This window comes from Betta splendens, chromosome 2 (genome assembly GCF_900634795.4).
Source record: "Betta splendens chromosome 2, fBetSpl5.4, whole genome shotgun sequence".
Classification (NCBI taxonomy): domain Eukaryota; kingdom Metazoa; phylum Chordata; class Actinopteri; order Anabantiformes; family Osphronemidae; genus Betta; species Betta splendens.
In genome coordinates this window covers 15484206-15545153 of record NC_040882.2, presented here as the reverse complement: position 1 = coordinate 15545153, position 60948 = coordinate 15484206, and the positions used below count along the sequence as shown (strand labels likewise).

The following is a 60948-nucleotide window of genomic DNA, read 5'->3' as shown; positions in this document are numbered from 1 at the left end:
CATTGCTGGTTGCTGGGCTTGATTCTTCTGTTTTTGTTCGGAAACAGATCAAATCTGTGCTCTTTGACGTAATCAAAGATTGATATGGTATTGTATAAACAAAATGTAAACCTTAAAAATAAAATACAAAAAAGCTTTACATTTAGATTTTTTATGCTTAAATTGTAAAAAGCTTATAATTCTATGGTTTAATATTTTTAGTGTGATTAAAAGCTTATAGATTCTAAAATGTTCATCCAAACACACAAATCTCCTGCTGTTCAACCTGCACATTACTTAAAGACACGTTATTACTTTGTTCAGTTAAAACCAATTAATTCTGATTTTCCTGGTTCTGTTCAGACACCAAGACTTTGCACAGCCAGCCACAATCAACACATCACATCAAACAGCCGCTTTAAGTGTTTCCTGTGAAGTCTGTACATGACCTGAATGGAATCCATCTACTAAACTAAACTAAACAAAACAACTACTACTAAATACTAAACAACACAACATCAATGTTTCTAAATGACTAATGACCTTGAATTTGAGTGTTTTGTACAGTATATATTCATTGGTGTGGCTGATCATGATGTGATGATGTTTTTGTTTCCTGTCTATCAGCTGCAGGACAGATTGAAGGAGAAAGGAGTGAGTGGAGTCACACTGAGGTGGAGGAAACAGCCTGATGGCAAAATCTTTCAGAAGCAGGAAAAACCTGCAGAAGTGAACGATGGATGTTGAGTTAACACATGATAATTAACACATTATCTGTTTATTATATATAAAGATAATAGAGAACATGCAGCTGTAGCTGTAGTAAAATTGCTTCTGCTTCAATATTCTGTAGTATTCTACAGTATCTAGACGAGGCCGTAACAGTGATGGTCTGTGTCTCTGCCTGGCTGCTTCCTCCCGTTTACGTCGTCCCTTGGTGATTTGGTCATTGGTGGAAGAGGCCAGAGACAATGAGGCCTTTGATGAAATGTCTTTTATTGTTCAGTTCAGTTCATTTTTCATGTTTCTGTTTTGTCCAAAACATTTTTATTTGTGTGATTGTTTTGAAGCACAATTTAATAAATCCTGTATGTGTTTATTACTACTTTCGTCAGTTTCCACTCATTTCAAGGTCAATTTCTCTACAGGAGCATCTGGAGATTACAGGTTAAAGTGGGACTCAGACCCAAAACCCTGTGGGACTGGTTCTGGTAAAGAACCAGAGATGGTTCCAGAGTGACGGACGGAGAAAGAACCTGGAACCAACCTGCAGAGGCTCAGAGACGCTGCTTTAAGTCGATATTTACTGAAGCGCTGTTTATCTGCCTAAACCGTAACCATGCAGCCAGTTTCCTGTGTCTCAGCAGAATGTCTGATAAAGGGCCACATGTGACTGATGAAGCGATTTGTGAGGAGGCTGGAGTCTTGCACAAATGTCACATTAGCAATATTTTTTATAAAAGATCTTTAATGCCACTTTAACGTTATCGTTGCAGTGGTTAAATTGCGAGAGTCACACACGAAGAACAGTGTGACTCTGGTGTCACGCAGAGAACGTAAGGCAGCAGCTGGACACAGCATCACCGGTCGTCCTGCGTCGTTCAGGTAACGTTCCTGCTTCACATCGCTGGGTTTCGTATCTTGGTTCATCAGGGGCCTTGACGTGAACCATCAGGTGTTGGTCAGTCAGCAGCTCCACGTGGGGTCTGAGCCGCTGATCCTGTTCCGGCTTCAGTCGGTCCGCTCTGTTTGCTTTGCAGGACGACGTCTTACATTTCCTGGGTATTAAGTGTGTGTTTGAACCTGTTCAGTGGTTTCGGCCAAAGGACAAAGTGTCGTTGTGACTTCAGGATGTTCAGCACATTCATTAGTTCTAGTTCAGTTGAGGAGGAGTCTGGTCTTGTTCTATTCTTGTCTCTCAGTAGAGCAGAAACCTCTGAGTTAGTAGAACTGTTTGTGAGACATTGGATAATATTTAGGCTTCACTTACTGGACAAATGAACAGTTCTACTAGAACTTTACTGACACTTTTTTAAACTCTGTTCTTTTCCAGTTTCTCGATGAAGAATGAATCAGAGTGACTTTAACAACACATTGATGGACACTGAATTTGAGCATTATCTTAAAATACAAATTGTTTCAAGATGGCTGATCGTAACCATCGGCTTCGTCCTGACGCCCGTCGCCATCTTCGCTGTTTCCTCTCTGGTTCGTTTGTTACATCAATAATTTACTTCCTCATGTTGACAGTTGTTCAGTTCACTGCAGTAAGTGGTGACACTGATCTGGTGCTGTCGTCTTCATTCTGAACAAGTTACAGTAGAACTGACTGATAATAAAACTAAGTTATCTCTGTTTAAAAGGCCCACTTTAAACAGGTTAAAAGAGGTATTGGTCAAATCCCAGGTTTGGTAGTAGTTTGGACCTTTTATTTCCTTTAGCTGTGAATGTGTCAATTTGTTGATGTTTAAAGCCATCAGACCATGCAATAACACAAATCACTAGTTGAATGAAGTGCATGCTCACATTTGTGTATTTTACCAATGTTTTTTGCAGGTGAAGAAAGACAACGTTGCTCCGATCTATGTCATCAACCTCCTGGTTTCTGATCTTGTTCAGCTCTGTGCCACGATCATTTTGGAGACAAAATATGGAACTATTGGTTCATTCATGTTCGACTTCGCTCTGGTGGCCAGTGTTGGCTTCATGGTCTGCATAGCTATGGAAAGGTAACTTCTGTACATGTAGACCGTGTGTCCATCATTTCATCACTAGATGATGGTGGTGACCATCGTCTGCTGTGTCTCTGTATTCCAGGTATTTGCTCATCGTCTGGCCGCTGTGGTACCGAACCAGACGAACAGTAAAGATGTATCTGCTGCTTTGCGCTGTGGTCTGGACTTTGGCTTTATCTAACTTGATCTTACGTGTATTCACTTTGAATGTTAACTTTGATTTGTACCTTAAAATTTCTGGCATCTTCCTCCTCCTCCCTCTTCCTCTGCTCATGTTCTTCCTGGTTGGGACCCTTAGAACTTTGTCTGCCTCCATCAGTGTTCGTGCTGAGGAAAAGCGCAGAATTGTTGGACTTCTGGTTCTGGTGCTGCTGATTTACACACTGCTGTTCCTGCCTTACATCATATGTTGCCTGGTCAAACCTCAAAATTATAAGGTATACTTTTTTGCTTTTTTTTTCAGTGAACTTAATCCTGTTGCTGACTTGTTCCTGTACATCTTCCTCAGAAAAGGGGCTGTGAACAAGGTTCGGTTCTGTCTCTGTTGTTGCAGAAAAAACAGAACTAGTCGTCAGTCGTGCAGCGGTTTGAATGATGGTGACACAGTCACAAGTTTGTAGTCAGACAATGAAACATAAACAATGAAATTGTCTTGGTTTGTAGTTTTCATCATTTGTTTAATATTTAGGTGTGATTAGTCTGAGGAGTCAGCTTCAGAGTTAACAAACATCCCATAAAATTTCAAATATCTGCTTGTCTATGGAGACATTTTGTGTTTGTGTGTAGGACTTGGAGTGTTTTAGCTGAAAGAAGAAGGTTTTAATGAAGATTTGTCATTTATTCATTGATTCCAACCTAAAACTGAACAGTTTGATTCGTTCTCTGTCTCTGATTTAATCTGTGTGAGTGAAGCCCACAATGATGTTAAATTTCAACCTGTTTCATTGATATGGAGAAGCTTCAACACGTGTACATGTTTTACCAGATGTGATTTAGCATTAAGTTGATGTTATGTAGCTTTTCACTTTCACCGTGTTTACTCCATCCAGCTTCTGATTGCTGAAACACATCACACATTCATCTGCTGTTAGTAGCTGGTAAATCAGGATGTTTTTCCCTTCCAAGAGTCTCTGTTTCATCTATGAGTTGCTGCCTGCCAAACTACTACTTGGCTTTCTGAGCTTTTATTCTCCTCTGCTTCACTCGTCTGCGCTGTACTCTGGCTCACACAAGTAACCAAGAATTTCAGACTGTGCTAACAGGATGTACAGTAGAACTCGTCTTCTAAATAATCTATGGCACTACCTTCGGCTGTTGAATATTACTGCTGTACCTGTATGCAAGGATGAACAATTGGTGAGACACCAGTTGATCTTCAGCATCCTGGCTCCGCCTCCCTCTCTGCCTGGCCCCGCCTCCCATTCTGCCTGGCTCCGCCCCCCTTTTAGGCTGGTGCTCAAGCAGGTATGGAGAAAACCAGAAAGCACAAATTGTAGTCTGTGAGCCCACGGCAATCTACCAAAGCAGCAGAGAATGACGTGTTTTACATCATCTTCAGTGGCCCTGGTGGATTGATGCAGAGGAATTAAGTGGTCATTTCTCTGCACAGAAAATATAGAGGAATATGAGTGTCGCTTCATTCTTACATATTACTCGACATGTTTTTGTTAACCCCCACTGATAAATGGTGAAGTGTTCCTTTATCCAGAAGTGGAGAGAAAGGCACAGGTGTGTAGAATGATTAATCAATGCTGGTAACAGGTGAGGGGAGTAGGATTGACTGCAAACCAGGAGCATTAACAGAGGAGAGGAGTGTGAGGGAGAATGGAAATAGGCAGTCAGGTCATTCCTTACAGATAGGCAGTAGATATATAATCTGGTTACAAGCTTCATCTCCAGCTCTACTGCAAAATAACAACCAAAGATGATTTTTTCATGTCCTAAAAAGTAAAATCAAATATTAGCGGCATTGCTTTACGCACGCACACTTCAGATTTTAATAATAATGTTCAGATAAAGTTCTAAACTTAAGGCGATGCTCTAGTATTTCAATTTCGAGTTGAGCCTTTTTAATAGCCAGTCTCTTCTCCTCTATTTTGAGCTGTATAAAGGTCCATCTTCAGGGTCACTTTTTTAATTTGTTGTTGAAGATAGACCTTAAACAGCTCCTTTGCTGGCAACTAGGAAGGCATTAAAAATTAATTCTTTTTTAAATTATAAAAAGCATATATTAAAGATTATGCGATGCAGACAAATTCTTACAGTGCTTAGATTTAGGGATGAGGTAGATGGACCCTCATCTGCATTGAAATCCCCAGGAATGTTCTGTGAAAGGACAATGACAATTTGTTACTCTGTAATGGTAAAGCGGGTCATATCTTATGTTATGGTATGTACAGTATCAGACCTCTGTGGATCCAGCAGCACTGTCCAATTCCGTCACAGCAGAAGTGATCTCTTCATCATCATCCTACAGTGGAAATATGCAAGTACACTTTATCTGGCAATAAAACAACAAAAAAAGTAAACACAAATAAAAGGTACCTGGCAACAAATCACTTACACATGTCACATGAGGGATGCACATGACTGTTATCCCTGGAGGGTCCAATAATACAATGCGTCCGTCATCGTCAAAAATCATAGTGACAGAGATAGTAGTTGATTTAAAGTCATAAATAAAATAAATAAGTCATAAAAATGTGTACTCCTGTGGTAAATGTTACTCATGTCAATGGAGGTTCTGTGTGATGAAGTGCCCCAGGAATACCCTCGACCACTGTTCGCCCTTTATTCAGGGACAGAGCCAGCTCCTCAGATGGGGTGAGGGGAGGTGGTGGTGGCCCCACCTGTCTGACGAGCCTCTGCCTTCTTTCTGTTAGCTACATTACAGAAAGACCATGTTAAACATGTTTAATACGTAGATGCTGTAATTGTGTAATCACAACTTACCTTCTAGTAGGATGTTTTTGTGTTTCATTTTGACCTGGGACAGAGTTGCTCCAGAAGGATTACACCTCATAAAACAAGAATATTACTATTATTCAATATTTTTCTAATCTTATGAAATTAATAGTAAAAAAATGTGAAAATTATGTTCCATTTTTCATTACAATAAAAGAGGAGAGGGTAACGTCCGTGTGTTTTTGTTGTGTCCAGTATGTGTTTTAGCGTGTTATTATTTATAGAGTACATTTACTCCTGCGAAGAAGTGATTTTCAGTTCTGGTTAAATATTTAGATTCGTGGTTAGATTTATTTGTATTCTGCATTTGCATTCTCTTTGGTTGTACTTCCCTCCAAGTTTGTCTGTAGGCCTTAGCAGCTGGTTTGTCCACTCATGGTGGGCGTACAGTAGCTCTAGTGTAGTTTGTTCTTTTTCTAATAATAATTGGCTTGAATTCCTCATTCTTCAGCATTAAAACCTCCAACTTCGCCTCTGTGAAATATGATGTATTTTTTGTTGCTTTGGTTTTCTATGGTGACTCGTGAATTTGGCGATCCATTGACAGTGTCTCTATATATACACACCATGCACACGCGTGACCTAACTCTTCTCACGTGTTTTGGAACCGACATACTAAGGGTAAGCAGGTTCTGGGTTAATCAACCAAGAGTTTAGGGTTTAGCAGAAGGTTAAAAAAAACCCTGCTTTCTGTAACACACCCCAGGAACACTGCAACATGTGACAAGAAGGTGAACTGACAATGTGCTGCATGTGATGAAATAGGAGGCCATGGGAACAGGCAGGTCTCTAGAGGCTGGAGGGCAGTTTCTATGTGAGATTAATAATAAGATGAGATAGACTTTATTCATCCCTTTGTAGCAATCCACGTCTGGGCTGAGGTAACCTGACCTACATGTGAACTTAACTCCCTCATTGAAGAGCCTCCACGTCCTTTCCAGTTCCCAGAGATAAGGGACTTCAACTTATCACCATGGTCTCCTCTGTGTGAATGTACAAAGTGAAATACAGATACTCACCTTCTTTACTTCTTTTAATCTGTGCAACATCCATACAGTATATGCTATGTCCACCAGCTACGATGAGGTAGCCTCATTATTGTATTGCATTTTAAGTGTCACAATAGTTTAATTAGTAATGTCCAGATTAGGTCATTTATAATTTGATTTTACTTGCATTTCTTATTCGTGTATGTTTTAGTGTTTACTTGGTGTTACATAAGACAAGACCAGTCATGATGAATTAGATTGAATATTCTATTCATTTAATATTGCTGTTAACCATTCTGACTTCCCTGCTTATTTGAATGTCAAAGTGATCATTACATGTGTATTGTGTTATGGTGTGATGGAACTTTGAGCTTGATGAAAAGAGAAGAGCTTAGTTATCCCAGATTTAGGAGCGATCCAAATCAAATAGTTTGATTCCTGATCTGAAGAGGTGGAACTCTTTACCACTGGTTGAAGTCATTTCTCCGCCCTGCAGTGACCACTGCCCCAGAGGTATTTAAACCAGTGACACCCAAGGCAAAACGGATTTCCCTCTATCTTCAAACTTCTTTCACCTTTTCTTTTTGCGTCGCATTACCTTTCTTTAATTTTCTTTTGTTCTTAAATTTTGTAAACCTAAGTTAAACTTAAAAACACGAACGCACTCCATTGCTTTTGGGCTAGTTTAAGTAGCGCTGACGCTTTGAAACACCTTGGAAAGTCCAGCCTGGCTGACTGTTACTTCGCTGAACCTGAGCCGTCATCATCACAGCGGGCGATGATTCCTGGCCCAGAGGCCGTGGCACCTGGACCAGAGAGGACACGCCTGCGCAACCAACCGGCAACGGGAGACGCTGCACAGCGGCTACAGCTCCAAACTAAGGCAAGACGAACATCTCTGATCCTCTGAGAATTCTGGTGTTTCTCAAAGCGCTAAAATTGAACATTCCAAATTCATTAGTTGTCCTTAGATTTGAATAAGTTAGAGACAAATACTCTTTTCGCTTGATCAAAGCCATCACACACTCATGTCTGACCATTCTTTGTGTTTTCACTCATTGATTCATTCACTGTTCATCATCTCATTCTGATCGTTCTCTCATTTTTTGTTCTGTTTATTTGAGTATTTCCATATTGTTATTCATATATCCGGTAGTGTTAGATTAATAAAACGTTAAAAGGAATCTGGTTTTGTGTGCATTGTTCTTCAGACTTAAGCAGAGGTCACTGAACAGCCACAAGAATTCACGGCGTAAGAGACTGATTTGGTTTTATCACAATAAAGTGGTTATTGTTGTTCATGACTGGTAACTCATTGAATTGACATCTGGTGTTGACTGGATTGACACAAGTGTGGTTTCAGCTTTAAAACAAACCTGGTGCCCCAACTTCGAGGTATATTAACGTTTCTGCATTAATATCAAACTATTAATTTGAATCCGCTACACCTTCGATGGGGAAATTCTTTTGTCTGCAGCTGCAGGAAGACATTAAAGGGGACAAACAGTACAGCAGTAGGAAAGGACAGTAAATAGAACTGACAGCAGTATCAACTATACAAGAAAAAATAAAATACATAATCAAGTAAGTCAAGTAAAATCACCACACCTGGGAAAGAGCTGGCTTTCTGAACCAGCTTGTTGAGTCTCTTCCTGTCTCTGCCTGTACTGCATGAACATTGCCACTTGTGAAAGCCAGGGTGATGGGAGGAAGCCAGTAGCCGGGGAGCCCAGCAGAAGAAGAGACCACCCAGGCAGGGAATCCACCCACCCAGAGCGGAGACTAGACCCCCATACACCAACCGCACCACATACAGATACTTGAACCCATGCACTCTCATATACATGACCACACCCACTTCTCATTAATGGGAAGGGTGGGTGTCTGGCCCACTGGCCGTGGGGCCTCAGGCAGGGAGAGTGCATTAGGAGTGGGGGAGATTTCCAGGAGCACAACCACTGCCACCACTTTTTACACACCTGGCAACTCATCACCAGATCTGTTTGTTTAGACACTTCGAGAGTAGTCTGTGTGAACTGACCATTGCAATGCAGCTGTAGGAGTGACTGTGGTAGATTTCAAGGCAAAGGAACTTCATTACTGAACACAACAGCTGATTCACTGTATAACTGCAAATACTCAGTTATAAAGTCATATTACAGTAGTACTTTGGTGATTACAGTTATTCAGTTTGTGAAAGATGAAACAAGGATCAACAACAAATGACGTGTTGGAGAGAATCATTTACAAGTTAAACCAATAAAACACAAACATAGCAGGTGGTCATGACTATATACAGTAAAGCTTCCTTCTACCATCAGCAGGTCAGCATGAAGATGATGATAATGATGGACAGGACCTTACTGCGAGTTTTTTATCTCTCAGGTCAGTGAAATATTTAATAACTTTTATTTTAACATATGTATATTATTGTTTTTGTCACTGTTGCATTGGAACTGTTAGTTTCTCTTGCTGAGTTGAAAGTCCTTAAAGATTAAGTATAAACCAGTCTGTTTTCAACAGTCACAGTGGTCCAGTTGCTTGTGTTCCCAATGAGAATTCTCTACTAAGACCTAATCGATGAAAATAAAACTGTTTGTGTATAAAAACATCTTTAATAACACTACAGAAATTATCAGAAGCAATTCAAATGTTTTCCATCAGTGTTAATGACTTCCCTCATCTTTTCAGGGTGGTTCATCTTCTCCTCAGGTCTTTACCATGAGTATCACTTTGTTAATACAAATTTGACGTGGAGTCAGGCTCAGAACTACTGCAGAACCACATACACAGACCTGGCAACCATTGAAACCATCACAGAAATAAACCATGTTATCAATACCTTATCTGGTAGCAACTCCCAGGTCTGGATTGGTCTCAACGCTCGTCACGATTGGCGTTGGACACATGACATTTGGGACAAGTTTGTAGATTTACAGAACCAAAACAAAAATGGTCCATTTTTACCGTATTGTTTAGGTCGTAGTTTTTCAACTAATGGAGGATGGTGGATTGAAAACTGTTCACTGGAATATCCCTTTGTCTGTGTTAATGGTGAGAACACAAAAGATCTTCTACAACCAATGTTTTAAACTTCAATGTGTTGTTGACAATAAAGTTTAGTTTGTACATGCGCAAATAGTTATTCTGAAAACTCATCATCACCATCTTGTTATTCTCACCTTTGACTACAGGAACACAGGAGGTTTATGTGAATCAGTCTATGGACTGGTTCACAGCCTGGAGGTACTGCAGAGAGAACTTCACTGACCTAGACTCTTATGGTTACGTACCATGGAACGCCAGCTCATGGTTGTACAACGCATGGGTCAACAATCAAAATCTGAACAATTTGGTGCCATCTAACGTGCGAGTCTGGATCGGCGTTGTTTTTTATCTACAAATGTTCTGGTCTGATGGCAGCAACTCCTCATTCAGATACTGGGATAACAGTACATACACATTTGATGAGGTATGGAAGAACCAGATGAGAGTTGCTGTGGATCTGCAGAGGTCAGGAAAATGGAGGCTACTGCTCCATGATACAACATTACCATTTGTCTGCTATAACAGAGTGGATATGAAGAGTATAACAGGTATTTAGAATCAGTTTTTATATCACAACATTAGAACTACACAAACTCATGTTGTGATTTTCTCTGTTTCTAAGTACTTAAACTCAGACTCAGCTCCTCTGTGGATCTGAACGACCTTGATGTTTATGAAAACATCCTGAAGCAGGTAAATCTCCATAATCCATTGTCCAAGATTGTTTTTTCAAGTTTTTCTGTTTTGTTTGGAAACAGATCAAATCTGTGCTGTATAAGTAATTAAAGTATGATTAATATAGATAAATACAAAAAAGCTTTATATTTAGATTTTTGATGCTTAAATTGAAAAAAGCTAATAAGTCTAACATGTTTCAGTGAGGCGACATCCAAACACACAAACTTCCTGCTGTTCAGTGTGCACTTTAATTAGGAACACGCTCTATTAGTTTGTTCAGTTTTAACCCTATTAAGACGTGCAGACTCAGATTTTCCTCGTTCTGCTCAGACACCAAGACTTTGCGCAGCCAGCCACAATCAACACATCACATTCCAAACAGCTGCTTTAAGTGTTTCCTGTAGAGTCTGTACATGACCTGTTAGAAATTCATCATTTGTACAGTATATATTCATTGGTGTGGCTGATCATGATGTGATGATGTTTTTGTTTCCTGTCTATCAGCTGCAGGACAGACTGAAGGAGAAAGGAGTGAGTGGAGTCACACTGAGGTGGAGGAAACAGCCTGATGGGAAAATCTTTCACAAGGAGGAAAAGCCTGCAGAAGTGAACGATGGATGTTGAGTTAACACACACACAAGATAATAGAGAACATGCAGCTCTAGCTGTGGTAAAAATGCTTCTGCTTCAATATTCTGTATTTTTTGTGTCTGAACAGCAACTGTGTTCAAATTTATAAATTCTGGTGGGAATAAATGTTCAGCAGCGACACCTTGTGTTTGAGTTGCACATTTGTACAAACAGAGTCAAGAAAGGAAAAAAATGGTATAATGTTGCTAATAATAATAATGTTAAGGCGTGTGCATACACATAAATATATTCTTATGCCTATATATATATATATATATATATATATACACAATGTAACTCCAAGCCAATCACACTGTGAAATCAAATTGCCCACTGCTGTGGCAAAGTTTGCTGTGTCTGACAGCGTGGCATGGAGGTGCTACCAGGAGACAGGCCAGTACATCAGGAGGTGTGGAGGAGGCCGTAGGAGGGCAGGAACCCAGCAGCAGGAGGAACAGGAGGAGCACTGCAGTCCTGCACAATGACCTCCAGCAGGTCACAAACGTGCATGTGTCTCGAAACGGTCAGAAACAGACTCCATGAGGGAGGTTGGAGGGCCGACGTCCACAGGCGGACACCGTGCAGGATGTTTGGTATTTGCCAGAGAACACCAAGATGGGCAAATTCGCCACTGACACCCTGTGCTCTTCACAGATGGGAGCATAAAAGTATATTTTAGTCATTTAGATCTAAGATGTGTTATTTTAGTGTTCCCTTCATTTTTGCACCCTGGAGCCCCTGTGATAAACTTTCTATTTGCAGTTTTTCTCCTTTAAGTAATAAGTCATTAACAAACAGTTCTAAGTTATGTTACGATTAATATTCTGACGTTCATTGTGCTGTCAGTCATCACTCCTGTACTGTTTTCCAGTGACTAGACAGGTTGTGGTCGTGACGGTCTCACTGGACTCCACCATCAGCTTTTTTTCATGTTTGGCATTTAGGCAATTTTTTATAAAACACAATAAACAGGTTCGGGGAAAAAAACCAGGGAAACAGTAAGTTAACAGTTAAACTCAACAAAACTGCAGCTGCTTCACCTCTGTAGCCGTCATCTATTACTGAACCGCAACTCACATTCATTGCTCATTCAAGGGTTGTTGATTGCTGGAGCATACAGTTATAGCACTTCAACACGACCACCATTTTTACTGCAGTACAGTAGTGTCGCCACCGCGCAACGGGTGCGTCCCCGACTAAGAATTTTTAATCCTTCAGCAAGCTGAAAAAAATCAGGGTGCTAGTCTCGTTTTAACCACCAGGTGGCGCAAAGATGTGAGGTCTGCACATTAAGCACAAAAAACAATGTCATGGTATCATATCATTAAATATATAGTAGTTCATTTTCAAATATTATAGATTATTATGCGTCTTTGCTCGCTAGTGCGCGCTAGTCTTCCCGAAGCTGCTAATGTCTTTACACAGTTCCCAGGCCAGCCGAGGGACACAGTCCCTACTCTAGCCAATCCAATCCGACAATATAAGTATAATAACATGAAATAGAAATCTATATTTATTGATCAATCTATGTTATAAATGTATTTTATATGTATATCTGTACTTGTCTTCGGGTTGTTGGTCATGGAAAAAATACAAAACAAACTGGATTTTCGTTTCGTTTCGTCCTCTCTTGATATGAGCGACAAACGGAATTCAAGTGTTGTTGTTTTTTCGACACAAGGCACGGAGTTGGATTTAAAGCAGATTTTTTGTTTGGAAAAAAAAGCAGAGAATGAAAAAATAAGTCGTTTTAAGTTGGTGGAGAAACCAAACTCTTAACGCTTCAATGCAGTTAAAACAATGACATTTATATATGAAAACTAATTGCTGTAACGGCTGACATTTTTAAGTGCTACGACTGTATTCTCCTCAGGTCAGAGGAGAGGTACAACCACTCACATTTATGGGCAGTTTATTCTCCCTAATCTGCCCAATTGCATGTTTTTGCACTGTGGGAGGAAACCCACGCACCCACTCCCCACCAACCCATGTGGGGAGATCTCTAATGTTACAATGTTAACAGTTGGCTCCATTGTTCATAACCTAGATGCAAAATATGAGACACAGGACCAATAAGTAAACCTTGTGCACACATTGTGAAAATGCCATTTATATACTCAAATACATGCAAACTGAGCATCTCATCTCAGTGTGTTTCTGTGTAAGAATAAAAGGACATTACCCTGCCTTCAAAGTTCAAAGTCAAAGTTCAAACCTGAGTATTTGTTATGAGTATGTATTATAAAAGAAAACCATGGCTTTCCTTTGTTAATTTTATGCTGATGTCAAGGTAATAAGCTCCAAAACCCAGTAAAACACAACCAGTTAAAAAAAAGAGCCAGAAAAATCTAATATCTTTGGAAATTACAGTAGATTGTTTCTACAGTTAGATTTAGAGTCAGACTGGGAAGCTGTATTTATAATTTGGCCAGATCTAACTCGCATACTTAATCTGAAATCAATACTAAGTCATCACGTAACACAAGGCAAACAAACGCTTGTGACAGAAACCAGGTCCTTCTGTCTCTCTACACTTTAAAGCTGTAATCTGTACATTAAACCTAAGGTTAATGTCAGATGAGTCTAAAAGGATTCTCAGTAACCTGCTTTTTTAAATTCCATTTGAACTGTAAATGTAAGTAACTCAAAACTAATTTGTGTTCCTAAGCTGCAGGTACTTTGAATATCCTGTTGCTTTGTAACCACCTGTTCATGATACTTTGTCATTGTTGCTTAAATCGTTTGCGTATTTTCAAACCTCATGTACAGTGTTTATAAAAACTATAAATTGATTTCTATGTACTATGGGCCAACAGCATTGAGCCTGACTTTGCTGAAAAGTTGCCTGTACAGTGAGTGTGACTGATTTTATGTTTGTCTTTATGACCCTGAGATGAACCAGTGAACCAGTCCAGGGTGAAACCTACTGTAACTCTCACCTGAACCACAGCTGGGACAGACCGCAGTCCGTAACTGGATGTTTTGTATTCATTAAATTGTGTGGATTCATATTTAAAATTATTTAAAAAATGTCAGAAAATGACAAAATTTATTTGTCAGCTGCAGGAAAAGCGAGTCAACGTGAAATAGATAAGAGAACACCCTGGTAGTGAAAATTAACCACAAGGGGAAAGGAGCTGATGTGACCTATAATGAGTTAATAAGTTACCATGATATACTGTATAGATATATGTGTTTCTCACATAGAGCAGCTCCCTCTTGTGTCTGGATGATGCTGTCAGTTAGTCAATGATAGTGCTGTATGACCAGAATGGGCAAACCAGGAAGTCGACTTCAAAACAAAAGCATTAAGTCAACCATCAGTCTGCATGTAGGTTTGTCACTTGAAAGCTGTAAATGGTGGAATCTACAGTAAAGACTGAAGCTTTTATTTCTCCCTCCAATATCATAGTACTAATATACTTTTCATAGATTGATCATAATTTTATATATATATATATATATATGTTCATTCAGTAGATGCGACTGTTTTCACCCTTAATAAAAGCCCTTAAAGCAGCTACAGTACAGTAGCTGCAGTAGTTCTGCTTTATGTAATAAGTCATTAACAAACGGTGCTAAGTCACGTTACCATTAACATCCTGCTGCTGCATTAACTCATAGGTGTTGCTGTTTCTTTGGCTTTAATATATAAATATTGTTGTTAGTGACATCACTTACTTCTATGATGTTGTACTGGTCTCTGTCTCCTGTCATCCTCCCATGTGGACACCAGGTGTCCTCATCCACACACCTGCACTGTTTCACAGTCTCCAGACAATCTCACTGGACTGATTCATCAGTTTTTACAGTCTAACAGCGGTGAGATGAAGGACCTGTGGTAATGCTCCTTCCTACACTGAAGATGGATCAGTCTGCTACTGAAGGAGCTGCTCAGAGCTCCCACAGTCTGGTGCAGTGGATGAGAGGAATTGTCCATGACAGATGTCAGCTTGGTCAACATCCTCCTCCCACCCACCTCCTTCACAGAGTCCAGTGGACATCCCAGAACAGAGCTGGTTTTCCTCAACAGATTGTTCAGTCTTTTCCTGTGCTGGTTACAACGTACAGTAATGCATAACAGAGGCTAACACAGAGTCATGGAATGTCCTTAACATGTGCCTGCACATTCCAAAGGATCTCAGTCTCCTCACCAGGTGGAGGCGACGTTGGCCCTTCTTGTACAGGGCACCACTGTTATTAGTCCAGTCCAGCTTATGGTTGAGGTGAACACCCAGGTATTTAAAACTGTCCACAGTCTCTATGTCTGAACCCTGGATTTTCACCGGTGTGTGATGTGTTGTTCTCCTCTGGAAGTCAGTCACCATCTTCTTGGTCTGACTGGTTTGGTCACACAGCCAACGATGGCTGAGTCTGAGAACTTCTGGATGTGACAGCTGTTGGTGTTGTATGTGAAGTCTGAGGTGTAGAGGGTGAAGTAGAACGGTGAGAGCACCGTCCCCTGAGGGACTATATCACTATTAATAATAAAACACCTCAAATTATTTGAGAATTCTAAGGACAACAAACGCACAATGCCTCAATGATTCACAGAAGTATATCACAGATCCCAGAGGGTGTCTCATGCAGCACTGCAGGTCTGTTATTTGAATGCTGACTGGGAGATCAGATGGATTCACGATGAATGGCGATTTCTCCAGTTCACCAAAGACCTGAAAGCGCTGCTTTAACCCCTGTAACAGTCCTGTTATTTTCTCTTTGAAGCGCTTCATGTCTGACACATCGTCGCACACACAGGGAAAGCTCATCCACACTGGCTGCTTGACCTACTTGCTGTGTCCCGGTATAAACAGTTTGCTTACACAATGGCTACTGCGTCACCGAATTTACAAAATCATCTCACGACTCGTTTGCAGGCCAAATTCGGCCCAGGGGCCAAATGTTTGACACGCCTGATGTAGCAGATGTAATATTAATTTAGCTGAACATGGTCTGTCTGGTATCAGCAGAGTTCGTGACTAACAGCAGATCAGCTACTTTATGAGGGATGACCACAGAAACGCCAACAGCTTTTATAGTGACACGAACGGATCCTGATGGAAAAACAAACCAAACACATTTCCCTTTGTCCTCAGTTAAATGTCTCTTTTACATGTTCTCACCACATGTAAATCAGAAAACTCATGTTTTAGTCAAAGCTACAAAGAAGCTACTGTTCAAACACAGCAGATTTTTAGTTTCTCCAGGAAACGTCATGTTGCTGCAGGGGTGAACTGTCTGTTAGCATGTCAACTATAAGAGCAAGTCTGTTCTAATGTTTAATTTCTGGTTCTTTTATTAAGGAAGAAATAAATTAAATTAACATTTATTTTTTATTTTTATTGAAAGGAAGATGAAGTTAAAAGAATTCATAAATATTTGATTACATCTTTCACCAAATGCAGGGCAGACTAAAGGAAACTGACACATTAAAGCACAAAGAAGAATCTAACCAAGACATTCACAATAATTTCTAATAAATACTGACAGCTCCTCATAACTGTTCTGTAAAAATATAAATTGCTCACACAATATAATATAAAGCAGAAGAAGGAAGTACATTATGTGGGACAGTTGACCCTATAAATACTATACAATATAATGTTAGCCTTCACCTACAGTACTGCTCTGTGTCCATCTATAATCTAAACTCATGTCAAGAGCAAATTATTTGGGCAATCAGTGTCTGATCCTGCTGTCAAAACACATTTTCCTTTGTTCTCAGCCAAAGTCCATTTACATGTTCTCACATGAACTGGGAAACTCACAAGGAAGCAAATTTTTACATATCAGAAAACATAATCTGCAGTCGCTCTACTGAGCTTTGTAGCCTCCAAACAAATATTCATGTTGTTGCAGTGCACTAATGTGTACAGTAATATAAAAAGGCCTGTGTTATTTTACATTACTCACATTAACAATTATATCAAACTTCATTATGACTTTGTTACTTACACTCACTCAAAAAATGATTCCTGGTTCCTCTGTTAAGAAAGAAATTTTTTTAAAAAAGGTTTATTATCAGACCTGTGACTTTTCTCGTGTTATTTTTTATTTTTATTGACAGGATGATGATGTTAAAAAAAATAATAAAATTTGACCATACAGTATCTATCAGGGCAGACTGAAAGGAAAAGGAGTGACTGGAGTCAACCTAAATGGAAAGAACAGCCTGATGGACCAGGGCAGTTGAAGATGAGATAACAAGACCTGGACTGTGACAGGTTCAAAGTTTGAAAATGATGGGTTTTGGCTAAATGAAGAATCGGTGACTTTCCAACAAATGTCTGCTTTGATCCAAAATAAAAGCCTACTAAACAAATCATAAACATGTCTTTTTTCAAACACATTGTTAAAATATAACCTTTTGTTATAAAGGTTATATACTGAAACTGTCTTTTATACAGAAATGTACAATTAGAAATATTTTACAATTGGTATTTTAAATGATGAAATGAAAAAGGATTAAAAAAAACAATGATTATAATGATCATCTTAAGCGCACTATTTATCCTTTTAGTCATATTAAATGTCCTGATGTTTAACTGGAGATGATTATTTTTGTTATTAGATTAGATTAGTTATTTTTTTTGCAGTTTTTATTCTGCAAGAGTAGTGTGTGGTGTGAACTGACCACTGAAATGCAGCTCTAGGACATTTTGTTTTAGTGGGTACGAGTTAACAGCATAAAACCGGAATGATCTGTTGAGAAAAAAAAGTAATTTACATAAAGTTACTGTAGACCAATGAAACACAAACTCAGCAAGTGCACATAAACGTATGAAGCTTCCTTCTACCATCAGTAGATCATTATGATGATGATGATGATGGACAGGACCTTTCTGCAAGTGTTTTATCTCACAGGTCTGTAAAATATTTATTAACTTTTATTTTATCGTCTGTATATATTTTTTTCTCCGTTGTGTTTAAATCATCATTTGAGAGATTTAACCCATGAAAATCAAACTGTGTCCATGTGTAAAAATATCATTCATAACACTATAGAAAATATTAAAATCCACTTAAATGTGTTACATCAGTGTTAATGACTGCCGTTATCTTTTCAGGGTGGTTCATCTTCTCCTTAGGTCTTTACAATGAGTATTACTTTGTTAATACACCTTTGAACTGGACTCAGGCTCAGAACTACTGCAGAACCACATACACAGACCTGGCAACCATTGAAAACATCACAGAAATGAACCATGTTATCGATACTTTATCTGGTAGCAACTCCCCAATCTGGACTGGTCTGTACGTTCAGAACTATTGGCGTTGGACACATCAAATTTGGGACGAGTTTGTAGATTTACAGAACCAAATCAAAAATGGTCCAATTTTACCGTATAGTTTTGGTTATACTTTGTCAGGTAGCGGAGTACAGCTTTTTGAAAACTATTTCATGAAACGTCCCTTCATCTGTGCTAATGGTAAGAACACATCAACATCTTCTACAACCAATGTTCTTGAAATTCAATAGATGCTGTGGAAAGTAAAAGTTTGTTCTGTACACGTGTAAATAGTATTTCTGATAACTCATCATGATCATCTTGTTATTCTCACCTTTAACTTCAGGAACACAGGAGGTTTATGTGAATCAGTCTGTGGACTGGTTCACAGCCTGGAGGTACTGCAGAGAGAACTTCACTGACCTAGACTCTTATGCTTACGTACCATGGAACGCCAGCTCATGGTTGTTTACCGCATGGGTCGACAACAAAAATCTGAACAATTTGGTGCCACCTGGCGTGCGAGTCTGGATCGGCCGTGTTTTGTATCCACAAATGTCCTGGTCTGATGGCAGCAACTACTCATTCTCATACTGGGATAACATTACGTTTTACCCTGAATGGCGAGACACGCTGCATGGTGCTGTGGACTTGCAAAGATCAGGAAAATGGAGGCTACTGCCAAATTATACAACATTACCATTTGTCTGCTATGACAGAGTGGATAAGAAGAGTACGAAAGCTATTCAGGTTTAGTTACATTACAACATTACAACTACACAAACTCACATTGTGTTTTTCTTTGTTTCTAAGTATTCAAGCTGCGACTCAGCTCCTCTGTGGATCTGAACGACCCAGATGTGAATGAAAGCATCCTCAAGCAGGTAAAGCTTGGCCATCAGTCATTATGTAAAGTTTTTGCCGGGTATGAGTTTTGTTAAATGAAGAACACTATTTGAAGTTTGAAATCACCAGAATAGGATTGATGTTGTAATATAGAAAGAAAATACATACATTAAAAATAAAAGGAAGATTTTATTCATATCTTTGGTGCCAATAATTACATAAAATAATAACATTGTAATTTTATATTGTTTAATCGGTTTTGCATTTAAGGAAGCTGCTACAATTGAGGAATTAATAAATAAATTAATGGATTAATTAATAAATACATTTACTAAGATCTTAATAATTAAACAGAACCAAAGTATTTAGCTATGCACTTTACTTTTAGATTTACAGAGTTCAGCCTGCAGATAAACCTGCAGCTCATTCTGCATGAGCGCTGCATGAGCACAGTCAGGCAACATCTGAAAACACAACATTCCTGCCTTACTCAACCTACACATAATTTAAGGAAGCTAATGATTATCGCTAGAGTATAGCTCATTTGTTCTGAAGTATAGGCTCAGTGTAGAAATCTTCATTTGTTTATATGACACTATAAAGTTCTTGTCTTCCAAAGTCAATTTAGTTTTTCTTTTTACAATCAACCAATCATAGCTATTCCTCTGTGGTTCCAGTACTACTGATTGAATCAATGGTCTTTTGCGGCCACAGATTATGGTATTTACAGATACTGTATGTATATAAATATTTCGAACTTCATATTGAATAAGGTAAACAACCGGCAGCAGCTTTCCTGTGATGTTCTTATAGTGTTTCCTGTGGAGTCTGTACCTGACATATTACAAATGTTATCACTCACACAGAATCAATCTACTAAACAACACAACATAAATGTTTTTAAATGGCCTGTGTGATTGGTATATATTCATTAGCTGATTATTAAAAAAAGGTTTCTCAAAAAATAGATTCTTTCTGTTTCTGTCAGGTGCAGGACAGACTGAAGGAGCAAGGAGTGAATGGAGTCACACTGAAATGGAGGAAACAGGCGGATGGGAAAATCTTTCACAAGGGGGAAATGAACGGTGGATGCTGAATTAGCATTTGATGATTGATACAGTTTATTATGTATAGAAAAGAGAAACATAGAGAACATTTAACCAAACATTTAGTAAAGTAGCTTCTGCTTCAATATTCTGTATTTTTTGTGTCTGAACAGCAACTCTGTTTAAATCTGTTTAAATTCTTGTGAAAAGAGTTCAGCAGCGTCACCTTGTGTTTGAGTTGTAGAATTGTGTGTAGTTTGTAGAATTAGAGAAAAGAAATATTAGAAAAGAAGTATTTCCCTGAGCTTGGACGTCAGGACACACGCTGGTGGTGTTTCTCTGTGTTACTGTCAAACTGAATGCTAGAAAAACCACAAGATTGTGCTTTGATCACAAAACAAACTGTGTCACTTGAGTCATTTATCACTTCTCACATTTGTATTTATGGATAAGACCAACGAACAACCAATATGCAGCAAAGCAGCAGAAATGCAGTGTGAATTCAAAGGCAGGTCAAGGAGGCAGCATCTACTGTAAGCGTGGGTTTAGTTTATCTGAGGGAGGAAAACTCCTGCATCACATGTCACACAGCTAAACACAAGGCACACGGTGACTGCTTGTCTATTGCAGTCCACACGTTCAGCTCCTGCTTGAATCGCATCTGTAACAAGCAGACGTTACAGGACACCAGTCAGAATCTGCTGTATGAAGTTCACTAAAACCTTCAGCAGGCAACGAAGACCCTGCAGCTGATGACTCCACCAGCAGAGCAGCACAGAGTGGGCTCAGTGATGCAGGCGTCTACAGGCTAGACTTCACATCAGAACCAACATCTCTAAACCACAAATGTCCCTTTGAGGTTGTAGCTGAAATAAAACTCATACAGTATATGTACATACTGTACCTCATATCTCATATACTGTATATACAAATCTCAGTTGTTTCAGTCTTTGTAGCACTTAATGCCAAGTAGCATTTACTTAAGACTTTTGTTTACTCGTGAACTTGTTTCTGATTACACAGGTCAAAGGTCACTTACTGCATGAGGACAGTTACCTTCAGTTATTCAGAATTACAAAGGTGCTGGAGCCTGAGGGAAATTAACAATAGCAACATAAAACAAACAGTGGATTCTTCAAGCAGCTTGTCTAGTCTGGAGGTTACAAGCATTTCGGTATTAGGCTCAGTAGTGTGTGTGTGTGTGTGTGTGTGTGTGTGGCCCCCACGTGCCTCTATGACCTCCCAAAAGGTCTGAGCATGCTCCTGATGAGGTGGAGGATGGTCTCCTGAGGGATCTCCTCTCAGACCTGGACTAAAGCATCCACCAACTCTGGGACAGTCTGTGGTGCAACGTGGCATTGGTGGATGGAGTGAGACATGATGTCCCAGATGTGCTCGACTGGATTCAGGTCTGGGGATCGGACGGGCCGGTCCATAGCATCAATGCCTTCGTCTTGCAGGAACTGCTCACACACTCCAGTCACATGAGGTCCAGCACTGTCTTGCATTAAGAGGAACTCGAGGTCAACCGCACCGGCATTTGGTCTCACAAAGGGTGTGAGGATCTCATCTCAGTACCTAATGGCAGTCAGGCTGCCTCTGCAGAGCACAGAAATGCCACCCTCACCATTACCTACCCACTGCCAAACCGGTGAAATGAAACACAAGAGAGCCTCTAGCGGCGCGAAGGCCAGTTGCCACATCGTGCTGTAATCTCAACCCCCACCTGTGGACGTCGGCCCTCAAACCTCCCTCATAGAGTCTGTTTCTGACCGTTTCGAGACACATGCACGTTTGTGACCTGCTCTGGGTCATTGTGCAGGGCTCTGGCAGTGCTCCTCCTGTTCCTCCTTGGAGAAAGGCGGGGCAGCGGTCCTGCTGCTGGGTTCCTGCCCTCCTACGGCCTCCTCCACACCTCCTGATGTACTGGCCTGTCTCCTGGTAGCGCCTCCATGCCACGCTGTCAGACACAGCAAACTGCCACAGCTCGCATTGATGTGTCATCCTGGATGAGCTGCACTATCTGAGCTACTTGTGTGGGTTGTAGACTTCACATTCAAAAGTGACCAAAGCAAAGGAACTGAGAAGTGGTCCATGGTTCCCACCTGCAGAACCAGTCCTTTTATTGGTGGTGTCTTGCTACTGTAATTGCCTAAAATTTCCACCTGTTGTCTATTCCTTTTGTCAGTCATTGTTGCTTCCTAAGTGGGCAGTTTAATTTCACAGAACTGTGATTTGCTCGGATTTACATTGTGTTTAAATGTTGCCTTTATTGTTTTAAACAGTGTGTATTAATATTGGTGTCAGTGACTCCAGTTACTCCTATAATGTTGTACTGGTGAGATAATTAGTCCAGTCTGTCTGTCTCCTGTCATGACCCTATATAGCCACCAGGTGTCCTAGTTCACACACCTGACCTTCACTGTCCTGACAGTCATCACCTGTACTGTTTCACAGTCACTGGTCAGTTTGTACTTTAGACGTCTTTCGTCCATCTCGCTGACACACACTTACCTTGTTGTTTTGCATGATTTTATTACTACTATATTTACTGTTCATCTTTTTCATCACTGGTCTGCACTTGTTTACAAACTGACACATGGTGCCAAAAGCTGAGAAATCTTGAGAATTTGCTGTCTTCTATTGTAATCATAGGTATAAACATAACAATGTCATCAGTGTCGACAAAAGAGCACAATTTTAAAACTGTTTGAATCTGTGCATAGACTATATTACATTAACTTAAACCTTAACAGCATCTACAGACGATTAACTGGTTTAACTCTTACTGTATGCCTCCCTCCAAAAAACTCCCTTTGGAGACTCTCGTGGCCTTTTTTGCCACACACATAAAAACTGCTATAAAATCATCAAAATATTTCTTTTTGCTTTTTTGGCAAATCACTTAAACAACTTCAAACCTGAAGAGGTGCTAAAAAGATGACCTCTTGACTTTGTTGTACACCAAAAACATAAAAAACCCCAACTGATAGCGTGTATATTAACCTGAAGCCCAAAGACAAACATGCAGCTTGGCTGAGGGGTCATTTCATTAGTGAGCAGAGAAGGAGTAAAAATGATTTCATTTTACTGCAGAAGAGGCTTTAGAACATGCACGCACACACTCTCCCTCATGCTTATTTATTTGATGTGCTCTGTAACTTACACATGGAAATTCAATCCCTGGATATTTCTGTTTCAAAACTGTTTCTTTTCACATGTTCTGTTGTGTTCTCTTTGTTGGTGAAGTTGCAAACATGTTGTAGCGTCACGATCCAGTTCTAGTTCTGCTTTTATTTTGTAAGGACTTTGTCAGCCATGTTTTGGTTCCAGTTTCCATTTCCTGTTTTATTTTGGTAGCTCTCCCGGTTTCTGTTTCTGTTCTAGATTTACTTCCTGTTTACGTCACGTCACAGCTGTTCCCTGCTTCACCCGGTCATTATCCACACCTGCACTTCATCAGTAATCAGTTCACCTTACATTTAAGCACCACTTCTCACCCCAGTACCTTGCCAGATTGTCGAGTCCTAGTACCACATTCCAGCGTTGCCGTATACTGTAGCTAAGCTGTTGCACGATCCTGTCCGTACCTCACCGCCGATTCCTGTCAACACCCTGTCTGTACCTTCGCCTGGATCTACTGGTAATGTTGCTGACTGTCTGACCACGAGATTCGCCTAGCCCTAGTCTGTACCTCTGCCGAGTTTACCTGTGAATTGAACCTCTGCCTGTTTACGGGGCCTGATCTTGCCTGCTTCCTTTTGTGCCTGAGAGCTGTGACTGTGTATGACCCGGATTGCCTGACTACGTCTGGACAATAAACGCTGTTTATTTACCCACTACCTTGTCTGCGCTCTGCATTTGGGTCCTCCTCCGTGTTATCTTGACATGTAGTTTGCACAATAAATACCATCTGAAATACAGAACATACCGAAAATTTCAGACATCAGACAAAATAAAAGAACATTTATTGATAAATAAACATCAACATTTATTCATTAATAAACGTCCACAATTATTAATAATAATAAAATTACATGTATAATGTTAATGATTCACATTGTTTTCATGCCTCTTCGACTGTGTTAATGTTGTTAATGTGTCAGACCCACTGCAGCTCTAACCACAGTGACACTGAGCAGCTTTACAACATCTTTTCTGTTTTCGATTATTCGCTGCTGGAACCACGTTTTTCTCTTAGTTAGGAAGGATAATGGGTGATAGTTCATTAGTGTTCAGCTGTTAGAGCATCAGGGTGATTTTGGGAGTCTAGACACCATTAGTCATAATGTAGCAGATATAATATCAGTTTATCTTGAACATGATCTATTTGGTATCAGCAGAGTCAATGATGGAACTTTTGACGTCACAGAGCAGACGTGCTGCTGCACAGTTGAGCTGCACTATAAACTAACAGCAGTTATTATTCTAAGGAGAAGATCATGAGGGACAACCACAGAAACGCCAATAGCTTTTATAGAGACACAGTCTGATCCTGCTGGGAAAAACACACCAAACACATTTCCCTTTATCCTCAGCTAAATGTCTCTTTTTGCATGTTTTCACCACATGTAAATGAGGTTTTAAACAGTTTACTCAAAATTAAGCTACTATATAAATATAGCAGATTCTCAGTTTTCTCCAGGAAAGAGTAATTCTATTCTACTTTATTTGATTTTGGTTCTTCTATTAAGATAGAAATAACATTTTAAAGAAGGATTATTATCAGACTTGATTATGACTTTTTCTTCCTGCTGTTCCAACTTGTTAAGTTTTTTTCTTTATTTAGTTTTTTCTAACTTTTTTTTTTTTGGAATGATTTAGAATTAGTAAGAAAATAATAATAATTTCATAATAATAATTTAACTTAAACGGTTGTCAGTTAGAATAATAAACTTACACATTATAGCACAGAGGAATCTGAACAATACATTCACTAAGATTAATAATACATACATGAACTGACAGCTCTTCATAACTTACTTAACTAACTTACTGCACAAATATAAATTGCTCACAATGCATTATAAAGATTATAATTATAAATAAAATGGAAGTACATTATGTGGGACAAGTACAAAAAGACATTTGACTCTATAAACACAATACAATATATTATCCTTCACATTACTTTTTCTCCAGTCTATCATTATTTAATTAATGAGGCTGATAAAACAGGTTTTACTCTTCATGAAGTCAGTCATAATCTGAATTCAGTTAACATGTTTTCCTGTGTCCTTAGCCAAACATCTCTTTTACATGTCCTCACCACATAAACCAGGAAACTCAGCTTTTAGTCAAATTCACAAGGAAGCTACTCTTCAAACATGAGGAAACATTGGTTGCAGTCACTCTATAATGACCTCTTTAACCTTCAAATAAATATTCAGGTTGCTGCAAGAAAACTGTTCACCATTGTATATACACTTGTATAAAAAGGTTTACAGTATCTTATTTTACATTACTCATATTACTGTAACAAACAATTATATCAATATTCAGTATAACTTTTCATTTGCACTGGTTCTGATCATTTACCTTTTAGTTTATCACAAAAATGTAACCAAATTCTAATTTTATTGAAAATCTTAAGGCATAAAAACACACATCAACTAAAATGACCCTAGGCAAACTCTTTATTTATTCTATTAGTCATAATAATGTAAATGTCATAATGTTTAACTGGATGTGATGTTTTTTTGTTATTGCTTGTTATTTGTTTGCCGTTTTTATGCTTCAGAAGTAGTTTGAGTATACTGATCATTGAAATGCAACTGTAGGACACTTTGTTTTAGCTGATAATTATTTAGTTTGAGAGAGATGAAAAAGAGTCAACAACATTGAATCTGAACGACGTGTTGAAAAGAATCATTTACATAAAGTTATACCAATGAAACACAAACACAGCTGGTGGTCATGACTATATAAAGCTTCCTTCTACCATCAGTAGGTCAGTATGTTGATGAGGACGATGATGGACACAACCTTACTGAAAGTGTTTTATCTCTCAGGTGAGTGAAATATATATATATATATAATTTTATGATCTGTATATTGTTGTTTTTCCCTTTATTGCATTGAAACCATTGTTTTTTCTCTTGCTCAGTTGAAAAGAAAAAAAAAACACAGAATATAAATGCAGATAGTTTTCCAGCCTGTCTTTCACAGTCATATGTAAATCCAGTTGGTTCTGACAATATCTAACCAAAAAAAACATTTAATAACATTATAGAAAATATTAGAATCAATTCAAATGTTTTACATCAGTGTTAATGCCTTCCTTTATCCTTTCAGGGTGGTTCATCTTCTCCTCAGGTCTTTACCATGAGTATCACTTTGTTAATACAAATTTGACCTGGAGTCAGGCTCTGACCTACTGCAGAACCACATACACAGACCTGGCAACCATTGAAACCATCACTGAAATGAATCAAGTTATTAACATTTCCTCTAGCAGCAACTCCCAGGTCTGGATTGGTCTGTACTATGGTTATTATGGGCAGTGGACATACGACATTAGGGCCTTTACGTTAGTAGATTGGCAGAACCAAATTGAGAATGGTCAGCTTTTACAGTATTGTTTAAGTCGTAGTTTTTCAACTAATGGAGGATGGAGTGATGAAAACTGTTCACTTGAACATCCCTTTGTCTGTGTTAATGGTGAGGACACATCAAAACATCTTCTACAACCAATGTTTTGAATTTCAATGTGTTGTTGACAATAAATGTTTATTTTGTACATGTGCAAATAGTTTTTCTGAAAACTCATCATCGCCATCTTGTTGTTCTCACCTTTAACTTCAGGAACACAGGAGGTTTATGTGAATCAGCCTATGGACTGGTTCACAGCCTGGAGGTACTGCAGAGAGAACTTCACTGACCTAGACTCTTATGGTTACGTACCATGGAATCCCAGCTCATGGTTGTACAACGCATGGTACAACAACCAAAATCTGAACAATTTGGTGCCACCTGATGTGCGAGTCTGGATCGGCTTTGTTTTGCATCCACAAATGTACTGGTCTGATCGCAGCAGCTCCTTATTCAGATACTGGGATAACAGTACATTCTCCTATGGCTCTGTATATGCTGGCTGGCTCCGTGGTGCTGTGGATTTGCAGAGATCAGGAAAATGGAGGTTACTTCCCGATTATGCAACGTTACCATTTGTCTGCTATGGCAGCCTTAAAGTTTCTACAACCACACAGGCTCCTACGGTGGATAAGAAGAGTATAACAGGTATTTAGATTCATTTTATAAATCACAACATTAGAACTACAGAAACTCACATTGTGTTTTTCCCTGTTTCTAAGTACTTAAACTCAGACTCAGCTCCTCTGTGGATCTGAACAATCCTAATGTGAGTGACAACATTCTGAAACAGGTAAATCTCCATAATCCAGCTTTCAGTCATTCTGTAAAATGGGGTTTAAGTTTAGTAAAATGTACATTTGTAAAACTGTGCTGTTTGAAGTAAGTAATCAGAACAGGATTGAAGTGTTAGAAACAAAATGCATACATTCAAATTAATAACAATAGTAGTTTACTTAACTATAGTAGCTCAGTCTTACATGGGCTCAGTTAAGTGACACTGTAGAAATCTTCACTTGTTTATATGACGCGTTACACTATTTTGTATTTCTTGTTGTTTAGTTTGTTGCAATTAACCAATTATTAGTCCATGGAAATCACAGACGATTGTATTTACAGTTACTTTGAATATATAAATAAATTGAAAACTGGTACTTACATATGGAAACATATCAGATGTAATAATAATTTGTTTCTGCATTTGTGTTTGTTGAATGGAGTGAGCTTGTATGTGAAGTTGACCTGGATCCTGATTTTTTCAAAAGATTTCTTTAAATGTGGTTTATTTGCTCGTCTGAAAAGCTGCAGGACAGACTGAAGGAGAAAGGAGTGAGTGGAGTCACACTGAGGTGGAGGAAACAGCCTGATGGGAAAATCTTTCACAAGGAGGAAAAACCTACACATGTGAATGATGGATGTTGAGTTAGTGTGTGATCATTTATACAGTTCGTTATATATAAAGAAATTGGAGAATGTTTAGCTGTAGCTGTTGTAAAATAGAAAAAAAAATGTGTCTGAACAGCAAATATATCTATTTAAATTCATGCTTGAGAATAAAAGCTCAGCAGCGCCCTGTGTTTGAGTTGCACATTTCTAGAAACTTTTATTTTAGCGTTTGTATATTGTTGTTTTCTTCTCTTGCATTGGAACTGTTACTGTTTTCTCTCTGAGATGAAAAGCTAAAATGTAAATGCACATAGTTTACCAGCCTGCCTTCAACAGTCACAGTGGGTCCAGCAGGTTCTGTTCCTAGTTACCATGTGAGAATTGTGAAAGAGATTTAACTTATGAAAACCAAACATTTATAGGACCACCTTTAATAACACTAGAGATAACATTAAAGTCAACTCAAATGGTCTCTATGAAGACTGAACATATTACATGAAAAACAAAAAGGATTCATTTTTACTGTATTATTTTGCTTATAGTTTTCACCTACCATAATTATGGCATTGTGATAACTGCTCCTTGGAACATCCATTTCTCTGTGCTGGTGAGAACACATCAAAACAGATTTAGCAAACGAATATCAAACTAACAGATACAGAAGTAATAGTGACATTTTACAAAACAAACATCAACAAATTTCAAGTAGTTTTGCAGCGACAGGTGCTGTAGATGATGTACAGTAGATGGGGGCAGGACACCAACTGTCAGGATGCGGCAGAGAGCGGACCCACATGCACAGTGCCAGAGGTAGTGAGAAAATCAGGGTTTATTCCAGTAATCGCACAAACAGTCCAGGTCATACACGATAGATCGTAGGATTTAAGTATAACGGAAGCAGGCTTAAATCGGGTCCAGAGACAGGCAAGGGTTCGGTAACTGGTGAGCTCGGCAGAGGTACAGACAAGGAGTGGGCTATATCGTGGTCAGATAGTCAGAATGTTACCAAGTGATCCAGGCGTAGGTACAGACAGGGTGCAGGCAAGAATCGGCAGTCAGGTACAGACAGGATCAGGCAACAAGGTAATACTGGAACGCTGGAAAGTGATATCTGAACTCAAAAATCTGGCGTCTGACAGCTGGCTGAGGTGGTGCTTAAATACTGGCAGTGATTGCTAGATTATTGACAGGCGTGCGTGGTGAACCGGGAGTGACAGGAAACAGCTGTGACATGAACAAACCGGAAGTCCTTCAACATAAACAGGAATCGGAAACTGGAACCAAAACATGACAACATGGATAAAAACTAAGTCCTTTCAAAATAAAATTGACAACAAAACCCCAGATCATGACATCAGCAATCCTCTCAGATCCCCTACCCTTGAATCACATCTACTTAAAGCCTTCCCCTCGTGCCCACTGTGAGTCTGTCAGCTGAGCTTTTAAAATGACTGTGACGCAGAGTGCAGCTTCGTCCTCTCTTGTGTCTGGATGATGCTGTTAGTAAATGGGAAGCTCTATGAGAGTTAGTACAAGCAGAATGGACACAGCAGGAAAACAGAAGAGCTGCCTGCACATACTGTAGGTCAATTAAAAGTTTGGTTTGGAAGCAGTACATGGTGGAATCAACATTAAAGACTGATGTTGGTAGAGATTAGCTCACCTTCAACTGTCAGCGACATGACATACTTTCTATAATGTTGAACTGGTAAAATAATTAAAACTGATTATCTTCCTACATTTACCACTGGTCTGCACCTGTGTACACACTGACACACGGTGCCAGAAGCTGAGAAAGAAGAAAGAAATACTGTCCTTTATTGTCATCATAGTTATAAAACATAATATAAATATATAAATGGTTATAAATATAACTGGTTTTTGATGAGGAACATGAAAAACGTCAACGGTCAGAAAGGATCTGATGAACGGATCCTGCTGGAAAAACACATTTTCCTTTGTTAAATGTCAGCTAAATGTCTCTTTTACATGTTCTCGCCACATGTAAATCAGGAAACTTTAGTTTTATTCAACGCTACAAGGAAGCTACTGTTCAAATACAACAGGTTCTCAGTTATCTCTAGGAACGATCATATTGCTGCAGGGCTAAAATGTTTCCTAACATGCTACAGAAATATTCCTTTTCTACATTTATATTTTTGGTTCTCGTTCTCCTGCAATCACCGGTCCACGCCAGACACACCTGCTAGTAATCATGTAATCAAGCACCAGTATTTAGACACCCGTCCTCTAAACAGTCAGTTGCCAGATTGTCGCGTGTACACACCACTTTCCATCGTTACTGTATAGCTTCCTTGTCTGTGATCTCGATCATACCTTGACTCCTGATTCCTGCCTGCTCCTTGCCTGTACTTTCGCTGTGGAAAAACTGGTAATGTATCTGGTCGTCTTACCAAGAGTAAAGCCTGATCCTTATCTGTACCACTGCCGTGTTCACCTGTTGACAAACTTTGCCTGTCCCCGGGTTTGAGTCTGCCTGCTCCTTTTGTACTCAGGCCTGAGATCACTTGTGTATAACCCTACTTGCCTTGACTTCAATTGCGCAATAAAGACTGTCATCACTTACAGTAAATCACCACCTTGCCCACGCTGTGCATGTGGGTCCAATACCTGCGCAATCCTGACAAAGTCTGTGTCTCTAACAATTTGAGCTTATATGCAGAATTACTGTAGCTCCTGTTGTAAATGAAAACATTTCCATAACGCAGCCGTCAGTCTTTTTGTAAGGTCCTGTTCTGTGCATACATCAAAGTACTCATTCAAGCATTTAAAGTATGTTTATATTTTAAGCCCTAAATTCTGCTACTGTAAATGTTAAATAATAATGAAACTAAATCCTTTTATTTGTGCAACTTTATAGAATTACATCTAGAATTTACTTCGGGAATTAACAGTTTCAATATACAGTAACAGCAGCTCAACTATAAAGGTAACTAGTGAACATTGAAGAATGGGAATTGAGGCAGCTCAGACTTCTGCATGGGGTCAGTTTGGTGACATCTGAACACAAAGCTCCTGTTACTCAACCTGCACATTAGTTATAGACACATTATTGTAGCTGTAGAATATTTAGTTTATGCAGATCAGCTCATTTGTTTTGGCTCCAGATAAAAACCAGTTTATTTGTTCATTTGTCACTATTAACTTTTTCTCTCTCGCCATTTTAGTATCCTCGCCAAAGTTTGATGCTTCGGCAGCATCAGTAGTCTGCTAGACACTAGCTGTAGTATTTACAATAACAGTAGATTCATAAATAATGCTAAATGTTTACAGTATACACAGGACCTGCTGAATAGCGCATTAGTAAAGTAGAAAGCTGCTAATTTGACTAAAGTCTTCTTGTTTGTCTCCTAGCCTTTATTTTGTTCTTCTTCCTCTATCTTCGCTGTAACATATAAAAGGCTATTCCATGATGAATGGCTGTATCACTGTCTAACACTAAGTAAAAACAATAAAACATACACATATACTGTAACAATTAAGCAAAATTCTAAATTATAAAGGGCTTAGTCTAAGTATTACTAATTAAACTGTAGCATTGAACTACCTAAAATACAACACAATAATCACGTTGTGCACCTGGTGTATCTAGATTATTATGTATGGTGCACAGATTAAGACAATGAGGTTTTTCCTGGCAAATCTGTAGATTAAGAAGTAAACAATGCACAGAAACCAATCTGGTGTGTGTGTGTGTAGTTTGTGTATGAGTATGTGCACACACCTTAACACTATTATTGGTATTAGTATTAATCTCCAAGGTAAACCACGGTACAACAGTTGTTTAGTTATGAATGTGTTAGCCTAAGGTACATCCCTGCTTATTTATTTTGCACCGATTGCTACTTAACAGATTTGCTTGGTTTCAGCAGCTGGTTGTGAGTCTTGGTAGAGAAATTATGAGACATGTCTTACTCTGGCCAGTGATAAGGCAGAGGAGGACCCTAGTGAGATTTAGGTGATGTTACCTAAAGGTGTCTATGGTCTTTGATGTCACACTTATGTAGAGTTCTGGAGCCACATGTGCGTTGTTTATTAAACTCACAGTTCTGTTATGAGAGGAAACAGTGTCCTGTGGAATAGACAGGCGTTGCGTAATTCTTCTGGTGTCAGCTTTGTGTCTGTGAAAGGGAGTGAAGCTCACACATGGTGTTAAGTTGCCTAGTCCCAGACGTGGATTGCTACACTATCTATTACACACACGGAGTAGATTGTATTTACAGTAAAAGCATGTCTGTAAATACTATACTGTATATTCCATAGTTCTTAGAATCTTGTACAGAGCACGAAAATATCAAAATGTCATTTGTTTCTTTGTCTATTACTGTAGTTGCAGGACAGAGTGCAGGAGAAAAGAGTGTGTGCAGTCACACTGAGGTGGAGGCAACAGCCTGATGGGAAAACCCTACAGAAGTAAACGATGGATGTTGGGTTAACGCTTGATCATCTGGTTGTTATACAGTATGTAAACAGAATAAAGAACATTCAGCTTCCGCTGCAATATTGTGCCTGAAAAGCAACTCTGTTTGAATTCTGTGTAAATTCATGTGGGAACAAATGTTCAACAGCGCCACCTCGTGTTTTAGTTGTAGCTACATTTCTAGAAACAGAAAAAAGGAAAGGAATACATTATATAACAATGATTTCCTTGATTCTCTGATCTTCCTCTAAGTAAAAGCCAAGGATGCAATCTGTACTTCACTGTAACAACTGTAGAAATATTAGAATTGCTTTACAAAAACAAATAGTTACCTTATGAAACTAAACACAGGTAACCTCTGTCCTACAGCCTCTGTTGTTGTACAAGTTCTGTATTTGTCATTAACATTATTTAGTATACTATACTTATATGATGTTATTGATGAGATACGTACCTGCTTCTACACAGATGGTATTATTTAGCTATTAAAACAGCAGCTGCAGCTAGTTTTTCTGTGACTGTATAGAGACAGTTGAAATATGACACGATATCACATTCACTCCTTGTTAGTAGGTGTCGGTACCACTGTGTTTATGATTTAAGAACACACATCTAGTGTAGTAACGCTGACGCACACCTCAACACTGTTCTAAGCACAGATGTAGTTGTTGTATACAATTTTATCTATTTGTGGCTACTCAGATATTTGTGTACTTTCAACTACATGTGATCAGACAACATTGGTTCTTACCAAGTTAGTTTAACTCCTTAGAGGAGTAGTTAGGCTCATGTCAGTACCATAAAAAAGACCCATGAAATAGAAATAAAACAATTTTTACTAAATATGCAAAAACTGCAGCTTCGAAACCATGTGGATCATTAAGTTACAGTAAGTGGTTGTTGCTGACTGAATTGTGTCTCACCTGAGCTCATCTGTGAAGAAGGCTCAGAACTGCATCAATCCCTGCATGAACACAGGAGTCGCTGGAGTTTAGCAGGTTTGTTTTTTTCATCATTGGCTTCAGGCTCCAATAGTAAAAACCCATCCACTCATCTGAGTTTGCATTTTCATTTTCTTTATTATTAAACATTTCACAAATCATAATAATGAAATCGTACATTATCTATATTTCATCGCTTTATGTTTTATTTCAGTTAGTTTTTCTGCTGGTTGAGTTTATGTGTTCTAAGTTTACTAGGCCTTCTGTTTTCAGAATTATATAATACATGACCTGGGACCTTTCTTGCCAGCCTGTTCTAGACACAATGATTAGATGAAAACCAGCACATCTAGATGAAAACGGATAAAAAAAGGTTCAAAAGCTTCCACATTGTCTTCAATGCAGTTTTTCCTTTTGTTAAAATAGAAAAACTAAATAAGTGGAATTATTTTGGGAACATGACAAGTAGAGAAACAATTGTAATGTCAAGATAAGCTTGTCAGGTTGAGGTAAATAATAAGAAAAATAACTCTGAATATGTGACTTATGTTGAAGCATGTTCACAGCTGCAGTCACGAACTGATAAAGTTCAGCCTCAGCTGCAACATATGTAATCTTTAAACTTCTTTTTGTGACGCATCCAAGGCAAACGAGGAGTCTTACCAATAAGAAAATTCCCTTGGAGCGTCTGGAACATCCTGAACTTTTCACTGAGCTGGAACCAGTGTTACTGACGTCACAGGTTGGTAGCATTTCTCTGTATTACTATGAAACCACAAGATAATTATTTCACAAAATAACCTTGTGTCACTTGAGTCATTTTCTACATCTAACATTTGTATTTATCCGTAAGACCAACAAACAACCCAACGTTTGCATCTCTGTGGAGCTTCAGTGCTTCTGAGTAGAGATTTGATAAGCAAAGCAGCAGAAACACAGTGTTAATTCAATTCAGGTCAAGGAGACGGCATCTACTGTAACCATGGGTTTAGTTTATCGGAGGGAGGAAAACTACTGCAGAGAAGGAGCTGAACCAGGGTGAACAAGTGGCTCCACTAGTCTCACTCCAATTTTGTGTTTCAACCTTTTTAACGTGGGAACCCCATGACACCACCAGTGCTGTGTTGGGACATGGCAGGAGCAGAATTAGCTCTGTAACAACAATAAATATGCCAATTTTACAATGTTATTTGGGTCTCTAGAGCACAAATGTCCCTTTAAGTTTGTAGCTGAAATAACACTCATATATACTCACATAAAGCAACAGTTCTCAGCTGTTTCGGTCTTTGTAGCACTAAATGCAAAGCAGCACTTACTAAATAGTTTTGTTAGCTTAACTCGTAACTACTGAATGAGGACAGTTACCTTTAGTTATTCAGAATTACAAAGGTGCTGGAGCCTGAGGGAAAGTAACAATAGCAACATGAAACAAACAGTGGATTCTTTAAGCAGCTTGTCTAGTCTTGAGGTTACAATCAGATGGAATATTATACAGTTATTGCAGCACCAGATTGTTTTTTATATTAAGTGTGTGTGTATTGCTGAAAACCACAAAACGGGCGGCACAAGAACACTTCATAGTGTTTGCGCTACTCTTGGTTGGACGTGCACTTTGCATTGAATCAATCCTTAGGATTCAGCTGATGATGTTTCAGTCAACACGTGTTTTACGCATTTAAACAAACTGACCTTTTTATTTTTGTTGTATTGTCTCTTCATTTATAAAATGCCCAAAATTAAAAATCTAAATCAAAATACATGTAAATGCATTTACGTTTCAGAAATGACACCTCTGAAGCATTAAAATATGGTAAACTCTAGTTTATTTCTGTTTATTCAGTAAATAATTGTTTAAATTACCAACATCAATTGTGTCTTGTCATAATTATATGTGTCATTATTTTATTATTATTATTCAGCTTTTCCCTTAATTATGCTTTGGATCAAAGCAAGTGAGACGCCTGTAACATCAGTGGAGGAAGCCCTGATGTCCATACATCTCTGTTGGTGGATGTGGTCCAGACATTTGTCACGAAGGAGTGTCTGCGTGACGCGTCTGACATTTGCTTGAAGTGGCAAATCTGGATGATGACTGGGGACAATCATTTTCATAAGGTCACTCTTTATAACAGCTTTTGCATGAGGAGAACAGCAGATGAGCCAAAAGACGATACAGGCAGTTTAACTTCAGCCTCTGCCACAGCAGCATGAAGACCAGCGGGCCGTTACTGGGTGTCCTGTGTCTCTCAGGTTAGTGAAGCATTTTATAATGTCTGACTGTCTTTATACCAAACCACACTGACATTTGATGCTGTGCTCCCAGGGTGTCTCATCTTCTCCACATGCCTCCTCCATAAGTATCACTTTATCAACATCAATTCAACTTGGACTGAAGCTCAGACCTACTGCAGAACCAATTACATAGACCTGGCCACCACTGACACCATTGCAGAAGTGAACCAGCTCATCAGCACAGTTTCATCTGCGGGTTACAAATCCAACGTCTGGATCGGGATTTATGTTACGGTCTCGGCATCTTGGACATATGACCATGCATCTGATTATTTAACATGGACGGTGCCAACAGAAAGCAACACTTTCTTTAACACAGCTTGGTGTGGATCCATGGAATCAAATGGAATGAGCTGGTGTGAAAATTGCACAGCAGCATATCCATTCATCTGTGATCATGGTAAGCACTCCCCTCAGGTATTTTACAACATTGCAACAGTATCAAATAGAATAAATGAGCACAAATCTAGACATTGTATCCCTCTGTGACACAAAATCTAAATGTGCGGAAAATCTTTGGTAACTACCTTTACATTATTTAACTGCAGGAAACCGGAAGATTTTTGTTAATACACCAATGGATTTTTTAAAAGCTTGGAGCTACTGCAAAGAAAACTTCACAGACCTAACGACCCCAATCAACTCATCCATGAATGCATGGGCCAACAATGTAATGGCCATGGTCCCAAGTGTAGGTCGAGTGTGGTTTGGTCTGCTTGCCTTTGGATCCTACCACTGGTCAGATTTAAGCGCCGTCTCGTTCAAATACTGGGAGGAGTGGCCACAAATGTTTGCCGCCGCGGTTCTGTATGGCGCTGCAGATTTGCAGAGATTAGGAACATGGAGCTTTTTGCCCGCTGGGTCGTTACCATTTGTCTGCTACACAGAGGACATTCAAGTGGAGACAAAAGGTACTGTACTTTGAAAAAGTTTAAAGTTTAAAAAAGTAAAATGACAGCAAACTTACAGTGTTTTCTTTTTTTTTTCCTAAGTACTTCGGCTGAAGGTGAGCTCCACTACAGATGTCAATGACTCTGCACTGGAAGCAAACATCTTGTCACAGGTAAATCCTCCTAATCTACTTTATAAATTATTACAGTGAGTTAAATAAAAGCCACGATTATCAAAGATGGGCGTGGGATGAATTTTGCATCAGAGGTACCTGCATTCAAAAAACACAACAGAAATATGCAAAGTATTGCAGTCGTGGTTCCAGGTGCGATTTAGGGATTTTATAGATCATTATACTTGTGAGCACTATAGAATTTATTCATTTTGAATCAACATGTCTAGTGCCTACAGATCTATGGTGGTCTAAGGCTGTCCAGCTCAACATGAACAGCACAAATAAAATGTCTTGATTTAGACATGTGGGCTAATTCCACAACACATTTATTATATATACAGTTTCTGTCTATCGCTTACATACGTTACGCAAAAATTGGCCCGTTATGTCAAAACTCTACAAACAAGCCAATCAGACATCAGAACTTAAAGAATTACAACTCACATCTCTGCCAGAATGAAACACTGCAATCTAAACTTAACACTTCTTTTTACAAATCAAATCTTTAAAACAAAACCTTCCAGGCAAACTCTATTTGAATCACTCCAGTCTGTTTCCATTTTTAAATCAAATGTGCTCAGACGTCTTCTGTAAAACTCAAAAGTACTATTTCTGAAGTAATCAAATAATAGTTTTCACACACACAAAAAACATTCTTACAGAAATTTATCAACAAAAGATCCAGAAGAAACTGGCAACAAGACCTCATCCACATCACAGGCGATGTGCTCACGAGCATCGGGGAAAATATGATGTTGATCATATACTTTCCATCACCTCCATTGCATTTAGAAAGGGGCTGTAAGGGAGCAGGTATAAAACTGTGAACTGGTTCTGGTTGTTGAACCAATCCTGGACCAGAACTGCACTCTGGAAGCTGACACAAACCTGGACTGCTCTGGTCTTTCTCTCTCTCTCCTCCTCCTCTCACTCTGACTCTCATTGCCTCCATGTTTACATAGTTCTCCACACGTCTGACCTGGGGCCTGTTTGTAGCGCTGAGGCTCAGACTGTTTGGTGTTGTGTTTTTTGTGCAGGTGTTTTCAGGTGTGTGTGAGTGACTACAGTTGCCAGAGGAGCGTTGCTTTTTGAACAGAGTGTTTTCCCAATGATAACAGGGGATTTTGGTTTGAACAAAGTGTCTAATGTAAGAAGTGTTTCGCAATAAGTGTGTTACAAAAATGACACCAAAAAGTTGAAATTGTGTTTAAGCTATTGTTACACTGTGTTTACCATTGTGCTACAAGAAGTTTAACTATTGAGGCTTTGGTTTAAGCATTCGCTTTTAGTGTGTAAGCAATAGGCAAAAACTCTAGTCTCCAACTGCTGATGTCTGATTGGTTTGTGTGGAGAGTTATGACATAATGGGCCAAATTTAACAAAAAGTGTGTAAGCAATAGGCAAAAACTGTAAGTAATCAGAAAAAATTGTAAACCTTTTACTCCAAGCTTATCTACAGTAAATGTTTTTTTTTTACATTATTTTTAGGCACGTGTATTAATGTTGTCATGCGAGGTTACGTAATGTCTGTACCTTCTGTGTTGCTCAGCTCCAGAAGAGATTTATGGAGCAAGGACTGAGTGGAGCTGCCCTGAAGTGGAGAAAACAGCCTGATGGGAAAATCTTCCAAAAGAAGGAAAACACTGACGCGTCAGACGATCATGCATGTCCACATAATACATATTAGACCTGCTCAGATATCATGGAAGATACAGAACCTTCCCGAAGAAACAGGTGCAGGTAGATCTGAACTGGGAATTCAGAGCTGGGCTAAAGCAAGTGAGGCTGGTTCAAACGCAGAACGGGATTTTCAGGATCATCAGTGAAATCCAGTTATTGTGGGAAGATGAATCGATGTAGTTCAATTGATCGATTTGATTAAAACAAAAGTTTTGTTTTTTTAAATGCTGCATGTGTACAATTATAATGAACGTTTCTACGTGGATGCGTAGGTGCAGTGTTTTAGGAATTAGGGGATAAGCAATGTAAAGTATTTCAAGTAAAATATGTCAAAACTTTACATCATCTTGTTTGTGCTTTTTTCATTACCTACTCCAAGAATTTCTTGTAGACTGCAACAATGGTAGTGTGTCTGAAGCTCGTGAATTCAGTACTGTATGTATGACATCGTCCAACGACGTATAAATCCAGCCACCCGAAACGAAAAGAAAGTTTTAACAAAGCAGAAAGAAAGATGAACAACAATAACCTCCAAAAAATTTAATTAAAAGAAGAAAATGTTTGTTCATACACGGAGCTTCCTTGCAGTACAATGTTAGCGCTACTTTCATAGTCAACGCAGCGTAATGTCCTCGTGCACTATGTGCTGCTACACAGCCAGCGAACACAATAAAAATGTCCACACAAGGCGTTCGTTTCTTGCATTATATCACACGTTGTGGAACGAGCTGCTACCGTTTCTTCTTATTGCTGCAGAAGCTACAGTAGCTTACGGGAAAATACGTCAAAGATGCGCTATTTAACAGGAATGCACTATTGAACTTGAGCAATCATACCAAACAGCTCAATCACAGGACTCTATCTGCAGCTCATCGCACACACAGACTCACACAGGTGGTTTCAGTGGCTCTAGTTTCTAAGTGGGTATGTTTTCCTCATGTTTTTTTGAGTTTGAATACATTTACAGTAGCTGTGGTTCCCCTGTCATGGTACTTGGCTTATTAGTCATAAAACCAGTTCAGTAAGGTCCACATTCCAATCAGTTCATCCCCCACAGTTACAAGCCAACAATCCACATGATGTTTGCGTTATTGAGGTGAACATTCAGGTTGGACTAAAGTGACGCAAACACAGCTTGAAGCTCAGTCTAAAGTCGCCGGCGTCAGTGTTTCCAGCAGCAGTGATCCAGCTTTGGCACCTTCAGCTCCAATGACTGGACTTTTTAATCTGTGAGGAGAGCCAGGTCCCAGTGTGTCTGCTGTCAGCATCACTGCTGTAAGTCTCCAATGCTTAGTTGCAGGTTGGATGTCAGACATTTACTTTGTTAATAAAAAAGTCTGATAAGTCATTACAGCCGCAAATTCACAATAAACAGGTTAACTTATATTTACGTCTAAACGTATGCTTTAGAAAATATTCCCTCATTCTCTTTAACTACAAACTCCTTTAACGCTCCTAAATTTTCTGAACATCTGTCTGTTGATGTGTGGCTTTGTCCTTTGTCCCGTGGAACGTATATCTGACGTTCCACATATGGTGAACTGCAAATAATGATAGCCTCTGACTGTGGATCAGGCCAAGTATGATATAATTATAGTCAGTATTGTCTGTACTGAGTCAGGGTCAGCCTCTATGGCAGCTGAAAACCAGTTAAGTGCGTCATTAAGAATCCCAATTGGTGTTCGTTGTTAAAATAATAGATCTGATGATGATGACGGATGTTGGTTACAGCTACTCTCTCAGGTCTAAACATCCCATTTTAGGTCAAATATCTGGGGTCCCAAAACTCCAGTTGTGGTTTGTGTTCGACACAACGCTCTGGACCCAAAAGCACAGCACAGAGACAGACGTTGGTTAGTGGGATTTAACACTCTCAGGCAAATCGGACAAACTAAGGTCTGTACACAGGCAGGCAGAGATGGTTCAGGCAAACGGTGGTCAAAAACTCGACTAGGCAGAATCTGGAGACAAGAAAGAGGGAACAGGCAAGGCAGGGTCAACACAGAAACAAGGTACGGGAAAACTTAATGGACTAGAACGCTGGCATGGAGCTCAGACAATCTGCTTAAGTACCGGGGTGATTGCTAATGCTTAACAGCTAAAATGATACATGACCGCAAGTAAAATACAACAGAATGAGGAACTGGCTGGAAACAAACAGGAACTTAACAAAATAAAAGTGGAAAGGACACACACACAACACATAACACACTAAGAGATAGATGTTAAATGAGAGTCAGGATGTGTCTGGCAGCTATAAAAGTTTCATCTGCACAACACTGAGACTCAGTTCAACCAGCCTCACTGCATAGTTTCATAGACACACAAGAAACTGGAGAGGAAGGAAGTTCATGGGGGGGAGTAAGTGCTTTTTACTGGTTTGAGGAGGAATCTGCTTTTGTGTTAGCAAAACATGTTGTTTGTAGCTGCAGAAAAAGAGGAACCATAACTGATTTATTGAGACATTCGCAGTTTCAGTGTAACAAAACGCCAGTGTGTACTTTGACTTGCATGTCGTAATCTTCGAGACAAATGTATGATATTGGCTTTCTAGTTGGACACCGTTCAAATCATCACACGTTTGAATCAGTTGTTGTTTCTAAGCTTGTGAGATGATATTTGACTGAAAAATTATTTCTGTTCATCAGTCAAATTCTACAGTACAGGTTTTCCTTTCATGTGTGTGTGTGTGTGTGAACAGCAACAACGACTGCGAAGAGTCTCAGACCCACACGCACAGCTCCGGAGACTCACGGGCTGAGATAGAGGCAGTTTAACGTATTCATAGGTCAGGTACGGAGGGTGGTCAGACAGGCGAAAGTACACAGACGGCAGGCGGGCGGATGGTCGGACAGGAACACGGTCAAAACACAAATAAACACAGGCTTATGGTACCGGCAGGAATGATCCAAAGACGACAAGATAAACCAGGCAGAAACGGTGATGGTGGTGATGGCAGACATGATGGGGAGAAGGAAGGTGGATGTACTGTGTGTGCAGGAGATGAGGTGAAAGGGGAGTAAAGTACTGGAGGAGGATACAAACTGTTCTACCATGGTGTAGATAGGAAGAGAAACGGGGTAGGAGTGATCCTGAAGGAAAAGTTTGTGAACAATGTTTTAGAGTTAAAAAGAGTTTAGACAGGGTGATGAGCCTAAAGCTGGAAATCGAAGGGGTGATGGTGAATGTAGTCAGTGGGTCTGATCCACAAGTAGCTGTGAGTTAGAAGAGAAGGAGACACACACACACATTCGTACACACAATAAAATGAGAGTTTAAAGGTTTTGATAATTAGACATTTAGAGAATAAACTGTGTGGGGTGTTCATAGTTAAACGCTTCACTTCTTCTAGTGACAGACAGCGTTTAAATTCAGCCTGTTTATGTTTGGAAAGATTTAGACAATTGGATCAGTTTGCATTTTGCGTAATTTTGTAATTTGCATTTGAGAGACCTGGTCTAATTTGTCTTCAAAACAATGTTTTGCTGCACATGGTATGTGGCAACATGTAGACACAGACAACCACTCTTTTTCACACTCATACACAATAACCCTGAGTACCTGAAGAAACACCAAACAGACACAGGGAAAACACCAAACTCTGGACAAAAAGGCACCTGATGACCCTGGAATCGATTTTAGAACCTTCTGGTACAATAACAAGTTATAATGAATTAAACTGTGCAACTGAGCAGTTAGATTGCGGGTTTTATTGATCGCTTTGACCTGTTTTACAAAACTAGGAACTCACCTTATCACCTGTTTGCCACGTCTTCACACAGATCTTCCTTTTGCAATCATTCTTTAGGCATTAAAAACTGTGCCAGGTCTGTGTTGTTCTTTGCCAGGGGTCGCAAGCCGGGGGGGCGTAGAAAACAGATTTTAGTTAACTACTGGTTAGGTTTGTAATGGTTTATGGGTGACAGTCCTACAAAAGAGATTTTGGAGGAGTGCTGGTCAAGCTGGGGCATGAATAAGGAGAGTTTTGGTCAGGGGGGAGTAGAATCACCTAGATGGGTGTATTTTGGCCAAAGACCCCATATGGTCCTTTTGTGGATCAGTCCTTTTGTGGATCAAGGGATCTTGAGGATTAAAAATGAAAAGAACTGTGGAGATTTAGGTAAGGAGTTTTATTTGTACGTATTGTATATGAAAAAGCAATACCCTGGGTTCATTCATGTGTATACAGATGGCTCATAGGAGCCCAGAAATGATAGAACCTGTGCTGCAGTTACTGTGCCAAGTCATAACACAGACATGATTAAAAAAATATCAAATGACTTAGACATGTATTCAGTGTGGAGTGGGTAAAACATTATAGGCCGGGTAAAGTTTTAATATGTAGCGATTCTGCTTCTGTTCTGCACAGCATCAGGGCTGGAACATCTAAATATAGACAGTAATTACTGGTGAATATACTGTTGTTATATTCCGAAGTAGTAGTTGAACAGAATGTAGTAGTCAGGTTTGTGTGGACACCTGCTCAAGTAGTTTTGGGGAATAAAAAAGCTGATAAATTAGCAAAGGAGGGTCTTAAGCCTGATCAAACTGACATCACTGTTGTATTGTCAAAGTCTGAGGGGAAGAGTGTGGTGTAGATGAAGGTAAATGAAAAATGGCAGTACTGCTGGGACCAGGAGACAAAGGGCAGACATTTGTGTACTGTACTGTAGGTTGCAGAAGAAAGTGGGAGAGGACAGAGGGTGGAGCAGGAATAGACAAGAAGAAGTGTTTTTTACCAGGCTAAAAATAGGACACAGAAACCTAAATAGTACTCTTTATATACTGGGGAAACATGACGAGGGGCTGCGTATGGAGGGTCAGGAGTTGGTAACGGTAGAACATATGATGATGAGATGTAGAAGTACAGCTGTGAAAGAGAAGTAATAATGATGGATTTCAATAAGAGAGGAATAGAGGTAAAGGAGCGGAGTGACATGCTGACCAGCAGAGGCGATGATAGGCGGCATGTTTTTATATTTCTGAGAGCATCGGGTCTGGATTTGAGATTTCCTGTAGATGACAGCAGTGCAACAATTTTGGATGTGAATAATAATAATAATAATAATAATAATAATAATAATAATAATAATAATAATAAGAAGAAGAAGAAGAAGAAGAAGAAGAAGAAGAAGAAGAAGAAGAAGAAGAAGAAGAAGAAGAAGAAGACGAAGAAGAAGAAGAAGAAGAAGAAGAAGAAGAAGAAGAAGAAGAAGAAGAAGAAGAAGAAGAAGCAGCAGCAGCAGCAGCAGCAGCAGCAGCAGCAGCAGCAGCAGCAGCAGCAACAACTTCCTCTGCCTCCCACTGTCTAGCTGCATTCAGCTGAGACTGAAATAAACTAGAGAAGACTACGGATGAAAAGAGGACTTCAGTTGATGTGAAATGAATGATTTGTGTTTCTTCTCCACAACAGAAAGTGCGAATTCAGCAGCATGAATCAGTGTGAGGACAGAAACGAGGAAGCCCCTCCCTCTGAAACCTGTCTGTGTTGGGACCATGAGAACCAGAACAAAGCTCAGTGGTGAGATGAATAAAACCATCTAATGATGTTATCTTCACCTCACAGACACTATATATTTAATATTTTATTAGCACATATTTACTATTATTGGTCATTTGTGAAGAAAACTTTGGCTGAACAGAGTCACCTAAAATGTCACCTGAATGTGATTTCAGCTTTGTGTCCTTGAAGAGCAATGAGTCAAAGAGCCAGCCTATTGCTTTTAAAGGCCAACCTGTATTACAGTCTAAGTGAGTAGTGTCAATTTGCCAATTTGAACCAGGTTAAACAATGTGATATAATATTATTATATGATGATAAATAGTTATGTCATTTACATTTTGTGGTCTTTGAGATGTGAGTAAGTTGATTCTGGTTGAACGTGAAGGAGAAGCTCTATTCAGTGTTTTTCCAGTAAATCTACTGAATCAGTATGGTGTAACAAGATTGACGTGTACTAACTTGCTGTACTACATTACACTGTATTTTGTTGTAATTATTACTGCAGTAATATTCATACTACTGTAGTTTTTGAAATAAAGTAATGATCACAATCCTGCAGTTATTACAATAATAAGATGCTGTATTTAATAACAGCAATATTTATACTGTAAAATAATGTTCTAATGTACAGTAAATAGCATAAAACAAAATACACTTTGCTTTAAGCATTTAATTCCTTGGAAAACAAAATTACTAATTAAACTACTAACTTTTTGTGCAAGTACAGTAAATGTGAAGTGTTTAAATCGATATAATAGTATAATAGTAATTTTCAATTAAATTTTACATCATATGTGTATAAAAATATTACTTAGCAGTAAAATTGAAGCAGATTCAGTTAAAAGTACAAGAGTCTTGTACAGTCTTGTAAGTTCATCTACCCATCACACTTCATGGACCTTTACCCTGTGTATGTCTGTGTATTCTTAATGGTTCCTCCACAGAGTGGACCTGCAGAGCTCAGAGGTTCCCAGTGACCAGCCTGTCCAGCAGCACCAAACACACCTGGACTCCATATTTATGGTCTGTACATGTACAACTATTACTGTTCATCTGTTGTGTTCACAATAATCTCATGCTGCACTTTTTAGACCAGTGGATTGTCAGTGTGTCCAACATGGATCTGATGTTTGGTTCCATGGTTTTGGTTGGATGCTGTTATTCATATAGTTTCTGTTCCAGCTGCTGGAGGAAAACATTGTCACTTTTGTGAAGAAGGAGTTAAAGGAGATCCAGAAGCTTCTGCGTCCAGATTACCCAGAATGCTTAGAGAGTCAGAGGGAGGATGAGGAGAAGTTAGATGGTGAGGATGAGGAGCACAGGAGGAGCAGCAGAGATGCATTTCTGAAGATCACACTGAACTTCCTGAGGAGGATGAAGCAGGAGGAGCTGGCTGACTGTCTGCAGAGCAGTAAGAGGATTTATAACATTTACCATCACAGACACAATCACACATTTTCTAATGTGGTGGAGATTAAGTTGGCAAATTGGGAATATAATTACACTAACATTATTTAAATAAACAATAATGTTTTTTTGGTTTGTTTATTTAGAGTCTTCAGTTCCGGTTTGTTGGCATCAACTTAAATCTCAGCTGAAGCAGAAGTTCCAGTTTGTTTTTGCAGGCATTGCTAAAGCTGGAAACCCAACCCCTCTGAACCAGTTCTACACAGAGCTCTACATCACAGAGGGAGGAACTGGAGAGGTCAACGATGAACATGAGATCAGACACATTGAAACAGCCTCCAGGAAACAATGCAAAGCAGAAACATCCATCAGACCTGAAGACATCTTTAAAGGCTCAGCTGGAAGAGACAGAGCCATCAGAACAGTGATGACAAAGGGAGTGGCTGGCATTGGGAAAACAGTCCTAACACAGAAGTTCACTCTGGACTGGGCTGAAGGCAAAGCCAACCAGGACATACACTTCACATTTCCATTCACCTTCAGAGAGCTGAATGTGCTGAAGGAGCAAAAGTTCAGCTTAGTGGAACTTGTTCATCACTTCTTCACTAAAACCAAAGCAGCAGGAATCTACAGGCTTGACCAGTTCCAGGTTGTTTTCATCTTGGACGGTCTAGATGAGTGTCGACTTCCTCTGGACTTCAACAAGACAAAAACCCTAACTGATGTCACAGAGTCCACCTCAGTGGATGTGCTGCTGACAAACCTGATCAGGGGGAACCTGCTTCCCTCTGCTCACCTCTGGATCACCACACGACCTGCAGCAGCCAATCAGATCCCTCCTCGGTGTGTTGACCTGGTGACAGAGGTCAGAGGGTTCACTGACCCACAGAAGGACGAGTACTTCAGGAAGAGGTTCACAGATGAGCAGCAGGCCACAACAATCATCTCCCACATCAAGACGTCACGAAGCCTCCACATCATGTGCCACATCCCAGTCTTCTGCTGGATCACTGCTACGGTTCTGGAGGATGTGTTGAAAACCAGAGAGGGAGGAGAGCTGCCCAAGACCCTGACTGAGATGTACATCCACTTCCTGGTGGTTCAGACCAAAGTGAAGAACATCAAGTATGAGGGAGGAGCTGAGACAGATCCACTCTGGAGTCCAGAGAACAGGGAGATGATTGAGTCACTGGGAAAACTGGCTTTTAAACAGCTGCAGAAAGGAAACCTGATCTTCTATGAGTCAGACCTGACAGAGTGTGGCATCGATATCAGAGCAGCCTCAGTTTACTCAGGAGTGCTCACACAGATCTTTAAAGAGGAGAGAGGACTGTACCAGGACAAGGTGTTCTGCTTCGTCCATCTGAGTGTTCAGGAATTTCTGGCTGCTCTTCATTGTCATCTGGCCTTTATCAAGTCTGGAGTCAATCTGTTTTCACAACAATATTCAAATTGTCTATGTTCTAAACTGTTGAGCTGTTGTAGAAAGAAACCTGACCCAACACAGTTCTACCATGATGCTGTGGACGAGGCCTTACAGAGTCTAAATGGATGCCTGGACCTGTCCCTTCGTTTCCTCCTGGGTCTTTCACTGCAAAGCAACCAGATTTTCCTACAAGGTTTAATGACACAGACAGGAAATAGATTAAATGTCAATCAGGCAACTGTTCTGTACATCAAGGAGAAGATCTCAGAGTCTTCTTCTTCAGAGCAAAGCATCAACCTGTTCCACTGTCTGAATGAACTGAATGATTGTTCTCTAGTGGAGGAGATCCAACAGCACCTAAGATCAGGAAGTATTTCTACATCTAAACTGTCTCCTGCTCAGTGGTCAGCGCTGGTCTTCTTCTTATTGTCATCAGACAAAGACTTTGACGTATTTGATCTGAATAAATTCTCTTCATCAGAGGAGGCTCTTCTGAGACTGCTGCCTGTGGTTAAAGTCTCCAACAAAGCTCTGTAGGTATATGGATATGTAAAGGTGCTTACTGTACTGTATGTTGAATGAAATATTTATTATTTTATATCTTTTAAGTAGAAGTAAAAAATGCAATAGTAAATAATAATTTTCTGCTCATCAGTCTGAGTGGCTGTAACCTGTCAGAGAGAAGCTGTGAAGCTCTGTCCTCAGTTCTCAGCTCTCAGTCATCTAGTCTGAGAGAACTGGACCTGAGTAACAACGACCTGCAGGATTCAGGAGTGAAGTTACTGTCTGATGGACTGAAGAGTCCTCACTGTCAACTGGAGACTCTCAGGTCAGGATTAAATACCTTAACGGCATTTTTTGCAGCTTTTGGAAAAATAGGCACAATTTTATCCAAGCTAACCACTTGTTAGCTTGGTGTCCATGTCTATGAAGTATAACTATATACACCAAATTATCTCCATGTATTGGCCTAATGTCTGAAGCGTGTAAATATGATAAATTGTTAAACTACTTCAGGTTACTCTGTAACCTTTTCTACACATGCATTTTTTAAATAAAATTGCTTTTAGACAACTTGAGTTGGGGGTGAGGCGATAGAGAGAGAGAAAAGCACAGCAACAAGCAACAATAGAGCACAGGCAGGATGGTTGGACCAGAGAGGGGGGAGCACAACTACTGGAGAGAAAGAGACAAGGTTAGTTGAATGGAACAATGATGACAGGGTATTGGATAGAAGAGATACAAGGAAACAGAGAAGCTCAATGTATAAATTAAGTCCCCCAGCAATATATGTCTATTGCATCTTAACTAAGAGATGGCTCCTGTGACTAACAATCATTTCCAGTGAACCTGAACCATCTCTAACTATAAGCTTTTTCAAAAGGGAAGGTTTTAAGCCTGATCTTAAAGGTGGAGAGTATGTCAGCTTCTCGAACCTGAACAGGGAGCTGGTTCCACAGCAGAGGAGCTTGGTAGCTAAAAGCTCTGCCTCCCATTCTGTCAAGTACTTGGATGTGACAGACCCACATGCACGGCTCGGTGACAGACAGATGGATGACAATCAGTGTTTTAATGGCATACTCGGCAGGGTCTTACAGAATCAGAGGTCGGCAACAGATCAGTCAGGCTTAGGTACAGGCAAGGACATTCCATAAAAGCTCTGTAACTTACAGGACAATCAAGGCCTTCACTGGAAGGTGGCGATAAACACGACGATCTGACAGAGGACTAAGGTGAACACTGGTCTCTAAATACACAGACTGATTACATGATGAACAGATGGCGGAACACATGACATATAGTCAACGTGGCATGAAACCTGGATGAGCAGAAGACCGGAAATGCCCACAAAATAAAACCCGGAAATAACTAAACAGACTCAAATTATGACACATTCTACATTTAAAGACACTAGGAACCACAAATAGCCCAGCGCTCTAAGAAAGAAGTGTTCTGCTGGGAGCATAAGGAACTATGATATCTTTAAGATAAGAAGGAGCTTTATTATTAAGTGCTTTGTAGGTGAGTGGGATAATTTAAATTCTATTCTACATTTTACAGGCAGCCAGTGCAGAGAAGCTAATGTAGGAAAAGTGTGATCTCTCTTTCTAAGTTTCATCAGAACTCTGGCTACAGCATTTGAATTAGCTGGAGGCTTTTTAATGACTATCTGACTCAATAGTGTCTCTCTGATTTTTAGGCCCAACAATAAGAATTTCAGTTTTATCTGAATTTAGTTGAAGGAAGTTTGGGGACATCCAGGATTTGATGTCTTTTAAACAATTTTGAATTTTGACTAGTTGATCTGATTCATTTGGTTCCAAAGACATATATAGCTGAGTATCATCTGCAAAACAATGAAAATCTAAAAAATGCTTCCCAATAATCTCATCTACAGGTATATACTAAACAGTATTGGACCAAGCACAGAACCCTGTGATACTTCATAGCTAATCCTTGTGCATATGGAGGATTTGTCATTAACATGAACAAACTGAAATCTGTTCAACAAACAGATTTAAACCATTCAGTGTTGTTCCTTTAATTCCGTTTCTAGTCTCTGTAATGCAATGTTATGATCAGTTGTAATAAATGCAGCACTACGATCTAACAGGACAAGAACAGAAACTATACCATTGTCTTAAGCTAAGAGAAGATCATTAGTGACTCTAACCAGAGCTGTTTCTGTGCTATCCTGACTGAAATGAGGCAAAAGATGATGGAATCATCTGCTTGAATCTGGCAACAGTGTTGTCAGATAAACATCTGCTATAGTAAGATTTCTTTCCAGCTATTGTAAGGTCAATTATGGTAAGTTCAAAAGTTAATAAGAAATGGTCCGATAACAAAGGGTTTTGAGAAAGAACTATTACATTTTAAATTTCTCAACCCCATATGTCAGGACAAGATCGAGGGTATGGTTAAAAACATAAGTGGGTTCATTTACATGCTGAGTAAAACCAATAGTGTCTATTAATGAGTTAAAAGCAGTGCTCAGACAGTTACTGTCAACATCTATACTGTATGAATGTTAAAGTGCTTGAATATGGAGCAGGACGACGGTAAACAATACAAAACACAACTGGCCTCTGGGTTTTAGAGTCTGGGTGAGAAGGGCTCAGAGTGAGGCTAACTATGTTTAGGTTTAGGAGTAATTAATAAATCTGATTTATAAATTGCTGCTACTCCTCAACCTCTACCTGTACTTCTTGGAACATGATAGTTGATGTGACTCATTGGAGTCGACTCATTTAAAGTAACATATTCATCCTGCTGCAGGCAGGTTTCAGTGAGACAGAACAGATCTATGTCATGGTAACTTATCAAGTCATTTATTACTAAGGATTTAGATGAGAGAGATCTGATATTTAATAAACCACACTTTATTAACTTACCGTTACTTCGTTCTGTAAGAGTAACTGTTTTGATGTTTATTCCATTCTGATAAGTCACTCCTCTTTGTTTTGTGTTTGACTTGTATAGTTTAGGTGGTCGGGGAGCAGACACAGTCTCTATGCGATAACTAAGACTAAGAGTGGGTCGCGTCTGTAGAGAACTTGCAGAGAGGCGTGTAGGACTGCGACTCTGCGTCCTGGGCTCCACTCTGAGTTGTCACAGAGTGGGGAGACTAAGCAACATGGCCATGGTACTAAAGAGCAGAGAGGCTCCGTGGATGGACGCCGTCTCTTCTAATCAGCCCAGGTTTTCCCCCAAAAGTGCTCCAATTAGCCACAAAGCCCACATCGCTTGCAGGACAGGATCTAGACAACCAGCGGTGGAGCGATGACAGCCGGCTATACATGTCATCGCTGGTCACATTAGGGAGGGGTCCAAGGAAAACTACAGAGTCCGACATTGTTTTGGCAAACGAACACACCACCGTGATCAAGTGTCAGTTAGCTGCTGATAGACTGAACATACATGGTCAAGGTGATCAGTATTAGCTGGGGCAGGGAGAGTTGGAAAACCAGCAGCACATTGGCTCTCGAGGACCAGGGTTGACCACCCCTGGTCTAAACTTAACCTGCATTGTCTTTCATAATTTTTTTTATTCTAGGTTTGTCAAAATCTCCTTTAATTTGTGATTTAATGATGAATGTATGACGTAATTGTGCTACATACAAATGCACCTCCACCAAGTCTGTGTGTGGTTGTGTGTGCAGGCTGTCAGGTTGTCTGGTCACAGAGGAAGGCTGTGTTTCTCTGGCCTCAGCTCTGAGCTTTAACCCCTCCCATCTGAGAGAGCTGGACCTAAGCTACAACCATCCAGGAGAATCAGGAGAAAAGCTGCTGTTTGCTGGACTGGAGGATCCACACTGGAGACTGGACACTCTCAGGTATGGAGAGATTTGTTTTAGCATAAACATGAGCAGTTCACTCACTGAGGAGCTCCGCTAAATGTCTGGTGCCAGTACCAGCAACTGCAATTAAACATGCTATGTATAGAATTAACACAAAGTGATGAACAGCATCAGTGAGGAGGTGAAAACATTTAGTTTACATTTTAAAACCTATTCATTCCAATCTTTACTTTATTTATAAAGCACCTTAGATCACCCTGTAGTTCTGTAGTGCTGCACAAAAACAAAACACCCAAAAGGATTAGTATAGATATACAATATGTAAAGCAGATACAGAAAAAACAAATTGAAAACAAAGGTAAAATAAAAAAAAAAACAGTAAAAGCCAGCACCTCAGACTAGATTAACATGCCAAGGAAAATGAAAGTTTTAAGAAAAGATTTAAAAACAGCAAGTGAGTGACCTGCGCATTGTGTAATGGCAACTAATTCCACAACTTTTGGTTAACAACTGAAACTGTGTATTAGAGCCATGTAATGTCCATGTCTGCATGTTTCTGACCCCCTCATTCTTTCAGGATGGAGCCTAGTGGAGTCCAATGGTTGAGACCAGGTCTGAGGAAGTGTAAGTGTGTTTTTAATGATATCAGCAACATTCAACCATCTTCAAACTGTCATGAGTCATCATCAAACTGATGATAGATCAATAACTGCAGCTGGATTGTGTCTTGTTCTCTCCATCAGATTTCTGTCAACTCACAATTGACACAAACACCGTGAACAGAAAACTACAACTGTCTGACAACAACAGGAAGGTGACACGTGTGATTAAGGATCAGCCATATCCTGATCATCCAGACAGATTTGACTGGAATCCTCAGCTGCTGTGTAGTAATGGTCTGACTGGTCGCTGTTACTGGGAAGTTGAGTGGAGAGGACAGGTTGATATATCAGTAAGTTACAGAGGAATCAAAAGAAGAGGAGACAGTAAAGACTGTTTATTTGGATGGAACAAACAGTCCTGGAGTCTATTCTGCTCTGATGATGGAGGTTCTTCTGTCCGTTACAATAACAAAGACACGTCCATCTCCTTCTCTGTGTCTAACAGAGTATCAATGTATGTGGACTGTCCTGCTGGTTGTCTGTCCTTTTACAGTGTCTCCTCTGACAAACTGATTCACCTTCACACCTTCTACAAAACATTCACTGAACCACTTTATGCTGGGTTTGGAGTCTGGCCTGGTTCCTCAGTGTCTCTGTGTAGAATTTTGGACAAAAAGGCTACTAAATTGATCTCAAACATCTGCTCAGGGGCCTCTGTCCACTGTCCCACTGTTAAAAATAGCTAAATGCTACACACAGACTGGACAAATTCCTTTTCTGGGTGATATTTAATACATTCCTCGGCCAGATCAATCTAGATCAGTGGCCAGACTGACAGAATACCCAAAAGACACAACTACTTTACTAGGCCTTGTTACAAACTGCTACACTGCTCACCCACAAACAAGACCAATGTCGACATCTAGGGCCAACCAAATCTTCAACTGGGAAATATTAACCCCACTAACTAAGGCCTGCTCAACTTGAAGCTGAGGCCAGACAACAAACTCTATGGAGAACTTCAAACTCAAGGCGTGCTTATAAAGGAGTAGAGGCCAGACCAAAGGACAGAAGGGTGAGAACCCACATGCAAGGACTCATATCACATGTTTATGAATAATTAAATTTAATAAGGAACACAAACGACAAAAACAGTAATCACTGCATACTGTAGCAGGATGATGACGCTAACACAAAAAGATAAAGGCTGAATACACAAACTGAAGTTACACAAACTCTGAATCCCTGCCAAAGACGTGAAATCATAGAGTACGTACGAATGTACCTGCAAACACTGCAGGACTGCAAGGCACACACAGGTGAAAAAGACAATACAAGATTCATAATAAAAAGTACAGAAAAACCTTTGATGCAACCAGGACGCAAACTCACACAGAGATTGGAAGCAGCAGGCATACAGTATACCACATCATCAACAGACCAACAAAGGCAAAGAGACTGGGAAGCCCTTCAATAGAGAGTATGGTGTAGGTGATCAGCATAATCAGACCAGGCACAGACAGGAAAGATAACAGAAACGACATGATACCATAAACACTACACAACAGCCCCTCCAATAATTGGAGGGCTGAATTGTCACAGACCTGCTATTCAGTAAGGTGAGGCCAGACTGACTGACAATGGCAAAGACTCATGTACACAACATGTACAAGAATTAATACCTTCATCAGACACTAGACACCATAAATACATTCAGTGTAAAACAATGAAATACAACAGAGATAGTTAAAAAAAATATGAAAATTCACTACATTGAAGACAATATGTCTTCATCTATAATCGTTTCATGTCTGTGCTAATTTTGAGTCTTTGTTGTAGTGAGTCAGTGTAATCTAAATTAGTTCCCTTTCATTTAGCTCAGAAAGTATTAGTATCAGTTTAATGCCATATGTGTTTATTGAAACAACAAATCATGTCCAGTATGAGCATGTATCTCCATATAAAACACAAAGGTCACTTGTTAGGGGATAACAATGTTTCACTTCCTGGACAAAGTACATAACTGAATTGAAGACTAAAGAAGCTAAGTGTATAGATAACTGTGGTGGTGTTTCACCGTAGAGGAACAACATCCAGATTCATCAACTCTACTTCCAGTTGTCATCCGAAACCTCATTAATACCAGTACTGTATATCTAGACTACTACTCCCATCAGCCACCTCTGGACTACAGTCTGGAAGTTGTTTCACGTGGAAAACAGATGAGAGCAGGTAGCAGCAGGAGAAAAATATAAAAGGTGTTGATAAAGCCGTTGTCAAGTGAAAAGTTCTCATATGCTGTGAATTTGAATATATAAATAAATAAATATATAAATGTGTGCACATGTGATTTCCTTCTTCGACCGCCAGAACAATCAGCTTTAGTCCGAAAGATGCATCATATGCTGTTCTTTGTGTCGCATTAAGACTGATTCAAAGAATTTAGGGCTGCCACCACGCCTAAATGAGAGAAGACCCGATGCCTTCACAACTGTCATCGGTTTAAGTGTTTTTAGCGAATAGCCTCAACACATCAGAGACTGTCTCGCATCACCATTAGTGTGTTTAAAGAGCAAATTGACTCATGGACGACGTTGTTGCCGTAACTGTTATAGTCGGCCACCCAAGATGGCACATAGTGTATATGGAAAGTGTGTGGGTGCCAAATCAGAGCCAGAGAGATCCATTTTCCACTGCTTGTTCCCATGCGGGTTTGCGTGGAGGCTGGAGCCGATCCCGGCTGTCTTTGGGCGAGAAGTGGGGTACACCCTGGACAGGTCACCATTCCATCGCAGGGCAACAAACACACTCACACCTACGGGCAATTCAGAGTGACCGATCAACCTAATCCAGAACCTGGAGAGACCCCACACGAACACGGGGAGAAGATACAAACTTCACACAGAAAGGCACTCGGTCCGTCCTGGGAATCGAACCAAGGCCCTTCTCGCTGTGACGTGCTACCCACTGCACCATCATGCCGCCCCCAGAGAGAACCACGATAGAATATGAAGACCTGTCCCTTCAATCAAATAATCAAAACTTGACTGAAGAAACAAAAAAACACTCCTATTAAAACAAAATAGTAACGCAACCTGGAAGTGAGTAATAAAAGACACAATTAAATTGAAAATAACAAAACATAGCTAAGGAGCTATGACACACTGTGAGAGAAACGCTGGCAACTATGACACTATGGAGAGAGAACTATGGCTATAGCAAGGAGGAGGCATGGTTAATGGTGACAGAAGGCAATGCATGGCTTTTATGCATTGCACAGTGTCACTATCATGATTTAGTGAAAAGCATGGTTAACAGGTCAACACACACAACCACACACAACATCCCCACGGAAAACACAAAATCAGTCCCCTCAACCCCTTAGTCCCGTCGTGAAATCAACTGGAGGTCATCAGTGTGATAATGCATCTCAGAGTTTATCAGACTCAGTCAGACTACATCACATCTAAGAGATATAGAATGCCCATTCAAGGACTAAGAAGACAAGACCAGTTTACATGCTGATCGTGTCATTTTATTTTGTTATATATTTCCGCTACACTGTAGAAGACAGTCCGTGAAAATATTGTGTGATATGAAACTAGTCTGTGGTGCATAAAAAGGTTGGGGGCCGCTATTATAGAGCACTGAGCCACCTGGAGAAGCCAAAGAGCAATGTGAGGCTGCTGTATGTGGACACATCTTAGCATTCAATACAATCATCCCAAACACAGACGACACATACATTTGTGTTGTTTCACTTTGATATTATATTTCAGAGAATTGCTGCTGAAAATATAACCCACAGTTTCTTTGTACTTGCTAAATGCAATGACAATACAAGCTATTCTGTTCTGTTCTGTTCTGTTCTGTTCTGTTCTGTTGAGGTCTGATGAGAATCTGGAGTGGATGAACTAATGGTTCTAACACAATGCAGATGTTAGACACACAGCTAAGACAGGGATCCTGCATCTGGTAAAAGAAACAAGTGAGTCCAGGAAGTGACTGCATTTTGACCGGAGCTCAACATTTGATGTCATTTACTTTAAAACCTTTTTTATGTTGTGTCTTAAATTAAGAGGTTCAGTGAAACAGTGATCTCTGTACTGCACATTCATTGCTGCAAATAACTGCTCTCTGATCATTCAGGATTCTTCAGTTTTCGACTGGAGCCGAAAACTGTCCTCAACATTCAGATCAACTGAAGCCACAGATCATGTTTTCTGTTGTTCACAGTTGAAATTAAACATTTCACTGGTAATGGTCAACTGTCCACCGAACTAAAGAGGGCGCTAATGCCACAAACTGTAATTTACAACGTGCCTAAAACCCAAAGTACAAGGAAGAGGACTTTTTTCGTCAGACTGCTCCTTTTATTTTCATTTCCAGTCCGAGTCGAGCGTTAGTGAATTTACTCCATTTAAAGGTGAGGTTTTAGCACTAACTGTTGGATTGTTCTTCTATAAATTTGCCACTCACTTTTTTAAACTAACTCAGAATGTGATTTTGAGACTGAAACTTCATGTTTGTCAGTAGAGTAAAAGTAGAAGCAGAGTTAGTTGATGGCAGTGGCTAAACTGATAGGAAACATCTGAAAGCAGATAAATGTAATATTTCAGAAAATCTGGACTCAGTTTTTTCCTCCGATTTCTCTGTAAACTGATTAATTTTATTTGTCACTCATACGTTTTTTGTGACACAGCTGGAAAATAAAGAGGAACTGAACATGTTATTCTATGGGAGCTACTGTAGTTCCTCTTTCCACATGTCTTTTTTGTTGTTTTATCAACATTGAAGCTGATTTGGAGTCAAATTATCAACAGACATTAGGCTAAACATATCTCTGGTAAAACTAATTTACAATGTCTATGTAAATTACCATGCAATTTCATATATGTCGGAAATAGTGTGAGACACGTGTTTTTTGAACAGATTCTGAAAATATGACCTAGAAATTACTGATATATAATAAAACAAAGATGTTCTATAACTTTTTGTGATCATGAGTTGGTCTGCTTGTGTTGATAAGAAATGAACATCTATAGGCTAGGGGGTCCATAGGGTTAAAACCAGTTTCACCACCATCTAGTATTGCCAAATATATGATAATTGTAATTTGGGGGTCTGTACTAGCTGCAATACTGTAGACTGTATGATAGGTTTGACATTTCTTTCTTTCTTCTTTCAAAAATTAATGTTTAATTGACCTGGTTGGCTCCTTCAACTTTATTTGTCAATCACATCAGCAGCACTACAGATGTTATTGACAGATAGATTGTTTCAATGAGCTGCTCCTGATTGTTTGCACAACTTCAATCTGGCATTTTAACAATCCAGTACTGTCAGCTGGATGCAGTCAGAGAGTGGGAGACAGAGGAAGCTGCCACCAGCTGCTCTACTTGTACTTTCAGACACTAGATAGAGACATTAGGCTGCAGTAAACGTAGATTCAAGAAACAACAGTAAAGGTTAAGAAGCTGATATTGTTACAGGACTACGGATGGAAAGAGGATTTCGGTTGATGTCCTGACAAATGATTTTTGTTTCTTCTCCATATAAAGCTAGAAAGTGTGAATGTTGCAGCATGGATCAGCGTGAGGACAGAAAGCAAGGAGCCTCTGCCTCTAGAACCAGTCTGTGTGAGGACTATGAGATTCATAACAAAGCTCAAAGGTGAGATGACTGAGATCATCTGACTGATTCTGTCTTCAAGTCACAAACACTAGTTGATATTTCATCATTGCATATTTACTATTACTGATCCTTTGTGAGGAAACGTTGTGTGAGAGTCACTTAAGTTGTTCTTCTTTTAGGTCCCATCAGAGACAAAAATATGAGAACCTGTACCTGGACCTGAACCTGAACCCAGCTATGTGTCCTTAAAGAGTGCCCATTCAATTGACCATATTACTCATTTTAAAGAGTCAAAGTGAGTGATGATAAATAGTTGTATTGTTTACATTTCTTGTTTTTTTTATGTGGGTGAGTTGATTGTGTTTGAAGTTTTAATGTGAAGGAGGAACCCCAGTGTAAACACAGTGTGTAAAATGAATAGAAAATATAGTCAAGACATTGAAAAGATTAGAAATAATGACTTGTTTTGAAATAATATTTTTCTCCTTCAAACATTGTTCAGAATCAGAATCCTTATCGTTGCTGGAAATGAGCAGCTAGAAAAGTCATTTACCACTTTAGCAATGTATACAGTGTATTTCTGAATATTTTAAAGTTATCTTTACTGATAAAAACACAATAAAGACATTTCTGTCTGTCTCAGTAGGTACATGTAGTAGTTAAATTTTCCTAGTGTGAGCACAGTTCAACATGTTTACATTGGGAGCTGCCCAGTACCACCAGTATTATCCCAGCAAAATCTGTCTCTGCACTCCTTGATCCCATCACTTTTCAGTGATGAGGGCAGAAATGTATGTTGTTCAGAGTTGCTGAGACTAAACCAACTGTCTGTGACAGTAAACCCTCACCACTACAAGGAGTCTCTGACCCACTGCTCACATCAAACATCACTTCATGGACCTTTACCTTGTGTGTGTCTCTGTGCGGACTCTCATTCTTCATGGTTCCTCCACAGAGTGGACCTGCAGAGCTCAGAGGTTCCCAGTGATCAGTCTGTCCAGCAGCACCAAACACACCTGGACTCCATATTTATGGTCTGTACATGTACAACTACTACTGTTCATCTGTTGTGTTCACAATAATCTCATGCTGCACTTTTTAGACCAGTGGATTGTTAGTGTGTCCAACATGGATGTGATGTTTGTCTCCATGGTTTCAGTTGGATGCTGTCATTCATATAGTTTCTGTTCCAGCTGCTGGAGGAAAACATTGTTACGTTTGTGAAGAAGGAACTGAAGAAAATCCAGAAGGTTCTGAGTCCAGATTACCCAGAATGCTTAGAGAGTCAGAGGGAGGATGAGGAGGTGTTGGATGGTGAGGATGAAGAGCAGAGGAGGAGCAGCAGAGACGCATTTCTGAAGATCACAGTGAACTTCCTGAGGAGGATGAAGCAGGAGGAGCTGGCTGACTGTCTGCAGAGCAGTAAGAGGATTTATCAACATATAACATCACAGACACAATCACACATTTACCGATTTGATGGAGGGTAAGGTTTGTTAAATGTGGAGAAAATAAAAATTTCATAATATCATTAAATTACATGTCTAAAATTTATACTTGCTCTTCAGGACTTTCTGACACAATATGCCAGTGTCAACTAAAATCTCAGCTGAAGCAGAAGTTCCAGTGTGTCTTTGAAGGCATCTCTAAAGCAGGAAACCCAACCCCTCTGAACCAGATCTACACAGAGATCTACATCACAGAGGGAGGAACTGGAGAGGTCAACGATGAACATGAGATCAGACACATTGAAACAATCTCCAGGAAACAATACAGAGCAGAAACGTCCATCAGACCTGAAGACATCTTTAAAGGCTCAGCTGGAAGAGACAGAGCCAATAGAACAGTGATGACAAAGGGGGTGGCTGGCATTGGGAAAACAGTCCTAACACAGAAGTTCACTCTGGACTGGGCTGAAGACAAAGCCAACCAGGACATACACTTCATATTTCCATTCACCTTCAGAGAGCTGAATGTGCTGAAAGAGCAAAAGTTCAGCTTGGTGGAACTTGTTCATCACTTCTTCATTGAAACCAAAGCAGCAGGAACCTGCAGGTTTGATCAGTTCCAAGTTGTTTTCATCTTGGACGGTCTGGATGAGTGTCGACTTCCTCTGGACTTCAACAAGACTAAAACCCTGACTGATGTCACAGAGTCCACCTCAGTGGATGTGCTGCTGACAAACCTGATCAGGGGGAACCTGCTTCCCTCTGCTCGCCTCTGGATCACCACACGACCTGCAGCAGCCAATCAGATCCCTCCTGGCTGTGTTGACCTGGTGACAGAGGTCAGAGGGTTCACTGACCCACTGAAGGACGAGTACTTCAGGAAGAGGTTCACAGATGAGCAGCAGGCCACAACAATCATCTCCCACATCAAGACGTCACGAAGCCTCCACATCATGTGCCACATCCCAGTCTACTGCTTCTGGAGGATGTGTTGAAAACCAGAGAGGGAGGAGAGCTGCCCAAGACCCTGACTGAGATGTACATCCACTTCCTGGTGGTTCAGACCAAAGTGAAGAACATCAAGTATGATGGAGGAGGCCAGACAGATGCACACTGGAGTCCAAAGAACAGGAAGATGATTGAGTCTCTGGGAAAACTGGCTTTTGAGCAGCTGCAGAAAGGAAACCTGATCTTCTATGAATCAGACCTGACAGAGTGTGGCATCGATATCAGAGCAGCCTCAGTTTACTCAGGAGTGTTCACACAGATGTTTATAGAACAGAGAGGACTGTACCAGGACAAGGTGTTCTGCTTCGTCCATCTGAGTGTTCAGGAGTTTCTGGCTGCTCTTCATGTCCATCTGACCTTCATAAACTCTGGGTTCAACCTGCTGTCAGAAGAACAATCAACATCCGAGACGTCTGAGAAAAGGCAAGACAAATCTGCAGACACACACTTCTACCAAGTTGCTGTGAAGAAGACCATACAAAGTCCAAATGGACACCTGGACTTGTTCCTTCGCTTCCTATTAGGATTGTCACTTGAGACCAATCAGACTCTCTTGCAAGGTCTGATGAGACAGATGGGAAGTAGATTCCAGATCAATCAACAAACAGTTCAGTACATTCAGCAGAAAGTTTCAGAATCTCCGTCTACAGAGAAAAGCATCAACCTGTTCCACTGTCTGAATGAACTGAATGACTGTTCTCTAGTGGAGCAGATCCAACAGTACCTGAGTTCAGGAAATCTCTCCACCGATAAACTGTCTCTTGCTCAGTGGTCAGCGCTGGTCTTCATTTTACTGTCTTCAGAACAAAGTCTGAATGAGTTTTACCTGAAGAACTTCTGTGCTTCAGAGGAGGCTCTTCTGAAGCTGATGCCTGTGGTCAAAGCCTCCAGCAAAGCTCTGTATGTAAAGTTGAATGTAATATTCATGTACATTTAAAATAAGAGATAAACAAAGTAAGATAGATATGTACTTTTGTTGGCCCAATAGACTGAGTGGCTGTAACCTGTCAGAGAGAAGCTGTGAAGCTCTGTCCTCAGTTCTCAGCTCTCAGTCCTCTAGTCTGAGAGAACTGGACCT

At 39.8% G+C, this 60948-nt stretch overlaps 5 protein-coding genes and 1 long non-coding RNA gene across 6 annotated transcripts; 5 read left to right on the top strand and 1 right to left on the bottom strand.

Annotated features, from left to right (window-relative positions):
• Positions 1-1380: 1380 nt before the first annotated feature.
• LOC114849448 (lysophosphatidic acid receptor 4-like) lies at positions 1381-5816 on the top strand. Its single transcript, XM_041073648.2, has 4 exons — positions 1381-1584; positions 2033-2187; positions 2536-2708; positions 2797-5816. Exons 2-4 carry the CDS (start codon positions 2047-2049, stop codon positions 3332-3334), a joined length of 852 nt encoding a protein of 283 aa, XP_040929582.2. The 5' UTR covers positions 1381-1584; positions 2033-2046; the 3' UTR covers positions 3335-5816.
• On the bottom strand, positions 1616-4152 carry LOC129603635 (uncharacterized). The gene is made up of 4 exons (XR_008693722.1): positions 4020-4152; positions 3116-3255; positions 2942-3041; positions 1616-1782 (listed from the first exon to the last, which is right to left on the bottom strand). It is a non-coding gene; the product is annotated as an uncharacterized LOC129603635 (long non-coding RNA).
• Positions 5817-8988: 3172 nt separating the features above from the next.
• On the top strand, positions 8989-11149 carry LOC129603617 (secretory phospholipase A2 receptor-like). The gene is made up of 5 exons (XM_055505863.1): positions 8989-9052; positions 9359-9721; positions 9862-10263; positions 10338-10408; positions 10898-11149. The coding sequence occupies exons 1-5, from the start codon at positions 8998-9000 to the stop codon at positions 11015-11017; spliced, it is 1011 nt and encodes a 336-aa protein (XP_055361838.1). The 5' UTR covers positions 8989-8997; the 3' UTR covers positions 11018-11149.
• A 14191-nt stretch (positions 11150-25340) lies between these two features.
• On the top strand, positions 25341-28294 carry LOC114849586 (C-type mannose receptor 2-like). The gene is made up of 5 exons (XM_055505861.1): positions 25341-26155; positions 26439-26804; positions 26949-27383; positions 27458-27528; positions 28038-28294. The coding sequence occupies exons 1-5, from the start codon at positions 26101-26103 to the stop codon at positions 28155-28157; spliced, it is 1047 nt and encodes a 348-aa protein (XP_055361836.1). The 5' UTR covers positions 25341-26100; the 3' UTR covers positions 28158-28294.
• Positions 28295-33947: 5653 nt separating this feature from the next.
• On the top strand, positions 33948-38866 carry LOC114849595 (uncharacterized). The gene is made up of 6 exons (XM_041069383.2): positions 33948-34245; positions 35636-35753; positions 35827-36195; positions 36344-36706; positions 36788-36858; positions 38411-38866. Exons 2-6 carry the CDS (start codon positions 35711-35713, stop codon positions 38546-38548), a joined length of 984 nt encoding a protein of 327 aa, XP_040925317.1. The 5' UTR covers positions 33948-34245; positions 35636-35710; the 3' UTR covers positions 38549-38866.
• An 821-nt stretch (positions 38867-39687) lies between these two features.
• LOC114849106 (protein NLRC3-like) lies at positions 39688-54119 on the top strand. Its single transcript, XM_055505649.1, has 10 exons — positions 39688-39841; positions 43955-44062; positions 44218-44292; positions 44989-45067; positions 45227-45455; positions 45598-47410; positions 47533-47706; positions 51041-51214; positions 51756-51802; positions 51922-54119. The coding sequence occupies exons 1-10, from the start codon at positions 39828-39830 to the stop codon at positions 52524-52526; spliced, it is 3318 nt and encodes a 1105-aa protein (XP_055361624.1). The 5' UTR covers positions 39688-39827; the 3' UTR covers positions 52527-54119.
• Positions 54120-60948: the final 6829 nt, after the last annotated feature.

Bases quoted from the DNA above. Each gene is read 5' to 3' on its own strand.
- LOC114849586 (XM_055505861.1), top strand. From the start codon at position 26,101: ATGTTGATGAGGACGATGATGGACACAACCTTACTGAAAGTGTTTTAT. The intron at 26,156-26,438 runs GTGAGTGAAATA...TTATCCTTTCAG, and splicing joins GAAAGTGTTTTATCTCTCAG to GGTGGTTCATCTTCTCCTCA. The intron at 26,805-26,948 runs GTGAGGACACAT...CTTTAACTTCAG, and splicing joins TCCCTTTGTCTGTGTTAATG to GAACACAGGAGGTTTATGTG.
- LOC114849448 (XM_041073648.2), top strand. From the start codon at position 2,047: ATGAATCAGAGTGACTTTAACAACACATTGATGGACACTGAATTTGAG. The intron at 2,188-2,535 runs GTTCGTTTGTTA...TGTTTTTTGCAG, and splicing joins TCTTCGCTGTTTCCTCTCTG to GTGAAGAAAGACAACGTTGC. The intron at 2,709-2,796 runs GTAACTTCTGTA...TCTGTATTCCAG, and splicing joins GTCTGCATAGCTATGGAAAG to GTATTTGCTCATCGTCTGGC.
- LOC114849106 (XM_055505649.1), top strand. The intron at 44,293-44,988 runs GTGAGTAGTGTC...GTTCCTCCACAG, and splicing joins CAACCTGTATTACAGTCTAA to AGTGGACCTGCAGAGCTCAG. The intron at 51,803-51,921 runs GTAAGTGTGTTT...TCTCTCCATCAG, and splicing joins GAGACCAGGTCTGAGGAAGT to ATTTCTGTCAACTCACAATT.
- LOC114849595 (XM_041069383.2), top strand. From the start codon at position 35,711: ATGAAGACCAGCGGGCCGTTACTGGGTGTCCTGTGTCTCTCAG. The intron at 35,754-35,826 runs GTTAGTGAAGCA...CTGTGCTCCCAG, and splicing joins GGGTGTCCTGTGTCTCTCAG to GGTGTCTCATCTTCTCCACA. The intron at 36,707-36,787 runs GTACTGTACTTT...TTTTTTCCTAAG, and splicing joins CATTCAAGTGGAGACAAAAG to TACTTCGGCTGAAGGTGAGC.
- LOC129603617 (XM_055505863.1), top strand. From the start codon at position 8,998: ATGAAGATGATGATAATGATGGACAGGACCTTACTGCGAGTTTTTTAT. The intron at 9,053-9,358 runs GTCAGTGAAATA...TCATCTTTTCAG, and splicing joins GCGAGTTTTTTATCTCTCAG to GGTGGTTCATCTTCTCCTCA. The intron at 9,722-9,861 runs GTGAGAACACAA...CTTTGACTACAG, and splicing joins TCCCTTTGTCTGTGTTAATG to GAACACAGGAGGTTTATGTG.